The 58493-nt window shown below is 44.8% G+C and overlaps 3 protein-coding genes across 4 annotated transcripts in view; all 3 read right to left on the minus strand.

The window, feature by feature from the left end:
- Window positions 1–3317: 3317 nt before the first annotated feature.
- Window positions 3318–5694, minus strand: prr35 (proline rich 35). Its single transcript, XM_029715065.1, has 2 exons — window positions 4301–5694; window positions 3318–4167 (listed from the first exon to the last, which is right to left on the minus strand). Exons 1-2 carry the CDS (start codon window positions 5692–5694, stop codon window positions 3318–3320), a joined length of 2244 nt encoding a protein of 747 aa, XP_029570925.1.
- Window positions 5695–49050: 43356 nt separating this feature from the next.
- On the minus strand, window positions 49051–52210 carry crp1 (C-reactive protein 1). Of its 2 annotated transcripts, none has more exons than XM_029710019.1 (3): window positions 52040–52210; window positions 51439–51496; window positions 49051–51017 (listed from the first exon to the last, which is right to left on the minus strand). In XM_029710019.1, the coding sequence occupies exons 1-3, from the start codon at window positions 52097–52099 to the stop codon at window positions 50407–50409; spliced, it is 729 nt and encodes a 242-aa protein (XP_029565879.1). In that variant the 5' UTR covers window positions 52100–52210; the 3' UTR covers window positions 49051–50406. The 2 variants fall into 2 exon arrangements, with proteins under 2 accessions (XP_029565879.1, XP_029565887.1); XM_029710027.1 differs by lacking the exon at window positions 52040–52210 and adding an exon at window positions 51638–51956.
- Window positions 52211–52269: 59 nt separating this feature from the next.
- The window catches only part of stub1 (STIP1 homology and U-Box containing protein 1), a 6750-nt gene continuing 526 nt past the window's right edge, over window positions 52270–58493 (minus strand). The window contains exons 2-8 of the mRNA XM_029710004.1: window positions 57280–57516; window positions 56847–57045; window positions 56270–56435; window positions 55835–55913; window positions 55588–55644; window positions 54395–54511; window positions 52270–54097 (exon numbers count right to left, since the gene is read on the minus strand). Of these exons, the coding sequence (XP_029565864.1) occupies window positions 53972–54097; window positions 54395–54511; window positions 55588–55644; window positions 55835–55913; window positions 56270–56435; window positions 56847–57045; window positions 57280–57393 (858 nt within the window). The 5' untranslated portion in view covers window positions 57394–57516 and the 3' untranslated portion in view covers window positions 52270–53971. The remainder of the gene's footprint in view (window positions 54098–54394; window positions 54512–55587; window positions 55645–55834; window positions 55914–56269; window positions 56436–56846; window positions 57046–57279; window positions 57517–58493) is intronic.

The following is a 58493-nucleotide window of genomic DNA, read 5'->3' on the forward strand; positions in this document are numbered from 1 at the left end:
CACATGGCTTTTTGCAAACTCCAGGCATGCTGTCATGTGCCTTTTTATCAGGAGTGTCTTTCGGCTTGCCACTCTCAAAAAGCCCAGATTGGTGAAGTGTTGTATAGACTGTTCTCCCATCTCAGTGGTCATTTGGTTCTTGGTCACTTCCCTGACCAAGGTCCTTCTTGCTCGGTTGCTCAGTTTGGTTGGACGGCCAATGATGGAGACCACTGTGCTCTTGAAAATGTTCAACACTCTATAAATGGTTTAATACCCTTCCCCAGATATATGCCTCATCACAATTCAATCTCTGAGATTGGATTTCATGGGATACTTTCTGCTCTGACATACACTGTCAACTGTGGGACCTTATATAGGCAGGTGTGTTTCTTTCTATATCATGTCCAAACAATTGAATTGACCAATCAAGTTGTAACGACATCTCAAGGACGATCAAAGGATATTGGATGCACTTGAGTTACATTTCAAGTGTCATAGCAAAGGGGCGTGAATACTATCAGGGGCGTGGTGCTATCAGAAGTGTGACCATGGTCATCTCTCACAGGGAATTATTCATTACTATCCTCTATGTATTTCTGTATTTCATTTTCCAGACATTTTCAAAAATGTCTAAAAACATGTTTTCACTTCATCATTATGGGCATGAAGGATCCCTGTTGAGGAGGCTCACAGTAAGGGGCAAGTTAGTCAATTATTAGTCCACAAGAGGGTGCTCTTAAACAACACAAATCAGTGTCAACAGAGTGTGCTGTAATTCATAGGCCTGTCCACAGAGATGAAAAAGTAACCTTTTGTTATTAAAGATATCAGTTGTGCAGTTAGTGCTGATGTACCAAGTAGATGGTGTTTTATTCTATGGTAGCAATATGTTAAAATGCTCTTTACAACGATGAGAATGGATTTAGGGTTTGAAGTTCAATAAAGGTAAAATAGACAAAATATTTTGGTCTATTACTTGCTCTGCTTGTGTCATATAGTATTCCTCTCAGGACATCTTGGTTCACAAGTGAGTCTACAGGCCTGTGTGTGGTTGTTTCCTGTGACAGTGGGTCTACAGAGACTTATCCTATTTACTATAGGCAGGGGCAGAATTTGTGTGGCACCTTGACCTCTTCATCGTGACTAAAGAGCTACCATTTTGGGTCTTCAGGGTCTTGACAGATAACCTTTTCTGACCAGGCGTGAGGGGTAGAGAAGAGGGGGCAGGGGAGTGCAGGGCGGCCCAGCGCTGAGCACCCATCCTAGGAGTTGACAGGTAGCCCTCTCCCAACCTATCTGGAGCCCCAGCCTGGGGCCCTGACCTTTGAAGGGGGGCCCAAGCGCACCCAGGCACAGGTGACCTTGATGCTGCTGACGGTTTAGCTCAGGGAGCCACTTCACCTTTATCATGGGTTGGTCATCCTGCCATGTCAGGGAAGATACATGAGTGCTACAGAGGCCATGCCTCTATGCATCAGGAAAGACCATGGTTGCGTCCCAATAATCTCTCCTTTCTCCAGAAATATGCACATGTCCACTTCCTTTCATGGATTTGAAAGGAAATTACTTATATGGATAATTTTGTAGAATATCAACTGCTCTTGCTAAATAAATATAAGTGTATATTTTTAAGTTATTACACTTATCACAGTGTAAAGGCACTATACAATCACTCAGGGGTGCAACATTTCACTGGGGACATTCTGAAATTGCATTTTTGTTCCCCCCAGTTTTATCATTGGAATGTGATACAAAACGAGGCAACGGTGTGCTTTAGGACCATGCGTACGCCTCTGAGCAGTTGGGTAGGCTGTTTAGAGTGTTTATCCGACTGGATAAAAAAAGATATACACTTCCGTTCAAAAGTTTGGGGTCACTTAGAAATGTCCTTGTTTTTGAAAGAAAAGCTCATTTTTTGTCCATTAAAATAACATTAAATTGATCAGAAATACAGTGTAGACATTGTTAATGTTGTAAATGACTATTGTAGCTGGAAACGTCAGATTTTTTATGGAATATCTACATAGGCGTACAGAGGCCCATTATCAGCAACCATCACTCCTGTGTTCCAATAGCACGTTGTGTTAGCTAATCCAAGTTTATTATTTTAAAAGGCTAATTGATCATTAGAAAACCCTTTTGCAATTATGTTAGCACAGCTGAAAACTTATTCTGATTAAAGAAGCAATAAAACTGGCCTTCTTTAGACTAGTTGAGTATCTGGAACATCAGCATTTGTAGGTTCGATTACAGGCTCAAAATGGCCAGAAACAAAGAGCTTTCTTCTGAAACTTGTCAGTCTACAACTGAGCAAGAGGACAAGTACATTAGATTTACACTAGTTTGAGAAACAGACGCCTCACAAGTTTTCAACTGGCAGCTTCATTAAAACACCAGTCTCAACAGTGAAGAGGTGACTCCGGGATGCTGGCCTAGGCAGAGTTCCTCTGTCCAGTTTCTGTTCTTTTGCCATCGTAATCCATTATTTTTATTGGCCAGTCTGAGATATGGATTTTTCTTTGCAACTCTGCCTAGAAGGCCAGCATCCCAGAGTCACCTCTTCATAATTATGCCCCCCCCCCCCCTAAAACCAAGTTGCGCCCCTGCAATCACTCGTTCACTCTAAAGGCACAGCACAAATGGTAAAAGAGCAAAAACTCTACAACTTCTATGACAAAATGTCTTTGTTTATTCAAATAAATGTAAGTGCATTTGATATAGGCATGTACAGTGGACATTAAGCAGACACATAAGACAATCAAACAAGACATAATATAAAACATAACATTTACTTCTTAATTCATTTTGATTACATCAATCAAATAAATTACAATATGTACAAATCAGTTCAAAGGATTGTCTCAACTTAGGACAGAATTGTAAGAGAATTCATACCTTAGATCGTAAAACAAGGTTTTTATTTTCATGTGTACTGCAGTCACTATTTTAAGTGCAAATAAATCTTTTGTCGCATAACAAGTCTTTCATTTCAAGCATCGCTACTGCCCATTGGAATAGTTTTTCCAAATAATCCTGTATCAACAATCACCATTTTAATAGGGAGAACTGATTTGAGGGTACTAGCCTTATGTTTATTGTCACTTCTTCGCAGCCACTTCTTCATTCGTCCCTTTTATTGAAGGTACTATGCTTGCCGTCTTTATGGGGAGATGGGGGTGGTGTACATTAGTGGCTGTACATTAGTGGTGTAAGCGCTTGCCTGGACAGTAAGAGTCTGGGAGTGCATGAACAAAATAAAATTGTGCTTCTGTGTAGTCTTAAGGAGGGCTTTCAGGAGTGTGGCAAGCTGGGAAATTGAGTTACTCAGGAGAGGTTTAGGAGTCTATTGTGGTCAAGGGGCTTGGCGGACATTGTGGTTCCCGTAGTTGCTGGATGGACGGGGGCCTCTTGGAGTTTTTGGTGGAGAAAGTGGGGAAGTCATTGAAGACCGCGATGGGCCGTCCATCGGGGCAAAGCAGCACGCTGGAGTCAGCCTCACACTTGGTGGTCCTGCCTGGCCAGAGACCCTCCGCCTGGCTGGGTCTCAACCCCAACCCTCCTGAGGATAGGACCTCCGTCTTCACCCCCACCTGACTCATCTTGATCAGCACGTCCAACGACTGCTTACGACTCTCCAACGAAGCCTTCATCGCTTCCTTCCTCCTCTCGTTCTCCTTTTCCTCCTCGTCCCTCTCCTTGGTCTCCTTGTCTTCCTCCTCGGTCTCCATGGTAATATCGTCTTTAAGTGAGGCTCCCTCGAGGCCCTGGTCGCCAGTGGCAACCACATCGGTCACTCCAGGGTGTTCCTTCTTGACCGAGAGGTCCAGGGGTCCTTCGCTCTGGCGAGCTGTCCTCTCCAGTGCATGTTGAATGTGGGAGAGCTCGCTGCGGATCTTGTTCAGGTGTTCCCATAGGTGTCCCTGAGCAGGGAGGTCTTCTTTCTCCAAGTGGGCGATCTTGCGTTCAGCCTCCTGGTACTCCTGTAGAGCCTTGGAGAGATCGCTGAGGAGGGCAGCAGCTGATGTTGGTTCTGAAGATGCCTCCCCCGTCCCTTGGCCAGTGGTAGAGTCCCGGCTGCTGGGTCTTCTACAACGCGGTAGAGAGGGCGAATCACTGACTGGGCTTGCGGGGGGCTCTGTGTACCACTGCTCTGCTGGCTGGGCTTCAGACTGAGCATTCGTAAAACTATGGAGAGACCAAAGAAGAATTTTAGAAATCTGAGATTTATATAGAAAATATAGAAAAATATAGAAAAAGCTACGAAAATACAAAAAATAGCAAAAATTATATTTAAAAAGTAGGATATGTAGGATCTTACCTGCTGTGGAGGAGCGGCTTTTCTGTTGGTTTGGTTTTGTGAATGTTCTTGAGGAGGTCCAGGGTGAAGCCAAGGGCTGGCCTCTTCTCCACATGGGACTTGTGGGTCCCCAAGGTGGCCCCTGTCCTCTTGAGGCCCCAGCTTGGCTTCCCCTCCTTGGCTGCAGCCTCAAACTTATCCCCTGCCCTGTGGGAAGGGTCTGGTGACTCTCTCTGGGGGGACACCCAGGCAGCAGGGGAGGTGGTAGGGGTACCTGGCCTCAGAGCAGGCACCTTCCACAAGTTGATTTTGGGCTGGTAACTGGGGTTGGGCTCCAGGCCATTCGCGGAGGTCTTAAGCCCCTTGCTGATGTCACTCTGAGCGGAGGCTGCTCCGAAGGCATGCTCGCAGAGGAAGGGGTAGTAGAAGTGGGGTGGCAGGAGGCTCCGGTCGGCGGGGTGGTGTGCACCGGACGCTGGTTGCATGAGCTGAGCGGCCGACGCCAGGAAGGGGAGCTGGGCTAACTGCGCATGAGTTGGGGTGTTAACATTGGTGGCAGGGGTGGGGATTGCGTTCATTGAGTTCACATAGGAGAAGAGGCTGGGGCTCAGGGGGTAGCCCACACCGAGGACGGACAGGTTGAGTCCCGTGGGATCCTGGTAGTCCACCAGGCCAGGTGGAAGAGGGTAGCAAGGGATGGAGCTGCCCACTCTAGGCTGGGCGCCCTCGGATTTGGCCTTGGTTTGGCTGGTGGCCAGCAGACGCCACTGCTCCGACAGCAGCCCGGGGGCCGTCAGGCACATCTTGGACAGCTTGTAGTGCTTCAGCTGGGCTTCCACCTCCACAGAGCGTGCCCGCAGAAGTTGGTCCTCCAGAGAGAACATATCGGCCATCAGCAGCTCAGGTTCAGGCCCCTTACTTGCTCTCTTGGTCGTCCCTTCTGAAGAATCCCTGTTATTGGAGCTCTCTCTGGTCATCCCGTTAACTTCAGCCCCTTCTCCCTGTCCCCTCTCCTCCTCTCTTGCCGGACTCTGTCCATTGTCTCCGTCCTCCTCCACCGCACCCCGCTGCTGGGGCCTCTCCTCGGTCCCTGTGGCGGGCTCGGGCTCCTCTTTCCCAGTCGTGGTCCGGAGGCAGTGTGCCTGCTGAAGGGGCCGGAGCTGGTCTGGGTGCAGCAGGTTCCCCTTCTTATAGGGCCAGTCGGACTCAATGAGCAGGGACAGGGAGTTCTTGCACAGGCTGTACTTCATGTGGTTGTAGAGATGGGACTTCTCCATGCAGGTGAAGGGGCACTGGAAGCACTTATAGTTGTATGGTTTGCCCCATGGCCGTGGGATGTAGTGGGGCTTCTTGGGCTTGCGCTCCTTGTGCTTGCACACGGAGGTCACCTTGCACGCGTGACCCTCCTTGGACATGGTGCTGAATGATTCTGTACTCACAATGCAGGTTATTCTGAGGAGAAGGTATGTGAAAGTCTTGGGGAGATGGGGGTGTAGGGACACAGTCTCTCGTTCCTTCTCAGGCTAGATGTAGTGCATTTCTTTATTTGTTGAGAAAGATTCTTCAAGCTGGGATCCAGGTGGGCAGGAGCTGTGGAACACAAGATACATATTTTTGGGAATTATAACCTAAAAAGTCAAATTAATTAAAAAAATTCCACGTAAAATGAATACATTTTTTCCACAAGAAGTCAATCAACATTTTTAATAAAGTGCCAGAAAGAAACAGCAGAATGGGGCATTGGGTTAAGTGGGCATTCCTCCGCACCAATGTGTCGGAGGAAACACCGTGCACCTGGCGACCGTGTCAGTGTGCACTGTGCCCGGCCCACCACAGGAGTCGCTAGTGCGCAATGGGACAAGGACATAGCTGCCGGCCAAACCCTCCCGTAACTCGGATGATGCTGGGCCAATTGTGCACCGCACCATGGGTCTCCCGGTCGCGGCCGGCTGCAACAGAGCCTGGACTTCAACCCAAAATCTCTAGTGGCACAGCGATGCAGTGCCTTAGACCACTGCGCCACTCAGGAGGCCTGAGTATATTCGTCTTCATGCATTTCTCTGAGTCTGTCTGTCTATCTGTGTGCTAAGAGTATGTGAATGTGCATAGGGGGCCATGTATCAGCATGCGCATATGTGTATCTATGGGAGTGTTCCATGCGTTGTCTACCTGAGCTGCTGAGCTGAGTTGCCACTAACCTAACTGCAGGGTGGCCCATGCCGCTCTGTTCTCACTGTACCTGCCGCTACTCATTATTTCCAGTGCAGCACCAGGCACTAGCAGGGCCCAGGGCTGGGGGGCAAACAGGCACCTGTGCAGGGGGCTTTACTCACAGCCATGGCCTGGCTACATGGGCTCTGGGCCCCTGGAGGCCGGCCAGGGGTGCAGCGGGCCAGGGTGAGGATTGCAGACGGCGGGCGTTGGGAGGGGGGGCATGGGCCCTGGTTCTTAATGAGAGCCTGGCGTCACGCCCATAGGGCATCGTTAGTGCCAGGGCTGGGATTTGGGTCAGGGCGCATCGCACCAAGTTCAACTGCTCTCCTCTCGCCCGCTTCTGTCTTTCCCTTCTACTTCTGTGCTTTTGGAGTTGGAGTTGGGGTGGTGTTCTCAATGTTTAATATACCCGTTCATCCCTTTCACAGACAGATAAGAGGGGTGCTTTATCTCGCATGTCTATTACAACTGGAATTTACTGGAAAATTACATGGAAACAAATGTAACGTTTTGGGACTTGAAAACATTCAATACAATTGGTACTATATGATGCTGGTGCTACTTTTTTCAATGAATCCCAAAGACACAGAGAGGTGGTTATTAGGTAATGAAAAGTTTTTGCTATATTTGTTAAATAAATATCAGGTAAGTAATGGACCATAAAATAAAGTGTTCCCTGTGTGTGTTTTGGTGGATATTTTAAGTGAATGAGTGAACTATTTACTAATGTACTGTCTGTAATGTAATCAGACATTATCAGGATTTTTAAAATGTTTTTTTAAATGTATAAACCAGTGGACTAAATTCGGCACATTACAATATTTTTAAAGATGAAATAAGTTTCCTTTAGTGAAATAATACATTCCAGTGGGGCGGCAGGTAGCCTAGTGGTTAGAGCATTGGGCCAGTAACCGTAAAGGTTGCTGGATTGAATCCCAGAGCTGACAAGGTACAAATCTGTCGTTCTGCCCCTGAACAAGGCAGTTAACCCACTGTTCCCCGGTAGGCTGTCATTGTAAATAAGATTTTGTTCTTAACTGACTTGTTTGGTTAAATTTATAATAAAATAAAAATGACTGACTTTCCTATCAACTCCTTTTGCTCTCTTATTACCAGAATTTTTGTTGGATATTTAAGTAATGACAAAATATCCGACCTATAATATAATTATGGTAGCTCACAATCCCCAAAGGTAAAGAAAACAATTGAACCATGCAGATTAAATGTCAAATTAGTTTTCACGTCAAAAATCTAAATCAAGTTTCACACACTTGACCTACCCTATTATCTGATGCGGCTGATTCAAATACCATCATTGTATGCACCATTCAGTCTCACAATTTGTTTTATACATAAATACAAGAGAATATCAATATTCTGTCTAATTATCTCAACAGAGCACCCCTTTCTTCCATATTTCAATATAACAATCACTTTAGTTTAATGAACCTTTTCAATAACGCCCTTAAACTAATTTCAAACACTCCCCTACAATTTATTGTAATTTTTTTTTGAGGGGGGACAGGGAGCTAAAGTCAACGTAATGGGGAGAAAGAAACTTTGTAATCGTTCCCCACTGTAAGCCAAGCCGCTGGGTTAGCCCTGTGGGTAGAGAGAGTGAGAGAGAGCATCGCTCTTCAGATTAAAAGACCCTTCTGTGAGGCTTTTATTTTGTATTTTTCCTGAGGCCGTTCACGGATGAAAGCCTGTGTGATGTTTAGGGGTCCGGGCTGAGGTAAAATCAACTTTACACACCCGCTTTTTTTCTTTTAATTACTTTAATCATTCTTCTTGCTTCTCCCCTGAGATCCCTGGTGGTGAAGACTTGTTTAAGAATACTATAAACTTTTACTAAACCATCGCTTCGCACATCACACCTTGTGAGGATAGATCGACAGAAACTGACCTTGACTTCACTGCAGTATCTGTAATACGAGAGGGATGACAAAATTCCCTTTAACATAGGTCCTGCCCTCATTGGCCCCTCAGACACTAGCCCGTTTGCATCGGCCCATGTGATTGGCTCACTTGTCTACTACAAAGCCCCGAGGCTCTGACCTGGCCTCTGAGCTCATAATGGAGCCTAACAGCTGCTATTAGGAACTAATCAATAAAAATAATTTTTCCTTTTGATTTTTTCACTGCCGAACACTGTTAGTGGCCACCATGGCCTCTACCCCCTCTGACTCTGTGGGCCTCTGCCCCCCACCTTTCCCTTATCCAGGCCCTCCGGTCTTGTTTTAAGCTTTTAGGGGCTTGTGATCAGACAAGCCTAATCGCTTCAGCTTCAACATCTATTGTTTCAATTAAGAAGGCTCGCCTCACTAAAAGCATTGACAAGTTGCATGCAATAACAACCAAAACCGATAACATTGGATGGGATGGGGGATGGGGGGCGGATGTGTCAAATGGCACCAATATGAGGTGTTGATGTATCGGCTACTCACAGGAGGAACGAATGGCATTTTATAGTGTGGAATCATCCTTTCTATTTACTCTCTATATATTATAGTTATATACCGTATAATACAGAGAGTATAACAGTTTTGTATTTTAGTTCAAATCGAGCCTAAATGTGACTTTACCTAAGATGGTGGCTTGCAGTGAAAACTGAGCGATGATTCAATGTCTTCTGTCAACTTGAACTAAGGAGAAGGTCCTGAAGGAGCGGATGACAGAAGATATAAGAATGTTTGACATCGATTTTTGTAAGAATCTTATGTGTTATATTTATTGAATTAATATAAAGTGATAGGCCTATTTAATAAATAAGTCAAGTTAAACATCAATGCATTCCTCTCGGTTTTTGGAGATGCAGAAGGATTTCCCATTGATGATATTGAGAAACATTCAATATCCAAATACAGCTGTTGTCATGCATATCAAAGCAAATAACACATGATTTATTTCTACACCTCTAAAAAAAATATCTGTATTTCAGTCCTAAATTAGACTTTGATAGATAGTAGGCCTAAACCCAAGTTATCACAGTGTTAGAAATGGTCAGTTTTGCATCCTAACAATTAGTTAGCTTATTCCCTTGTGAAATTGTTAATGCATAATTAGGCCTAAAATAAAATGTTAATCTTTGTACGGAAATAACCAAAATCTATATAAAGTAACACTTAGGCCTAAAATAATTAACGTCTGTGTATTAAAAAAGTTCATGAAATAATTCTGTGAGACATTTTCATAACAATCTTAAAAATGAATAGGCTGTTATTTTGAATGATATAGTAATAGAATATTATAAATATCTGTCATGTCACTTTCACACATTCCATGAATGTCAAACAGAACACATTGCACTGTCTTCCCCCATGGACAACGGTGTCTGTGGACCAATTATGACAATTACAAACATTGACACGACTCAACTACAAAGCCCAATATTCAGTCTACTAAATAAAAAACAACTCATACGAATGAAACAACATATTGTTTCTGAAATGAAGGAGTAAATCTGGTATTCCTACCTGATGTGTGTCCCGTGGTGTGCTTGTGTCTGTCAATTCTCTGTGTCTATCGGTAGGCTACTAAGCAGACAGCGCATATCCCGCTCAAATGGGAGCGTGAGAGTGAGTGTGTGGGAGATATATATTGACTAGGAGCATTGCCTTGGGGCACTACAATACAGCTTCCTCCCTCCTACCCGGTAATGTCACATGTGGTGTCTACCTTGCAGCAAGGATACAGTAAACGGATTTGACAGTATTGGCAAAGGTTGGTACAACGTTTAATTTGAGGTAGAATGTAGGTAGGCTAGTCAGTCTGTGCAAATCTAATACATTTAAAAAAACATTTTTTTTTTTTTTTACAATTTCTTGTTGGTTTCCAAATGAGGCCTGGTAATGCTCGATCTCAAAACTTGTTTGACCGAACTATTTCAGGAGTCTTTTCATTCACACATCATAGCCTATAGGCTTCGATGTTAAAAGTGACCTCCAAGTCAGGAATTATTCGACTATTTGCTAGCACTCTCAGATAATAAGAATATTCTTTATTTAAAACAAGCAGGTGTCAATGGCAATGCTTTATGGTTAAACATAGGCCCTATAGTCACGGATATACACGTTTTTTTGTGTGGATGTGCACCTGCGTGTGTTCCAACGAGCTAATAATCATGGATATATTTGAAAGACAAACCAACATGAATCATATTGGATGGACGTTGTCAAGTGTAGACATATTTCATTCATAATAAATGCATATTATACATGAGAGACAGCATTCTGGTTAAGATTTCTAATAGCCTGCAGAAGTTGTGGTTTGGTTTGTTCTTGTTAGTTCAGTCATGCATAACTTTTACCGGGTGGTTTAGCCACACTGCTGCATATTTCAATATCATCGCTTTTGAAAACTATTAGCCTTTATGAATATATAAAGGGCCGACCACCAAAACATCTTGTAGCCAAAGCATAATCTTATATTTTAAATGTAGGTTAATATGTTCCCCAACATTTAATATCAGAAATATGATAAGCTAACATCTAAATGTCATTGTTGTTGTTTTTTCTATTGTAGTTCAAAGGAAGATTTCATCATCAGGGTACGACGCTGAAATTTGGTGGAAAGTGACAGTCTGTCAATGGCAATAGATTAAAAGTAAACGTCAAATCCCAACAATATGAATGAGAAAGGTGAAATGAATGGGGAGCTAAACAACGAGATAAGACGGGGAAACAAAGCTGTCACTCTTCGTGTAGGGATATTCTCCACATCTGTCAGTTTATGTGTCAAATCGTTCCGCATGAGAGAGATTGGAAAATAGAGAATCTTTGCTCCTGCGCTGAGGCGTGCAGTAGGCGACAAACAGACAATAGGCTTCTAGTCAGAATCCACATTTCTTATTTTTCCTCCTTTTTATGATTTTTTAAATTTATTTGGTCTTGTTGATTTTGCTATGCTCTCAGTTTTGTGGTTTTGGGAGAGGTTTTTCCATTTCAGATCATTTCAGACAAATTCCATATCAATAAAGAATTTGTTAAAATATCATTAATAATAACACATATAAGATCTTGGCCATAATCTATAGTTAAAATAAGTCTGTGTTTGTATTTGTCCATGTATGTGTGTATGCATGCACACGCATGTACATATGACACTGCCTGTGTGTGTATCTACTGAGTTTGACAGTGTGTGTGTATGACTGTGTACTAACTGTGTGTATGAGTAAACAGGGGTATGTCAGGTGGAAGTGCATCTGAGAGTGGTCGGGGGCTCATTCTCCTCCGCTTGGCCTCACAAACACGCTGCCTGGCCGTGCCGGGCTGCCTGATACACGACTCAGTGCAGCCTCCCAGGGAAGTGATTAGTGCAGTGGCACAGGGGCACTGGATAGGTTACTGACGTGAGCTGTGAGATCACATCCACAGGCAATGACTGATGCGTGCCTTATCTGACAGCTCAGACCTGTCCGTCCATCTCTCTCTCTCTCTTTCTCTCTCTCTCCCAACCCTTCTATTTCTCCATTTCTCTTTTTCTCTCTCTCTGCTTTGCCTCCCATCCCAACTCCCTGTTTCCAGCCCTCTCTCTCTCGCACCCATCCCTCTCTCTCTTTATTTCTCCCTCTCTCTCTCTCTCTTAGCCTGTGGCTGGCTCAGAGTCAACTCCAGGTTCTCTTCATTTCTCTCCTACAGTATCTGGCTGTGTGGAGGCGTGTGCGGGCCCCTTTGAGAAAATGTCAGTGTCCGTGTGTCTGGGGGAGTCGGGGGCCCTTCACGAACTATCAGGCCCGCTGTCACACTGCGCTGGGCAAATGGAGACTGACAGGCCACTCCATAGGGCCTAACCATCTGTACCAAATGTGACAGCAGAGGGAAGAGGATGTCTGGCAAATCAGGAGGAACGAGAGGAGAGGGTGAGATAGAGAATGAGAGAGGGAGTGAGAGAAAGGGAGAGAAGGAGAGAGAGATCCTTTGCTTCCACTTGGGAGGCGATGTCAGTTTACCCGAAAGAGAGAGAGAAAGAGAGACTTTCTTCCTCCAACAGTGGGGACACTTGGGAGGGGATGTCAGGTCCCCATGTTGAACTAAGGCCAAGTCTATACATTGTCTGGCACTGTAGAGAACTCAATGTATACAGCATTTCCCATCCCCTTAAACCTCTTTATGGCTGAACTCCCAGCTTGTCTACACTAAAGGGAGCGAGGGGGTATGACATTGATAGTGTTTCCACTATCTTATGTGTGCAGTTGTATCTTGAATTCTTGGATCTAGTCCCATGGTCCTTTCGCCTAATATCTTCATCTTTCACTCCGATATTTTATAACTGGATCGGTCCCGTGTTTAGTGTACAGCTGAAATTCACTTTTTCAGTGTGTCTTCCCAAACAGCCATCGTAGTGTTTGGCTTAGCCTTTTGGTTCACGTCTGGAGTTGAGATTGCTTCAGAGCTGTAAAGATATGTACCAATTAGAAGTAGACATGAGTTGAGAGAGTTGTGCTGGTGTAGTGGGTGTCCTTATGGAGAGGCATCTGGGGAGGCTGACAAGAGCACTCTATTAAGACTTAGAGAAAGGAACCTGGGGGCAGCTACAACACCGCTGCTGGGGAGATCCAGCTGTGCCGCCCCTGCCAAACACACGCACGCACGCACACACACACGTGCATGCAAGCGCGCACATGCGCACATTCATGACATAGAAGCAGACGCATACACAAGCACACACACACAGGCTCTCCATATACACACTTACAAGATGGATTGTGGATGGACAGATGGGTGGAGGATGGGTAATAGTTGCTGCACTAACGGATAACCTACCTCTTGCCCAGGTGAGTGTTCAGTCCTCAAGCCTTTTTCCCTTTTCCAGTGCCTGGGTTTAGGGCCTGGGGTGGAATAGCTAACAGCTCCTTTCTTAGCCCTGCGCTGCCAGGCACATTAAGTAAACTCATATCGCTCTCAGCCACAATCAATTATTGAACAGCCCGTCCCTCTTCCTTCCCGTTGTTTTCAAAGGAGATCAACTCCTAACATCCATCCCCTGCTCTACCAACACACAGCCACCAAATGCCTTTGGTGTCTTCCTTTGTTACTTCAGTATATCATTTAATGTTAATATTCGTTTTAACAGAAAATCAGTAGCTAACAAAAGCTTGGAATAGTTTCATCGAGCTAATTATGTGGTAATACATAATGGTTGTATGTACCATAACATACCACAATCCAGTGTCTAAAAGGAGGTTGTGTAAGTAGCTTGAGTTGTTGCTGTCACGACTTCCGCCGAAGTCGGTCCCTCTCCTTGTTCGCGTTCGGCAGTCGACGTCACCGGTCTTCTAGCCATCACCGATCCACCTTTCATTTTGCATTTGTTTTGTCTTGTTTTCCCACACACCTGGTTTACCTTTCCCTCATTACTTGTCATGTATTTAACCCTCTGTTCCCCCCATGTCTGTGTGTGAAATTGTTTATTGTCGAGGTTGGCACACTTCCGGCTGGTTAGCGCCATGTTTTGTTTTATTACCCGTGCTTTGGGGCAGCCGTGCTTTAGGGCAGCCGGTACTTTGTACTTGGCTTTTGTCATTTGTTCTGCCTTACTTGTTCTTTGGGCATTTGTTGTGTGACGCAGTTGTGTTCTGTTCAGATGATTGCCTAAGTAAAGTGCTTTGTCCACTCATCTCTGCACTCCTGCGCCTGACTTCCATGCACCAGCTACATTCACCCCTTGACAGAATTTCACACTCACAATATGGAGTCAGCAGGTGCCCCTGGTATAGGGGTCGAGGAGCGCTGGGAATTTTATAGACAGATCATTCGCCCATAGTTTAGGGATCCCCATCGTTCCAGTGGCTATGCCCTTCCCAGTTCACGCCTTAGACAGTCGACCATTAGGGTCAGGGTTGATCAGGGAGGCCACCGCTCCTCTGGGCATGGTGACACAGGGGGGGTCACCTGTAGAGAATCAGTCTCTTCCACATTGACTCTCCTGCGTTTCCCGTGGTGCTAGGCCTACCCTGGTTAGCTGGTCATGACCCCACTGTTTCATGGCAACGGAGGGCTCTCATGGGGTGGTCGCGAGAGTGCTCGGGGAGGTGTTTAGGTGTTTCCGTTGGTGCTACTATGGTGGAAAGTCCAGACCAGGTCTCCACCGTGTGCATTCCCCCCGAATATGCCGATTTGGCTCTCGCCTTCTCCAAAAAGAAGGCGACTCAATTACCACCCCATCGACGGGGGGATTGTGCAATAAATCTCCTGGTAGACGCCGCACTACCCAGGAGTCACGTGTATCCCCGTCACAGGCGAAGACAGCGGCTATGGAAACATATGTCTCCTAATCCCTGCGTCAGGGGTACATTCGGTCCTCCACTTCACCTGCCTCCTCAAGTTTCTTTTTTGTGAAGAAGAAGGAGGGAGGTCTGCGCCCGTGCATTGACTATCGAGGCCTAAATCAGATCACTGTGAGGTACAGTTACCCGCTACCTCTTATCGCCATTGCGATTGAGTCAATGCATGGGGCGCGCTTCTTCACCAAACTAGATCTCAGGAGCGTTTACAACCTGGTGCGTATCCGGGAGGGAGACGAGTGGAAGACGGCGTTCAGTACGACCTCAGGGCATTATGAGTACCTCGTCATGCCATACGGGTTGATGAATGCTCCATCAGTCTTCCAAGCCTTTGTAGACGAGATTTTCAGGGACCTGCACGGGCAGGGTGTAGTGGTGTATATTGATGACATTCTGATATACTCCGCTACACGGCATGTGTCCCTGGTACGCAGGGTGCTGGGTCGACTGTTGGAGCATGACCTGTACGTCAAGGCTGAGAAATGCCTGTTCTTCCAACAGTCCATCTCCTTCCTAGGTTACCGCATTTCCACCTCGGGTGGAGATAGAGAGTGACCGCATTTCAGCCGTGCATAATTGGCCGACTCCGACCACAGTAAAGGAGGTGCAGCGGTTTCTAGGGTTTGCCAATGACTACCGGAGGTTTATCCGGGGTTTTGGTCAGGTAGCGGCTCCCATTACCTCACTGCTGAAGGGGGGACTGGTACGTTTGCAGTGGTCGGCAGGGCTTTTGGTCACCTGAGGGCTCTGTTAACCTCGGCTCCTGTGCTGGCCCATCCAGATCCCTCTTTGGCATTCATAGTGGAGGTGGACGCGTCCGAGGCTGGGATAGGAGCCGTGCTCTTTCAGCGCTCGGGTACGCCACCGAAGCTCCACCCCTGTGCCTTCTTCTCGAGTAAGCTCAGACCGGCGGAGCGAAACTATGACGTGGGGGACCGGGAGCTGTTGGCTGTCGTCAAGGCCTTGAAGGTGTGGAGGCATTGGCTTGAGGGGGCTAAACACCCTTTTCTCATCTGGACTGACCACCACAATCTGGGGTACATCCGGGCAGAGAGGAGACTGAACCCTTGCCAGGCAAGGTGGGCCATGTTTTTCACCCGTTTTGTTTTCACCCTTTCTTACAGACCAGGTTCCCAGAACGTGAAGGCAGATGCACTGTCCCGGATGTATGACACAGAGGAGCGGCCCATGGATCCCACCCCCATACTCCCGGCCTCCTGCCTGGTGGCGCCGGTAGTGTGGGAGCTGGACATGGACATTGAGCAGGCGCTACATGCAGAGCCCACTCCCCTCCAGTGTCCCGCTGGGCATCTGTACGTTCCGTCTGCTATCCGTGACCGGCTGATCTATTTGGCCCACACGTCACCCTCCTCTGGTCATCCAGGCATCGGTCGGACGGTGCGCTGTCTGAATGGGAAGTACTGGTGGCCTACGTTGACTAAGGACGTGAGGGTTTATGTTTCCTCCTGCTCGGTGTGTGCCCAGTGTAAGGCTCCTAGGCACCTGCCCAGAGGTAAGCTACACCCCTTACCCATTCCACAACAGCCTTGGTCGCACCTGTCGGAGGATTTCCTTACCAATCTTCCTCCTTCACAGGGTGTTGTGGAATGATCCTGGTCATTGTGGACCGGTTTTCTAAGTCCTGTCGTCTCCTTCCTCTGCCCGGTCTCCCTACGGCCCTACAGACTGCGGAGGCCTTGTTTACACATGTCTTCCGGCACCACGGGGTGCCTGAGGATATAGTGTCTGATCAGGGTCCCCAGTTCATGTCGAGGGCGCTCATGGACCGTCTGGGGTTCTCGATCAGCCTTACCTCAGGTTTCCACCCCGAGAGTAATGGTCAGGTGGAGAGAGTAAACCAGGATGTGGGTAGGTTTCTGAGGTCTTATTGCCAGGACTGGCTGGGGGAGTGGGCGGCATTCGTGCCCTGGGCAGAGATGGCCCAGAACTCGCTCCGCCACTCCTCTACTAACCTGTCCCCCTTCCAGTGCGTACTGGGGTACCAACCGGTTCTGGCGCCTTGGCATCAGAGTCAGATCGAGGCTCCTGCAGTGGATGACTGGTTCAGGTGCGCGGAGGAGACATGGGACGCCGCTCATGTTCACCTTCAGTCTATGTCTATGTGTGAAATTGTTTATTGTCAAGGTTGGCACGCTTCCGGCTGGTTACCGCCGGGTTTTGTTTTATTACCTGTGCTTTGGGGCAGCCGGTACTTTGTACTTGAGTTTTGTACTTTGTGCTGCCTTACTTGTTCTTTGTGCATTTTTTGTGTGACGCGGTTGCGTTCTGTTCAGATGATTGCCTAAGTAAAGTGCTTTGTCCACTCATCTCTGCTCTCCTGCGCCTGATTTCCATGCACCAGCTACACTCACCCCTTGACAGTTGCATAGCAAGTGTACAGCACACCATAAATGTGTTACCCAGTCGAAAACATAGTTGCCGTTTACACTAAAAGACCACTCACATTGTTTGCTTCCTTGCATTACAGGTAAATATTATTCTTTCCAAAAGATTGGATATACATTGTAGTATAAACACATTAAAAACAGTGTAAAGACTCGTAGAACATCTCCTATTTCCTATGTGTATTCACTATACATTGGAATGTATTCGCTATACCTTGGAATGCTCAGGGGAAGCATGGTGAAACTCTTACCAGTCATTTTGCTGCTGACATCCATCTGACCCTACCGCTGAGATCAGTCAGTAGTGACAGTGACATCCTGTCTTCCTTAAAGGTGAAAGGCCCTTAGAGGGCAACCTAGACTCAGGGGTAGACGTAACATAGTAAATGTAAATCTGACACTCCAATTAGTATGTTACGTTTCGTATGGTATGTATTAATTTGTGGATGTCCATCATTGTCCCTGATTTAAGTTTACAATGTTACGTCTAGTCTATGAGACCAGGCTGTAGTGGAAGTGAAGGAAGCGAACAGCCCTGGGAGCATGAAGCAGGAGGATTGAGACATTTTCAGTTTTCCACTCAAATGCCCTCATACAATTATACCAGGGAGGAAAGACGAGTGATGGACACGGTCCAAACTTTTTAAAATGCAGCCTCTGAAGTGAGCTTGGTTAATCTCTGAAAAGGGCAAATGTCAAAGTGCAGTCATGACTGAGTATATGACTGGTTTCTTTTTCTCTCCAGATACTGATGCCCTTCTATTCCTCCTGAGTCAATACAAAATACATTTAACAAGATAAACACAGTTTACATGACCCTCCATTGGAATAGGTGAAGAGAGAGGTAACTCTCATTCTGTTTTTGATTGAGATGTCGGTCAACCATGGTCTAACAGACAAAGTTAACTGTTAGTATTACTCCTAATGACATTGATATATCTGTCATTGTCCAGAGACACAGAGACATGGACTTGACACTCACTGTGTTGTCAGACAGTGATAGGAAGCAGCTGGTGCATCGTCTCTTGGTTCAGCTCATCGTGTCAGTCTCCACCCACGGTTACCAGCTGCCCCCCATCCACACCCCGAGGAGGCGGGGTCTCGGTTGTCGTGGCACCTGTGGGGGTGTCACCTGATGGGAGAAAAGGAAGTGGAAATGAAGGGAAGCAGCAGATCCTGTCACGGAGCATCAAAGTACCTGTCAGTCAAATCACTGACCTGCAGGGTGTGTGTGTGTATATGTGTGTGTGTGTGTGTCTGTCCATAAAGTCACTGACCTACAGGATGCGTGTGTGTGCTTGTGTGTGTGTGTGCATGCCCATCATTGCAGGGTATGTGAATACATTACATTAACAGCTTGATCCCAGAGAGTGTGTGAGTCCGTAAACACAATGACCTGGAGGGTGTGTGTGCAGTGTGTGTATCTAAATGCACTGATCTGTATACTGCATGCCTGTGTGTTATTTTCTGATTTGGCTATGAATGTCATTGAGTTTCTTCTCAACAGCATCCCTTGAAAAAGGCCCAGCAGCTGAAACATTGGCCGTGAGTTGATATTGAATTCAAAGGTAAATGTTTTTACGTGTGCATCCTATCCTCCTTCACTACTTCCAAAATGAAACATACTGGCAATGTGCTCATTAAATATCACTAGGTTGTACATATTGAATTCCCAAACCGCAGGTACATTACATGTATGATAATCTCGGACACCCAACTAAAATCTTGCGTAATTCCATCAGATGCTCGATTAAGTTCTGGGGGGGAGACGTGTTAGAAAATATACTAACGCGACACGCTAAGTCTCCACCCCTCTAAACGGAAACTCAACAAGTTTCAGGCAAGTCTATCGTCCAAATGTCCCCTCCTCTTCCAAAATTTTAAATATGCGAGCACCTGCGAAATCGTGATTTGTTCAAATGATCTGTGACGAAAAATCTGTTTACCAGAACAAAGCTCCTCGTTAGTCGTGGCATCCCACAGTCTGTCGAAAGATGCTACTACCATTTATGTTACGTGCATCTGTCCATGGGAAATGATATCCGTGACCATATTACACTAGTCTACCTCACATACAGTTGTAATGCTCACCAAATATCTGGTAGCCTTTGGGGGATACAGCACCACCAGCATGTCCATGACCATGCCCTTCTACCCTTAGCACCAGAGCTCAGTGCGATGCTGCCTCTTGCCCTCACACCCTTGGGAACAAGAAGCCTGGATGGTGTCAGTGTATGTCCCAGCTGCAACCACTGCCCCAGCCCGCTGGCGAACCCCCCGTTCCTGGGTGTTACCTGCAGCGGTGTGGAGTGGGGGGGGGGGGTCAGCTGGGGAGCAGCGGGCAATGGACGGGGGCTTGTGGGAGTTAGTAGAGAGAGGAGACTGCAGCTATGGCTCTGGTTCTCTGAGCAAGATTATAGGCGGCCTTGGCCCTGGCTAGCCAAGCGGGAGGAATGGAGGGAGACAGGGTCCAATCACCCAGGCCCTCTTGGCTCCCTCAGCTCTACTCCCTGGGGTCCTGTGGCCTTCCAAACTACAAGTCCATGTTTTAGCATACCATATGTTCAACCCCACACCCCTTCAGCAAATAAACAAGTCGAGAAGCTATAGCTAGAGGGCGGTCATGTCTCTATCCCCCATACTCTCTCCCTCTATCTGCCTTTCACACTCTCTCTCTCTGTGTCCTCTCAAAGTACACTTTGGCTGCATGTGTCACATATTCTTAATGGAGGAGAAATCTGTCCCTTATTATTGTAAGACATGGAATACTGTATGTTAACAGTGACACAGCAGCGACTTTTGTAAGCGGGGGCTGACTTTTATTTTGTAAAGTGAGCGCCCTCGCGCTGACAGTATTTTGTAGGATTATCATATTTTATCGATCTGAAACAGTTTTGTTGTTTAGCAGGTATTGTGTGTTCCCTGTATTCCATATGAGGTAAATAGTATAACTATGTGATGTATAGCTGAGCTCAATGAAAATGACTTGAGAAAAAAAATAGTTATTTCTCAAATCAGTTATAGTAATTATAGTAATAGAAAACAATACAAAACACTGGTAATTCCACCAATGGAGTGCCTTTTGCATTACCTATTCAACAAAATGTATGAATAAGGCTTGAAATGAATAAATAATCAATTTATAAAATTACTAACTATAAGATTTCACTTTCCTTATGTATACATATTAGTATATTTAGTGTTAGAGATAATGTGCATATTTTCTAAAGGTCAATTCAATTGATTGGACATGATCTGGAAAGGCACACACCTGTCGATAGAAGATCCCACAGTTGACAGAGCATGTCTGAGCAAAAACAAAGCCATGAGGTCTAAGGAATTGTCTGTAGAGCTCCGAGACAGAATTGTGTTGAGGCATAGATCTGGGGAAGGGTACCAAAAGATTTCTGCAGCATTGAAGGTCCCCAAGAACACAGTGGCTTCCATCATTCATGGAAGAAGTTTGGAACCACCAAGACTCTTCCTAGAGCTGGCCGCCCGGCCAAACTGAGCAATCAGGGGAGAAGGGGCGGCAGGTAGCCTAGTGGTTAGAGTGTTGGACTTGTAACCGAAAGGTTGCAAGATTGAATCCCCAAGCTGACAAGGTAAAAATCTGTTGTTCTGCCCCTGAACAAGGCAGTTAACCCACTCTTCCTAGGCCGTCATTGAAAATAAGAATTTGTTCTTAACTGACTTGCCTAGTTAAATAAAAGTAAAATAAAAAAGGGCCTTGGTCAGGGAGGTGACCAAGAACCCAATGGTCTCTCTGACAGAGCTCTAGAGTTCCTCTGTGGAGATGAGAGAACCTTCCAGAAGGACAACCATCTCTGCAGCACTCCACAAATCAGGCCTTTATGGTAGAGTGGCCAGACAGAAGCCACTCCTCAATAAAAGGCACATGACAGCCCGCTTGGGGTTTGCCAAAAGTTACCTGAAGTATTCTCAGGCCATGAGAAACTAGATTCTCTGGTCTGATGAAACCAAGATTGGCCTGAATGCCAAGTTGTCACTTCTGGAGGAAACCTGACACCATCCCTATGGTGGTGGCAGCATCATACTGTGGGGATGTTTTTCAGTGGCATGGACTGGGAGACTTGTCAGTATCGAGGCAAACACAGAGCAAAGTATAGAGAGAGATCCTTGATGAAAACCTACTCCAGAGCACTCAGGACCTCAGACTGGGGCGAAGGTTCACCTTTCAACGGGACAACAACCCTAAGCACACAAACAAGACAATGTAGGAGTGGCTTTGGGACAAGTCTCTCAATGTCCTTGAGTTGCCCAGCCAGAGCCCGGACTTGAACCCGAACAAACATCTCTGGAGAGACCTGAAAATAGCTGTGCAGCAACGTTCCCCATCCAACCTGACAGCACTTGAGAGGATCTACAGAGAAGAATGGGAGAACTCCCCAAATAAAGGTGTGCGTCATATCCAAGAAGAAAACTCGAGGCTGTAATCGCGCCAAAGTTGCTTCAACAAAGTACTGAGTAAAGGGTCTGAATACTTATGTAAATGTGATATTTCATTTTTTTTTATTTTATAAATTAGCAACATTTTCTAAAATCCTGTTTTTGCTTCGTCATTATAGGGTATTGTGTGCAGATTGATGGGGGGGGGGAAAAAAACAATTTAATCAATTTTAGAATAAGACTGTAACCTAACAAAATGTGGAAAAAGTCATAGGGTCTGAATACTTTCCAAAGGCACTGTAACTATTGAAAGATAGTTGATATGCGTTTTTCTACATTGTAATGGACACAGTCCAACCTTTGGTAGGCAGGCGGTTGGCAGTCTTCGGCTGCGGTACAGCAAAACCAAGTCAGTCACTGCTCATGGTTCTCACAGCGGAAGTGAAATGATAGGCTGCAATGACTTTGCTCATGATCATACACACCACAAATGACATTTTCTTGCGCCAGTGCCTTTTCATTATCTGGATTGACACTCGTGGTTTCTAGCTAACGTTACACCAATCAAAGTAGTGGAGCGCGTAGTGAAGCAAAACTTTAGTGGTCAAAACCATTCATCTTGGGGGGAGGGAGTTGGCAAAATGCTATCTTATCACAACATATATGGCCAGATATAAACACTGACTATACCAAACATTAGGTACACCTTCCTAATATTGAGTTGCACCTCCCCACCTTTGCCCTCAGAACAGTCTAAATTTGTTGGATTCTACAAGGTGTTGAAAGTGTTCCACAGGGATGCTGGCCCATGTTGACTCCAATGCTTCCCACAGTTGTGTCAAGTTGCCTCGATGTCCTTTGGTTGGTGGAAACTGTTGAGTGTGAAAAACCCATCAAAGTTGCAGTTCTTGACACAAACCAGTGCGCCTAGGACCTACTACCATACAAAAACATAAGTTTGCATGCACACCCTATTTTAATTTGCTCCGTGGCCAAGTGGACACAAGGCTGTGTGGCTAGTCTCAGTCATGAAGAGGAATAACTGGTGGGTGGTAACATTCAAATAAAATCCAGCCCTGGTAATAAAACGTAGGCTGAAAAGAATGTGTACGTCATCATAGGAAAAGACCCCAGATTCACACGGATTTGCACAAAGTGGGCAATTCGGATTTGTCATTTCAAGCCCAAATATATCACACTTTGACTAAAACATTGACTTATTGACTTAAAATGTTGTGCAACATCATGGGTAAGCTCTGGCCATAGTGTGGGCATTTAACATAACAGGCCTTTCAAAAAATAAAATGATGGTGAACAATTTCTACTTAACACATCAAAGGGACACAAAAGGCACTCTATTCGTGGAAAGACCCACAGTCACTTAGCTATTGGCTATGTGCAAAACTTTCCTTGGCAAATGTTATTTTCTGTTGTGTGTACGATAGTTGGCTAGTAAGCTAGACGTATCTCTATCATGATTGTAGTTAAAGTATGAGCACTAAGACAGGTATCATAAGGCTAGCGGATAGGTTTAATTCAAACATATTTTCAAGTTCTACATGGCTCCTTCACATCTTTACCTTCTTAGCAAGTTAGCGATTCGGTGCTAACTACAAAGTGGAGCTGAAAGGGATCAACACAATTCTCTATACCTCTTAGAGCTGAAACTGACCGCGGCTAGAATCGTCCAAACGTGAGTCCTGAATTGAGAATCCATCAGACCTGGCAATTAGTTGAAAGACACTCCTAAACAGATGGACAGTGTGTGTGTGTGTGTGTGGTCCGCGGGGCGAGTCATCCTCCCTTTGGGCAAAGAAATTGGCCAGAGATGGACAGCTGTGCCCAGGGCAAGGCATATAGGAAATGACATCACGGGCAGTGTGCAACAGTATTTGTTGCCCCCGGGGGTCTCTCGACTCAGTGACCTGGCCACCGTGAGCAGACAGGCAGACAGATGACTAAGATTCATTACAAGGTCAGAGACAGTCCTACCAGAATGTTGTTAGAATCAGTTGTCTCTAAAACACTGGGATACTTTGCTTTTACAATACATTTGTCTCTAAAACACTGGGTTACTTTGCTTTTACAATACATTTGATGTCTTTGCAAAAAAAATATAATCTGCTTCGTTTAGGAGTCTGACCAGACCATTTTTTTAAAAAGGTATTTTTTTAAGCAGTGGGGCAATCCCACTCCTTTCGTAATTGTTGAGCTTTAATTGAAGCTATAAAACAGTGTTGGAAAGACAGGGTGAGTAAAAGGGCAGAGGGCCGGATTCGAACACGTCGACTCTGGCATACATGTGTACCAGGATCAGCAGCTGTAACCACTGGATCACACAGGCCACCCGTGCATCACCTTAGAGTGGCAAGTTTGTCCGTTTCTAAGCTAAGAAAGACAATCCTAACTGTGTTGTTGTGTTGACTGAAAAGAATGTCCAATTGATATTATTGTTTCAGAATGTGACGTGTAATCATACCTATAATAGAACCCCCATGTTTCCTAAGTGTGCTTTCAAATGGATATGCATGAACAGAACCCTCATTAGATTTGAAAGAAATGTATCTGTTTATGAAGGTCTGTTGTATGCTTATTTGCATATTGCTTATTCAAGGCAGTGCACATGTATGCGAGTAGGTTACTGTGTTTGTTGGTATACACTGTGTGTCGCTATGCCCTTGTGAATGTATGTGTTTTTGCTAGTGAATTTGTACATTGAGTGTACTTACTTGTCTAGGCCTACTTGTGCATCCATTTCTTCTGATTCAATGTTGAGTTGAATCTCTACTGTTGTGGAATTTAGTTAAAAACGTACTTACATCGATCCTCTCAGTCCTCTACATGTGCACACACACACTCACGCACACACACACTCGCCCCATGTGTGTGACAGCTCGCCTTCTATGACTGGTCCATTGACCCATCATTGACCTTCCGTGGGATTGGAATTGCCAGGCCAATTGACCAAATCACTGATCTTTAAAAGCAGCTCTGGGGGGCTGAGTCCCCCCCTCCTCACCCTTCATCCCCCCACACCCCTCCACCTCGCTCTAATCAAGGAGCAGGCAGGCAGGACTCTGGGTCGCAGTGGCGACGCTAACGAGTGGCGACAGCTCCTCAGTGCTCGGGGCAACGACCAGCTCGGCTGTCGAAGACCGCGGAGAGAGTCCGCCAGGCACGCACTGAGGCGAGGCTTGCTGTTTTGGGAGGAGGGGTGGAGGAGGAAGGGGGTAAGATGGGGGAGATTACTGGTGTTAGGAGGGGTGTATGGTGAAAAGATAAGAAACTCCAGTACGGGGGCCCACAGAATCACTCATATACAGCAATGCGCACACACACACACACACATAGATGCACACAAACATACTATTATAATTTACTGTACTCACAGAGATACACACACTCTCTCTCACAGCACACATACCGGGCCTGCATAAACTCCACATCCCAAGCCATCCTTCCATCCCTGGGGCCTACTTGCAGAGTGCTGTTGCCCCCCTCCCTCCCCCTCATCTCCTCTGGAAGGAACACAGTTTAACTTCTGTCATTCGGATGAAGCGGGTGACTCAGTCTCTGTGTGGCAAGCGGATGTGACAGGCCGGTAATCGACAGGACAAAGAGGGGATTTATGAAGTATTAGCAAACCTTAATAATTCACAATGCACAGACCTGGGGAAATCCCTTGCCACTGAAGCTGTCCCCTCTGCTTACATGTCATCTCTCTATCTTTATTCTTTCTCTTTCTTTGTCTCTCTCTTAGGTTGTTGAAGGTCAGTGTCCCTCACCAGCTTACTAGACTGAATGTTAGAATCACACGTTTTGAAAAACTGTAGCCAACCAATTTGGTTTGTACAGCTCTAACAGAGACTTTGCTTTTTGCCTCCAGTACCTTCACTAATCAACTCTGGGTGTGTGGTAGATTCTGCCTATTATCTACAGCTCTTATGAAGAAATCACTGAAAAACGGTCTTGATATGGTGTTAAACGGGAACTGCACCCGCTGATTTGGCCTCATTTTTTGGCTTGCTCCTCAAGAAATGCTGGCGGCCATGACAGATGCCAAACATGAGTTGGGTTGGGGGTGTGGTTTGATGTGGGTGTTTCTTGGGTGTTTCTTGGGTGTATCCTTGCCAACACCAAGACACACCCATCTGTCAGAACCTTGCCCGCAGCTGTTTCACAACAAACAAACCTGCTGCAGGTTGAGTTTAGTAACTACAGGCAGATGTACGGTGAGATGCCTGGAGGAAGCTTTGAATCGGTCAGAGTAATATGAGAAGAATGCAATTGATGAATTCATGTTGATATTCTAAAATAAGCTTTTTGATAAGTTTCAAATGTAGTAACATTTTAAATAAATGTAGTAACCCTTTAAATAATACCATAGAAGCAGTGTTCTGCTAATATAACAATGTGCACCTTTCACCTTTCATTGTAATTCCCAGCCAATATACAGTACCAGTCAAAAGTTTGGACACACCTACTCATTCAAGTTTTTTTATTTGTAGTTTTTTTTTACCATTTTCTACATTGTAGAATAATAGTGAAGACATCAAAACTATGAAATAACACATATGGAATCATGTAGTAACCAAAAAAGTGTTCAATGAAAATATATTTTATATTTGAGATTCTTCAAAGTAGCCACCCTTGACCTTGACGACAGCTTTGCACACTCTTGGCATTCTCTCAAACAGCTTCATGAGGTAGTCACCTGGAATCCATTTCAATCAACAGGTATACATTGTTAAAAGTTAAATAGTGGAATTTCTTTCCTTCTTAATGCATTTGAGCCAATCTGTTGTGTTGTGACAAGGAAAGGGTGGTATACAGAAGAAAGCCCTATTTGGTAAAAGACCAAGTCCATATTATGGCAAGAACAACTCAAATAAGCAAAGAGAAACGACAGTCCAACATTACTTTTAGACATGAAAGTTCATCTGGAACATTTCAAGTACTTTGAACATTTCTTCAAGTGCAGTCGCACTTATAGAAAAGATGGCGCCAAAAAACATGGCTGACGTTTTACATTCTCCCAACCAATTTTGCTATTTTGTTAGTTTTTTTTGCGTAACTTATTTTTTAACTTATTGTGTACATAATAATATTGCTGCTACCGCCTCTTATGACCAAAAATAACTTCTGGACATCAGAACTGCGATTACTCACCGAGGACTGGAAGAACTTTTTCCTTTAAGTAGTCAGATATTGTAAATTCCATTTATATGCAGATGACACAGTGATGTACTCTATTGCGCCAACAGCGGACCAAGCTTTAATGCAGTTGGAGTCTGATTTTAGGATACTACAGGGGTCTCTTTTACAGCTTAAACTTGGTTTAAACGCTAAGAAAACAAATGTCATGTTTTTTTATTTATTTTAAAACCAGATCACAGATGTGGATTACATTAGAGACTCCTGCGTTCTCCACAGAGTTGGGTAGGACTGCCTTCAGTTCCTTTGCACCTTATTTATGGAACAAACTGCAGATCCAACTTAAGTTAGACACTCTGGTGTCCCTTGCCCATTTCAAAAATGTTATGGAGGATCAATATGATGTTGTCTGTGATTGTTTCTGTTGAATTGTGTCTTTGTTTTGTATGTTTGAAATGTTCTTGTCTGTATGTCTAAAACTGTACATGTCAACATGTTTACACAGGGCACAGCCGTAAAAGAGATCCAGGTCTGTCTGTTTTCCCTGTTAAAATAAAGATTAAAAAAATAAGTCAGACGAGAAGGATATCCTGCTTTCACTGGAACAGGCCCAGATCCACACCTTTGGCCTGAAGAAAAGATACAGGAACAGGGGCCGCAGATCAGTCAGCCTTCTGAAAATCCGTAGGCGAGTGAGTAAACTCCCACTGCCATCCATTCTTCTTGCCAACGTGCAATCATTGGAAAATAAAATTGATGACCTACAATTAAGATTATCCTACGAACGGGACATCAAAAACCGTAACATCTTATGTTTCACCGAGACGTGATTTGAAACAAATCCTAGACCACCTTTACTCCACACACAGAGATGCATTCAAAGCTCTCCCCCGCCCTCCATTTGGCAAATCTGACCATAATTCTATCCTCCCGATTGCTGCTTACAAGAAAAAACTAAAGCAGGAAGTACCAGTGACTCACTCAATACAGAAGTGGTCAGATGACGCAAATGCTACACTACAGAACTGTTTTGCTAGCACAGACTGAAATATGTTCCGAGATTCATCCAATGGCTTTGAGGAATACACCACCTCGGTCATCTGCTTCATCAATAAGTGCGTCGACGACGTCGTCCCCACAGTGACTGTACGTACATATCCCAACCAGAAGCCATGGATTACAGCCAACATCCGCATCGAGCTAAAGGCTAGAGCTGCCGCTTTCAAGGAGCGGGAGACTAATCCGGACGCTTATAAGAAATCCCGCTATGCCCTCAGACGAACCATCAAACAAGCAAAGCGTCAATACAGGATAAAGACTGAATCCCACTACACCGGCTCTGATGCTCGTCGGATGTGGCAGGGCTTGAAAACTATTACGGACAACAAAGGGATACCCAGACGCGAGCTGCCCAGTGACGCAAGCTTACCAGACGAGCTAAATGCCTTTTTATGCTTGCTTCGAGGCAAGCAACACTGAAGCATGCACGAGAGCATCAGCTATTCTGGATGACTGTGAGATAACACTCTCTGTATCCGTTGTGAACAAAACCTTTAAACAGGTGAACATTCACAAAGCCGCTAGGCCAGATGGCCAATCGCACTCCACACTGCCCTTTCTCACCTGGACAAAAGGAACACCTATGTGAAAATGTTGTTCATTGACTACAGCTCAGCGTTCAACACCACAGTGCCCACGAAGCTCATCACTAAGCTAAGGACTTTGGGACTAAACACCTCCCTCTGCAACTGGATCCTGGACTTCCTGATGGACCGCCCCCAGTTGGTAAGAGTAGGCAACAACACTTCTGCCACGCTGATCCTTAACACTGGAGCCCCTCAGGGGTGTGTACTTAGTCCCCTCCTGTATTCCCTGTTCACACACGACTCCAACACCATCATTAAGTTTGCTGACGACACAGGCCTGATCACCGACAACGATGAGACGGCCTATAGGGAAGTCAGAGAACTGGCAGTGTGGTGCCAGGACAACAACCTCCCTCAATGTGAGCTAGACAAAGGAGCTGATCGTGGACTACAGGAAAAGGTGGGCCGAACAGGCTCACATTAACATTGACGGGGCTGTAGTGGAGCGGGTCGAGTTTCAAATTCCTTGGTGTCCACATCACCAACGAACTATCATGGTCCAAACATACCAAGACAGTCATGAAGAGGGCACGACAAAATCTTTTCCCCCTCAGGAGACTGAAAAGATTTGGCATGGGTCCGCAGATCCACAAAAGGTTCTACAGCTGCACCATCAAGAGCATCCTGACCGGTTGCATCACCGCCTGGTATGGCAACTGTTCTGCATCTGACCGTAAGGCACTAGTGCGAATGGCCCAGTACATCACTGGGACCAAACTCCCTGCCATCCAGGACCTATACAATAGGCGGTGTCAGAGGAAAGGCCATAAAATTGTCAGAGACTCAGTCACCCAAGTTATAGACTGTTTTCTCTGCTACCGCACAGCAAGCGGTACCGGAGCACCAAGTCTAGGACCAAAAGGCTCCTCAATAGCTTCTACCCCCAAGCCGTAAGATTGCTGAACAATAAATAAAATCGCCACCAGACAATTTACATTGACCCCCCCCTCACTTTTGTACACTGCTGCTACTCGCTGTTTATTATCTATGCATAGTCACTTCACCCCCACCTACATGTACTAATTACCTCAACTAACCTGTACCCCCGCACACTGACTCGGTACCGGTGCCCCCTGTATATAGCCTCCTTATTGTGTTACTTATTATAATTACTTTTTATTTTAGTCTACTTAGTAAATATTTTTCTTAACTCTTCTTGGACTGCACTGTTGGTTAAGGGCTCGTAAGTAAGCATTTCACGGTAAAGTCTACACTTGTGTTCGGCGCATGTCACAAATAAAGTTTGATTTCATTTCATTTCAAAAACAATCAAGCGATATGATGAAACTGGCTTTCATGAGGACCGCCACAGGAAAGTTACCTCTGCTGCAGAGGATAAGTTCATTAGAGTTACCAGCCTCAGAAATTGCAGCCCAAATAAATGCTTCACAGAGTTCAAGTAACAAACACATCTCAACATCAACTGTTCAGATGAAACTGCATGAATCAGTCCTTCTTAGTCTAATTGTTGCAAAGAAACCACTACTAAAGGACTCCAATAAGAATAAACTTGCTTAGGCCAAGAAGCACGAGCAGTGGACATTAGACCAGTCAACAAGTGCTTGGCATATGTGGGAGCTCCTTAAAGACTGTTGGGAAAGATTCCAGGTGAAGCTGCTTCAGAGAATGCCAAGAGTGTGCAAAGCTGTCAATCAAGGCGAATGGCAGCTATATTTTAGGAATCTAAAATATATTTGGATTTGTTTAACACTTTTTTGTTTACCACATGATTCCATATGTGTTATTTCATAGTTTTGATGTATTCACTATTATTCTACAATGTAGAAAATAGTAAAAATAAAGAAAAACCCTTGAATGAGTAGGTGTGTCCAAACTTTTGACTGGTACTGCAGATACTGTGCCCATCTGCACTTTTTCTGGTGGTAATGGGGCTACCTTGGCCAACATGTCAGAGTGGTCATACCTTCCTGTGTGGTGTCCCATATACAACAGGAGTTCCCTGATCCTTATCCAGAATACACAGGGTTTCTTCCTCCCCATATTGACTGATACCATTCAATTAAATAATGTAAAAAAGACAATACAAGTGAAAGATGTGTCTAGTAAAAATGTTATGTTGAGTGCCAGGTCTCTCCATTTAGAGACATCAGTATCAAGACTGTCTGCTGGTCAGGACTCCATCACATCATCTTGCAAGTCTCCATGTCCTGGCTCCATAGACTCATCTGTGAACACATATACACACATCGTCAGTGTTCCTATAATGGCAGTTCAGATAGGTGATATCTGACAAACAAACATATACAGTACTATGTTGAAGTTTGAACAGGTCAGACTAAACCTACCTAATTCTGTTCTCTCCATTGACGACCGTTGGTGAGCAGGCAAGAGGTGAGGCTGGAGGTAAGGTCTTTGCCAGCGCCCTATTGATGCCCATAGCAGCGTAGATCAGCTCCTGGCCCCTCAAAGATACTGGCCGGTCACACACAAAGAGCACTGATTACATTATCAATGGTGGTTATAATTAGCATGGGGGAGCCAACCTGATCGCTGCATTCACCTCTCTATTTTACTTAAGATGATATGTGAAGTTAAATAAAATGGTAAAGGCAGCGATGAGGCTGGTTCCACCAGGCTAGATTATGAAGGTGAACTGACACAACTCAAAACTGTTTTGACCTTTGAACAGGTCAAAGGTCACCAACCTGATTCAAGTGTCCTCCCTGTGCCATTTATAGCAATGCTCACAGTGAGGGCATGTCTGCCTGATGCTGAGGGTCTTCTCAATATTGCATGTTCTGCTGCAAACTGGATATCTCTTGAACAACTGCAGCTGGGAGGGCCTGTGACAGGGTGATACAATAGACAGCCAAGTGGTAAATGTTATTTTGCTATAAAGAAAGGACTAAGCTTTTTGATAAAGCAATTTACAACCCAAATAACTTTTCACATAACACACATTGCCTTTGATGATGAAGCCTTCTGTGTCATCAGGGCAGTGTCAAGCTAATTGTAGGTCGTCACTAGTTAAACCAGCCACAAAGTCATAAAGGCCGCCTATTTCTACAATTTATCTTCTTAAAATGTGATTTAAAACCTAACCATAACCTCAACCACACCGCTAACCTTACGCTTAACCCTAACCTTAAATTAAGACCACTTTTTTTTTTAAACGATATGTATTTGTGGCTGTGGTAACTAGTGGAAACTCAAATTCTATGCTTTACAGATGTAGACTGACTGTAGCTTCAGATTGCAGTAGATTCAGGCCGGTGACGGCGTTACGGCTTGTTGCTCCTAGTTCACTGTATTAGTCAGACATGAGTTAGCTGCCATCATAGCTGCATCCATTATTTAGTTTTGCCATAGTCAATACATAATACACTTGTATGAGCTACGAACTAACTTGCAAATCCAAGTTGTAGGCTAACGTTAGATAGCTAGCTAGATAACGTTAGCTAGCCTGCCTTGCTAGCATTATCAAATGATAACGTTACATTTATTTATTTATTTCACCTTTATTTAACCAGGTAGGCAAATTGAGAACAAGTTCTCATTTACAATTGCGACCTGGCCAAGATAAAGCAAAGCAGTTCGACACATACAACAACAGAGTTACACATGGAGTAAAACAAACATACAGTCAATAATACAGTAGAAAAATAAGTCTATATACAATGTGAGCAAATGAGGTGAGATAAGGGAGGTAAAGACAAAAAAGGCCATGGTAGCAAAGTAAATACAATATAGCAAGTAAAACACTGGAATTGTAGATTTGTAGTGGAAGAAAGTGCAAAGTAGAAATAATGGGGTGCAAAGGAGCAAAATAAATAAATACAGTAGGGGAAGAGGTAGTTGTTTAGGCTAAATTATAGATGGGCTATGTACAGGTGCAGTGATCTGTGAGCTGCTCTGGCAGCTGGTGCTTAAAGCTAGTGAGGGAGATAAGCGTTTCCAGTTTCAGAGATTTTTGTAGTTCGTTCCAGTCATTGGCAGCAGAGAACAGGAAGGAGAGATGGCCAAAGGAGGAATTGGCTTTGGGGGTGACCAGAGAGCTATACCTGCTGGAGCGCGTGCTACAGGTGGGTGCTGCTATGGTGACCAGTGAGCGGAAATAAGGGGGGACTTTACCTAGCAGGGTCTTGTAGATGACCTGGAGCCAGTGGGTTTGGCGACGAGTATGAAGCAAGGGCCAGCCAACGAGAGCGTACAGGTCGCAGTAGTGGGTAGTATATGGGGCTTTGGTGACAAAACGGATGGCACTGTGATAGACTGCATCCAGTTTATTGAGTAGGGTATTGGAGGCTATTTTGTAAATGACATCGCCGAAGTCGAGGATATGTTTGGCAGCATGAGTGAAGGATGCTTTGTTGCGAAATAAGAAGCCAATTCTAGATTTAACTTTGGATTGGAGATGTTTGATGTGAGTCTGGAAGGAGAGCTTACAGTCTAACCAGACACCTAGGTATTTGTAGTTGTCCACATATTCTAAGTCAGAACCGTCCAGAGTAGTGATGATGGACGGGCGGGCAGGTGCAGGCAGCGATCGGTTGAAGAGCATGCATTTAGTTTTACTTGTATTTAAGAGCAGTTGGAGGCCACGGAAGGAGTGTTGTATGGCATTGAAGCTCGTTTGGAGGTTTATTAACACAGTGTCCAAAGAAGGGCCAGAAGTATACAGAATGGTGTCGTCTGCCTAGAGGTGGATCAGAGACTCACCAGCAGCAAGAGCGACATCATTGATGTATACAGAGAAAAGAGTTGGCCCAAGAATTTAATCCTGTGGCACCCCCATAGAGACTGCCAGAGGCCCGGACAACAGGCCATCTGATTTGACACATTGAACTCTATCAGAGAAGTAGTTGGTGAACCAGGCGAGGCAATCATTTGAGAAACCAAGGCTATTGAGTCTGCCGATGAGGATGTGGTGATTGACAGAGTCGAAAGCCTTGGCCAGGTCAATGAATACGGCAGCACAGTATTGTTACATAACATAACCAGCAGTATTTAGACCAGTGGTTCTTAACCTTGTTGGAGGTACTGACCCCCACCAGTTTCATATGCGCATTCACCGAACCCTTCTTAATTGGAAAAATGGCTCTCTTCACCTTGAATTCAGCGAACGTTGTGTTCTTGTATTGTCCATCTCCATGCAGCTTAAGGAAGTGTTCTCTTAGTTTTGCCGGTGCTAGACTAGAATTGCTCAACTTGGCATTGCAAATCATGCAGTTAGGACGCTGACTCTCATCACGTTCCGTTATACATGTGAATCCATATTGTACATATTCGTCCGACCACTTTCTTTTTTTGCTCGACATAGTTAGTATGAAGGGATTCAAATATTAAGAAAGAAATCACACGACGTACCATCACGACAGTCACAATTTGACTACTGAGCGCGCCAAATTCCCTGCAGCGCAGATAGGCCAAGCAATGTTGCGTGATCACCTGCAGCCAATGTTGGCCAAGCGGGGCGTGTCATCACGAATCATATGAGTCGGGTGTGTGTCTTGACCTCCGCCGAACCCCTGAGACTGACTCACCGAACCCCTGGGGTTCGATCGAACCCAGGTTAAGAACCACAAACTTTTATGAGCTATGACCTAAGTTGTAATGAGGTAGCTAGCTAGCTGCTAACACAAGGATATTTTATGGTCGACTGCCAGGCCGGCAGGCTGGGGACTGGACGATGCTAGAGCTGTGGTACACAGCATCATCAGAGTGCTCCTTGTCTGTCATAAGAGTGGGAGGGTCTTGTGGACAGTACATCAGCATCATCCCATTCAACCCCCGCGCTCCATTCAGAGTTACACGGAACCCAAACCGGCTGCGCACGTGCGTCATCGTGCTCTATCGTGCATAGATGTATTTTGTCCCCCTACACCAAACGCGATTACGACACGCAGGTTAAAATGTCAAAACACTCTGAACCAATGACATTAATTTGGGGACAGGTCGAAAAGCATTAAACATGTATGGCAATTTAGCTAGTTAGCTTGCACTTGCTAGCTAATTTGTCCTATTTAGCTAGCTTGCTGTTCCTAGCTAATTTGTCCTGGGATATAAACATTGAGTTGTTATTTTACCTGAAATGCACAAGGCCCTCTACTCCGCCAATTAATCCACACATAAAACAGCCAACCGAATCATTTCTAGTCATCTCTCCTCCTTCCAGGCTTTTTCATCTTTGAACTTATATGGTGATTGGCATCTAAACTTTCATAGTATTACCATGACAACCATCAAAACAGTTTGTCTTTCAATCACCCATGTGGGTATAACCAATGAGGAGAAGGCACGTGGGTACCTGCTTTATAAACCAATGAGAAGATGGGAGAGGCAGGACTTTCAGCGCGATCTGCGTCAGAAATAGCAATGACTTCTATTTTAGCCCTTGGCAACGCAGACGCTCGTTGGCGCGCGCGAGCAGTGTGGGTGAAATAATTGAATAACATGGATTTCTACATTTATTTTGCGACGCTCGCGCACACGACGTGTCCGGTCAGCATGTTAGGTCTTCTCAGTACTCGGAGGAAGTGCCGGAGTGCAAGGTGAAATGCCTTGAGCTCTAGTACTTTGATGTGAGCTGTTGTCCATGGTGCTGACCATACACCATGACACCCTGACTGGTTCAAGACTGCTCCCCATCCCTGCAGGGAAGCGTCTGTGGTCAAAGTCATCCTGTTTTGAACTGCACCTAGGATAACTACTCATTGCACCTCCCCGAGTCGTTGGAGAATTGTAAAAAAAAAAAAAAAAGGGGGGGATTAATAGCAATCTCGTAATGTAAAACAAACGTCAGAGTGAAGAAATGACTGTCACGCCACACCGCCTTTTATTGTGACAGGTCACGTGGGTACAGTGTATGGCGTGACTGTAAACATCTTTTGATATTAAGCATCCCAATCACATCGCGTGAAGGAGTTCCCATAGGTCGTTTGTTGACCCATTACGAAAACGAAAGTGAACCAGCAATAACGTTGTCTAACGTTGTTAGCTAATTTATACCAGAGAGGTCATTATATTCCAGTATCTCTTGTTATACTCACCACCACTGGTCGTTGCACACCGTAGCCCCATTTAGTGGGCGGATTCGATTATGCTGAGCTGCGGGGCACCGGTCTATGGCCTGTGACGTGAATGGGGAAAAACGGTCCATAAACATCCATCTCTTTTCCATAAAATATGCTTGAATTTTCAAACTTGTTTTCATGGGGAAGGCAAATAAAAGTTTTTATTAAAAGCAATCACTTTTGCATGTAAAAACACAGAACCATACTCATTACGCCACGTGCTAATTATGTCGCTTTTGTTTTGAGCCGACTTCGCCGTGGGCTTTGAATGGGACACCTGGCTGACGCTCGGGAGGCAGCCCGGTTCCAAAACGAATGCAAGCAAAACTAGCCAAACAGGGCGCCCAGACCTGATCAATCGAATTCCCTCAATGAAGGGAAGTGAAGTGGGATGAGGTGTGATTTGCATGTGGAGCTTGGCAAAAGGGGGCATGATTTGTTGACATAATTGTAATCAAAACCCAAGCTTCACATTACCTGTTGTGACGTACTGAGGTTCCAAACTCCGTTTTAGTGGAGACTGACTTTATGACAAAAATGATCCCATTTACACTTTGTCATTTTTGACACTAGAATAAATGTTTATGACTCATAGCGATGCCACAAAGAGCGTTTTCAAAGGGAATAGTTGCTTTTATGGGCAGTCGCTCTTTAAGTATTAACAAAAATTCAGGAAAGAGGACCAGACTTTAATGCAACCACTTTAACTAGTTGCCTTGAATGCAGCTCCCTAGCAACTCAACAAGCTTCAGCTGCTACTAATTTCAAAATCAGCCTCCATGCCTGTTTTCAACATTTTAACTAGTTGCCTTGAACGCAGCTCCTCAACAAGCATCAGCTGCAACTCATTGCCAATCAGCCTCCACACATGTGCTCACACGCCTTAATCGTCTCTGTAACCCTACTTAAACTTGACCAAACTAACAATTCTCCTCTTTGTTCTGCAGTGCATGTTAATGTGTGTTACAAGTTTTATCAAGTTGCGTCTCAACTACACTTTACAAAACTATAAATGCAACAATTTCAAAAGAAATCAGTCAATTGAAATACATTTGTTTGGCACTAATCTATGGCCTTCACATGACTGGGAATACAAATACGCATCTGTTGGTCACATACCAGTCAGTATCTGGTGTGACTGCCATTTGCCTCATGCAGTGTGACATCTCCTTCGCATAGAGTTGATCAGGCTGTTGATTGTGGCTTGTTGTCCCACTCCTCTTCAATGGCTGTGTGAAGTTGCTGGATTTTTGTGGGAACTGGAACACGCTGTTGTACACGTTGATCCAGAGCATCCCAAACATGCTCTATGGGTGACATGTCTGAGTATGCAGACCATGAAATAAATGGGACATTTTCAGCGTCGAGCAATTGTGTACAGATCCTTGTGACATGAAGCTGTGCGTTATCATGCTGAAACATGAGGTGATGGCGGCGGATCAATGGCATCGAGCGTCATGGTATCTCTGTGCATTCAAATTTCCATCGATAAAATGCAATTGTGTTCGTTGTCTGTAGCTTATGGCTGCCCATACCATAACCCCACCGCAAACCATGGAGCACTCTGTTCACAACTTTGACATCAGCAAACCACTCACCTACACAACGCCATACTCTGCCAGTACAGTTGAAACTGGGATTCATCCATGAAGAGCACACGTCTTCAGCGTGCCAGTGACCATTGAAGTTAAGTTTGCCCACTGAAGTTGGTTACGATGCCAAACCGCAGTCTGGTCAAGACTCTGTTGAGGACGACACGCAGATGAGCTTCCCTGAGACGGTGTCTGACAGTTTGTGCAGAAATTCTTCTCTCATACAAATCCACAGTTTCATCAGCTGTCCGGGTGGCTGATCTCATATGATCCTGCATGTAAGGAAGCCGGATGTGGAGGCACTTCGATGGTGTGGTTACACATGGTCTGCGGTTGTGAGGCCGGTTGGATTTACTGACAAATTTTCTGAAATGACATTGGTAGAAAAATGAACATGAAATTCTCTGGCAACAGCTATGGTGGGACATTCCTGCAGTCAGCATGCCAATTGAACGCTCCCTTAAATCTTGAGACATCTGTGGCATTGTTATGTGACAATACTGAACATTTTTAGAGTGGCTTTTTATTATCCCCAGCACAAGGTGCACCTGTTTTATGTTCATACTTTTTAATTAGCTTCTTGATATGCCACACCTGTTAGGTGGCTGGATTATCTTGGCAAAGGAGAAATGCTCACTAACAGGGATGTAAACTTGAATTTGAGCGAAATAAGCTTTTTTTCTGAGCATTGGAACATTTCTGGGATCTTTTATTTCAGGTCATGAAACATCAAATCAAATGTTATTTGTCACATGCGCTGAATACAACAGGTGTAGACCTTACAGTGAAATGCTTACTTACAAGCCCTTAACCAACAATGCAGTTTTAAGAAAAAAATAAGTGTTAAAGTATTTACTTAATAAACTGAAGTAATTAAAGAGCAACAATAAAATAACAGTAGTGAGGCTATATACAGGGGGTACCGGTACCGAGTCAATGTGTGGGGGCACCGGTTAGTCAAGGTAATTGAGGTAATATGTACATGTAGGTAGATGTAAAGTGACTATGCATAGACAAACAGAGTAGCAGCAACGTAAAAATGGGGGGGGGGGGGTCAGTGCTAATAGTCCGGGTAGCCATTTGGTTAGCTGTTCAGGAGTCTTATGGCTTGGGGGTAGAAGCTGTTAAGAAGCCTTTTGGACCTAGATTTGGCGCTCCGGTACCGCTTGCCATGTGGTAGCAGAGAGAACAGTCTATGACTAGGGTGGCTGGAGTCTTAGGCAATTTTTAGGGCCTTCCTCTGACACAGCCTGGTATAGAGGTCCTGGATGGCAGGCAGCTTGGCCGTGTGATGTACTGCGACGAACAATTTACACGTTGCGTTTATATTTTTGTTCACTATAATCTCTCTTCGGTTCTTCCAAGAATCTCCTGGGGGGATTGCCATCACCACAGCAGCTTAATTACCACAGACTGATGATGATGTCAACCCGAACCAAGTCCAGCCCCTGGATCCTTCATCTCCCTTGACTTTATCCGGTCCGTTCTCATTCCCCTCCCCTGAATCCTCTCTCACATCCACATCCATCCATTCAATTTCCCCAATAAATATTCAACATCCATTTCAATGTCTGGTCCTTAAACTCGTGAAACCTCATGATAGGGCCATCCATTTCAGCATTTTGAGAGCGTTTCATGAGCATTTCAGCGTTTCATGAGCGCACCCACATTTGACTGGGATGTTTTTGTCTTAATGCCCTCAAGTCATCTAGCAATAAACTAGCCCTGTCAAAAGAAACAATACCCACTGTCTTAATCTGGGGTACCTGTCCAGACCAAAACAGCCAAGCTCCCCCCACCTACCAATTAACCCTTATAAAAGTCTAGCAGGTCACAGTCAGGCAGACAAGCAGCCTAGAGGGGCTGACACACTCCACCACCACTATTCCACAAGCACATCAGCCCCTTCCCAGCTGCTTCACCCTGGTTCCATCACCAAACAAACAGTGGGACTAATAGACTAACCCCCTTCTCCCCCTCTCCCCCTCTCCGCATCAGGCCTAATGTCTGTGATGATGGCTAAGGCCTTGGCTCTGAGTGGCAGCCCCAGTCACCAGTCATCAGATCCCCCCCCCACTGGCTGCTCTTTTCACCCCACTGTTTGGAGAGGCTCAGTGACGGGTGTCTGTATGGGAGTCTGGCCCAGTCTGCTATGACCAGTGTGACAGGGTTAACCAGCTCGACCAGCCAGGCTGGCCCTCTGTCCCGCTCAACCCCCCTCCCCCTCCGCCCCCTCCATGCCCGCATCGCCCCGAGACATGTGGAGGGTGATCTAGCCTGGCACCGCAGGGGCTACCCTGGCTGGTGCTTTGCTGGTGGTCTCTGCGGCCTATTAGTGTCCTGCTATCGGCCTGTCAGCCTGACAAAACAGGGCCCTGTCAAATTAAAGAGGGACGGGGATATGTATTCAAACGCACAAGGGAGAGAAAAAAAAGACGAGCCAGGAAGAGGGAAACCACCGGTGCTAATGTCGACTCTAAGTGAGAGTGACAGGCTGGGCCGATCGGTCGAGAGAGACCGAGATGGAGGAGAGAGAGAGAGTTCCAGTGGCTGATGATGTAGGGGTGGACTTGTCCTGAGGAGACTTGTTAGAGGTCCAGACAGACTAAGTCAGACAGCCACCATTTCCTGGGGATCTAAACCCAGGTAAAAAGCTCCAAGTTCGGGGAACAGCTTGGAGTCATATCCATCAACTCGGGTTGGACAGATTGGTTCTGTGTGTGCTTGTGTGCATGTTGTTGTGTGTTTCTCTGTGTGTGCACAGTACATGCTCATACCAAGTGACCTTTTAGACTTATGCAGGGAGCAGATAATACAAAATACATTTTTCTTACTTTTATTGTGTATACAGGCCTACTAGGGTAGCTCTACCTGTTGCTGGTAAATATACAGTACCATCATGAAAACATGTCAGCTCAACCATTTTACCTCCAAGGGCTTGAAAGCTGCCCTAGACATGCCATGCTCTTTGAGGTTACAAGCATATTCCATTTCTTTCACTTGGCCCTTACAGTCACACTTGAGGGCTTGGTTTTACGGGAGTTAAGGGACAAAGTGGAAGTCCCAGCACAGAGCTAATTGGAACATCTATGTTGTCATTGTGTCAGTACAGTGTTGCCACAGTGAGGGCAAATATGACTATTGCAGAGCTATGGAACATTGCCATTATGTTGAGTGTGGCTCTTGCTGCGTGACATAATTCAAGGAAGCGCTACTGGTGTGTTAACTAGTGTTCTGACTGCTGTGTCTTCCGGGGCCGCTCAAGCTATAGGACGTGTTCAACGTGAACGCAAACCTAGCGGTGTGTGGGCTATAGCAGACATTACTGGAGGGTTGCTGGAGCACCGAGGTGCTCCTATGCGTTGAGTTTGTGTACGACTCTAACGATGCGTCTCGGTTTCGGAGAGAGAGGGCCTCCTCTGCGCTCCTTTCTGTCGCTGTGCGTTTGCTGAGACGGAGAGGCTGATGAACAGTGGCAGCTCCCCTCTCGCAGCCACGGGCCTGCCCACAGCCACTGCAGATGATAGTTTTAATTGCTTTCAATCTTTCAGGCTAGTCCCTACCCACTGGCATAGAGTGCTTGTGTGTTTTTGTGTGTGTTGATTGTGTGTGTAGGTGTGTGTGTGTGTGCGTGCACTTATGTCTGTGCATTGTTTTTCTTTGTGGATCTGTGCCCACGTGGTGTGTGTGTGTGTTTGTAAATCTAATACCCTTATAGGAATGCGTGTGTTTTTATGTTTTTTCTGTGTGTGTGTGTGTGTGTGTGTGTGTAAATCCATTATCCTAATAGGAAGGCGTGGATATGAATGCATTTTATTGCCAGTGAAATAAACAGAAAGTAAACATACAATCCAAATGTTTGTCAAATAATATCGTCAGGATATCTTGTGGATAATATGCTGATTAAACTACATTAAAGTACATTAGAGTTGATTTTCCAATTACATGTTGACGACACTCAAACTCAATGAATGTAATATCATACATTATAAACAATTACATGCAAACATTTTCACAAGGAAATACTGAGATCCTATTTTTCCATTTTCAAAGGCTATGTGTGGTTATAAATAATTCACTCTGGGGTTTTCATGTAAAGACCTCAACACACACACACACACACACACACACACACACACACACACACGAACACACACACACACACACACACACACGTCTGTAAAAGCATTTCAGGCCCGGCGAACTACAAAACCAACTCGTCAATAATTCAATAAGAATGTCGACCTGACATAACAGGGCATAGAAAACAGTATGCAATTAAAAGGTACAGTCATTTACTTAACGTGCCTTGGAGAGATGCTTTCCTCACGTTGATTCAGCCACAGAGTCAATCATTATGTGTGTTAATCCATTGATAGACCATCTCCTAACTTTATAACCTGTAAGGCAACCCAGGTGTTAGGGTTGCGGTCCAATTTCGGCTTAGATTCAATCCGGACTGCAGAAGATCTGCGCTATAGCGCGATTGAAATTTAAAGGCAACGTTCCTGCGTTCGCGGAGACTACGTTCACGGTAAACACAGCATATGTCGGCCCAATCGGAAATTAGCTTTACATTTCAATCACGCTATAACGCGGATCTTCCGAGGTCCGGATTGAATCTAGCCCTAAATGTCAACTGAGGTGATGATCAGAAAACAGTGATTTTGGTATAACTGTTTAAGTCTAGGCATCTACAATTCTGCTAAAGCCATTTTTTCTTGGAGTGTAACTGTTTGGGGAAGTAAAAACAGATTTAATAGCGAGAGTCATATTCAAGTCCTCCTATGAATGACACTGGAATTTAGGGATGTGTTGGGAGAGGACAAGACTTTTAAGACTGTCTAGGGATGATTATGAGAGTTAATTAAGACTAAGTTTTAGGACTACTAGGCTTCACTCAATGTAAGAAGTGGTGATGTACTATAGACATAGTATAGAGACTATAAGAAGACAGTGCCTCTGAGCTGTCGTAGCATCTCTAACCTATCCCGTGCCCCTGAAACCATTGCCAACCCTTTCCCCTAAACTACTCCCCATTACATGCATTTACACCCTCCCCCCCCCCCATGTCCACACCCCACACACACAGCGAGTGTGCACTCTCCTCTCCTAAGGATGGAGCAGAGTGGAGTTGGAGCCCCTCTCTGGCCGTGGGGCATATTAAGCCCCTAACATTCCCACAGAGGCTAATCTCCATCCATTTAGAGGGCTGTAATATTTAATGAGGGGCCCTGGCCTTGCTCCCAGTGCCACGCGCCCTGGCACGCCTCATATGTTCACATGAGAGGGAGGCCAGCCCAGGGGCGACAGAGAGGAATTCACTGCTAAAAGCCCCACACAATGCAGTCGACCACAGAGCCGCATTGCTGCTTTTCTCTCAGTCCATCTAACTGCAGTGGAGATGGGAGGAAAATACTGAACACACCTTGGTTTAGAGTAGATAACTACCCTTCTAGTAGTGGACAATGCCGTATCTAAACGATTTGGTACCATAAAAGATACTTGATTAACTATAAATCTCCCCAATAAATATATATGGTCAGTTAACTTTGTTTTTAAAACGAAAAGTAAAACTTGCATTATATGTTTACTTTAGTAAAATAAATAAATGAATAAATGTGACTACAATCAGGAAGTGGGGCATTTGGCTCTAGTTCCTACTTTACAGTCGGGCCGTTTGGAAAAAGAAAACGGAAATGCCTTCTTGAACATGTGAACTTTCATGAGCCTTAATAAGGAACTTGTATGTGATCTGTAAATATGAATACAAATGTTAAATGATGAGCCTTGTTTAGCCAAGGAGAAAGCACTGAGCTATATAGGGAGAAAGACAGGATCCTTCCTGGCTTGCCATGATTGGCTGAGATAATGGGTGGCTAAGGCTTAAGAGGGTATAAACGATGTAAGTGTGAAAACCTCAGCAAAATCTTTCAAGGGCTTTTTCTCCTACTTGTCTCCTAAGTGGTTTTACAAGTTTATCAATTTTCAAAGCAGCATAAACTTCCCATGTTTCCTCCAACTACAGTGTATGGTATATCATTTCTGAGCTATAAAATGTAGACATAAGTTCACATAGAGGTGCGTTCACAAATGCCAACCTTCAATTCTTGTTTGTTTTGAAACAGCTGCACAGACATCATTTTGGGAGTATATTTCGGCCTTTAGGCCTACAGTACTCTAAAAATGATTGTGATTATTGCGATAACTTCTTAAAAACCATATCAACTGCTTAGACACAACCTCTCCAAAAATCCTCAGAATCCAGAATCAGTATCTAAAGCAGTGTTTCCCAATCCTGGTCCCGGGGACCCAAAGGGGTGCACATTGGGAAACACTGTATAATGTAAAGGCTGGGGGGGGGGGTACCATTCCTAGCAGAAGGTCTTCCACCGGACAGCACTTACCCACTCTCTCTCACCCTCACACATTCAACTGAAGGTCAGGATTCACACAAGAAGTGTGAAAAGGCTGGATGGAAAAGGGTACAACGCCTCCGGTTTTAACAAGTGCGTATGTGTGTTCATGTGTGTGCGCGTATGTCCGTAGTGCATGCAAGTGTGTGGAGGGAGTTAGGAGACACTATATGACACTACTACCCTGACACCGTCGGGGAGAGTCAGAAATTCCAGAAAGGCAGTGATTTTTTGGTGTGTTTTTTAAACGTAACATTTGCGTTACTAAGTCGCGGAGTGGCGAACGTGTCAGGAGGGAGGCCATAGAAGTGCATGCTCTCTGATTCAAACTGACTCTAATGGGGAGGCCTGGTGAATTTTTCATACAGCCCAGAGGGGGAGGAAGAGCAAGCATACTGGGGACATTATAACCTCCATCTCTGGAGGAGAGAGAGGGGGAGAGGTAGAGAGAGACCGAACTCTTAACACTATTCTCATTCCCATATTTCCATTCGTAATGCTTTTAATATAATCTATGATAATTACCAGACATAGTTAATATATGTTGAACTCAAGCTAAAGCCTCTACTCTTAGAAATATTACCCCAGACAAAATATACTGCTCAAAAAAATAAAGGGAACACTTAAACAACACATCCTAGATCTGAATGAAATAAATAATCTTATTAAATACTTTTTTCTTTACATAGTTGAATGTGCTGACAACAAAATCACACAAAAATAATCAATGGAAATCCAATTTATCAACCCATGGAGGTCTGGATTTGGAGTCACACTCAAAATTAAAGTGGAAAACCACACTACAGGCTGATCCAACTTTGATGTAATGTCCTTAAAACAAGTCAAATGAGGCTCAGTAGTGTGTCTGGCCTCGGCGTGCCTGTATGACCTCCCTACAACGCCTGGGCATGCTCCTGATGAGGTGGCGGATGGTCTCCTGAGGGATCTCCTCCCAGACCTGGACTAAAGCATCCGCCAATTCTGGACAGTCTGTGGTGCAACGTGGCGTTGGTGGATGGAGCGAGAAATGATGTCCCAGATGTGCTCAATTGGATTCAGGTCTGGGGAACGGGCAGGCCAGTCCATAGCATCAATGCCTTCCTCTTGCAGGAACTGCTGACACACTCCAGCCACATGAGGTCTAGCATTGTCTTGCATTAGGAGGAACCCAGGGCCAACCGCACCAGCATATGGTCTCACAAGGGGTCTGAGGATCTCATCTCGGTACCTAATGGCAGTCAGGCTACCTCTGGTGAGCACATGGAGGGCTGTGCGGCCCCCCAAAGAAATGCCACCCCACACCATGACTGACCCACCGCCAAACCGGTCATGCTGGAGGATGTTGCAGGCAGCAGAACGTTCTCCACGGCGTCTCCAGACTCTGTCACGTCTGTCACGTGCTCAGTGTGAACCTGCTTTCATCTGTGAAGAGCACAGGGCGCCAGTGGCGAATTTGACAATCTTGGTGTTCTCTGGCAAATGCCAAACTTCCTGCACGGTGTTGGGCTGTAAGCACAACCCCCACCTGTGGACGTCGGGCCCTCATACCACCCTCATGGAGTCTGTTTCTGACCGTTTGAGCAGACACATGCACATTTGTGGCCTGCTGGAGGTCATTTTGCAGGGCTCTGGCAGTGCTTCTCCTGCTCCTCCTTGCACAAAGGCGGAGGTAGCGGTCCTGCTGCTGGGTTGTTGCCCTCCTACGGCCTCCTCCACATCTCCTGATGTACTGGTCTGTCTCCTGGTAGCGCCTCCATGCTCTGGACACTACGCTGACAGACACAGCAAACCTTCTTGCCACAGCTTGCATTGATGTGCCATCCTGGATGAGCTGCACTACCTGAGCCACTTGTGTGGGTTGTAGACTCCGTCTCATGCTACCACTAGAGTGAAAGCACCGCCAGCATTCAAAAGTGACCAAAACATCAGCCAGGAAGCATAGGAACTGAGAAGTGGTCTGTGGTCCCCACCTGCAGAACCACTCCTTTATTGGGGGTGTCTTGCTAATTGCCTATAATTTCCACCTGTTGTCTATTCCATTTGCACAACAGCATGTGAAATTTATTGTCAATCAGTGTTGCTTCCTAAGTGGACAGTTTGATTTCACAGAAGTGTGATTGACTTGGAGTTACATTGTGTTGTTTAAGTGTTCCCTTTATTTTTTTGAGCAGTGTATAATGCACCCGGATGATTGAGAAAGCTTCTTGTAAATGTGAAGTACTGTATAATTTCAAGTAATTGTGATTTTGGCATGTTGAAGACAAGAATCACAATAGAGAGACACGCTAGATAGCTAGTTGACGTGTACTTGTAGAGATTTCTGCACTGATCAGTGTGAAATACACTATATATACAAAAGTATGTGGACACCCCTTCAAATTAGTGGATTCGGCTATTTTAGCCACACCCGTTGTTGACAGGTGTATAAAATCGAGCACACCGCCATGCAATCTCCATAGACAAACATTGGCAGTAGAATGGCCTTACTGAAGAGCTCAGTGGCTTTCAACATGGCATTGTCATAGGATGCCACCTTTCCAACAAGTCAGTTCATCGAATTTCTGTCCTGCTATGAAGTGGAACTGTCTAGGAGGAACAACGGCTCAGCCACGAAGTGGTAGGCCTTCACACGCTCACAGAGCGGCACTGCCGAGTACTAAAGTGTGTTGCACATAAAAATTGTCTGTCCTCGGTTGCAACTCTCACTCCCGAGTTCCAAACTGCTTCTGGAAGCAATGTCAGCGCAAGAACTGTTCGTCGGGAGCTTCATGAAATGGGTTTCCATGGCCTAGCAGCCGCACAAAAGCCTAAAATCAACACGAGCAATGCCAAGTAAGTGCTGGAGTGGTGTAAAGCTTGGTAGAGGAGGAATAATGGTTTGGGGGTTGTTTTTCATGGTCCGGGCCCCTTAGTTCCAGTGAAGGGAAATCTTAAAGCTACAGCATACAATGACATTCTAGACGATTATGTGCTTCCAACTTCGTGGCAACAGTTTGGGGAAGGCCCTTTCCTGTTTCAGCATGACAATGCCCCCATGCACAAAGTGAGGTCCATACAGAAATAGTTTGTCGAGATTGGTGTGGAAGAACTTGACTGGCCTGCACAGAGCCCTGACCTCAACCCTATCGGACACCTTTGGGATGAATTTGGACGCTGACTGCAAGCCAGGCCTAATCGCCCAACATCAGCGCCCTGACCTCATTAATGGAAGCAAGTCCTCGCAGCAATGTTCCAACATCTAGTGGAAAGCCTTGCCAGAAGAGTGTAGGCTGTTATAGTGGGACCAACTTCATATTAATGCCCATGATTTTGGAATGAGATGTTCAACGAGCAGGTGTCCACATACTTTTGGTCATGTAAATTAAATAAAGGTTAAATACATTTTTAAAATGAATGTAGTGTATGTATCAACTAAAGATAGTTCATGAATAACTTTAGAGCGTTTCATATGGAGTTTTACAGAAGATATGGTTGTAACCTAAAACTGAACAAAATGGGACTTGTTTGGTTAATCTTTTTAAGTTTCCATGTTTTTCATTTTTGTTTCTGTTATTATTAAACAATATTCAAGTGCTCTTTCTTACTAGGATATCAAATCCTTGTGTCAACAATTCACTAATACAAGGTAATAACCGGATTCATAAAGGATCACATTTAGGATTACATTTTGTCTTATGAATCTGACAAAAGCAGGATAAACATCCACGTTTTAATGGAATGAACATTTCTGCAAGAAAGCTCTTTAGAAAAATATCCATCTGTTCAATGGACACGTGCCAGAGCTCACCCAGATAGCTCGGAGCACTGTCTTGCGTATGCAAATATGTTTTGCCTGGAAATCTATTTGGAGTTGCTCGAAGGAATCCAGAACGTGCCTCCTTCTGTCTTCCCCACCGGCTCACGCGGGCCTCCCTCACGCCGTCTATGTCCTCTCGCGTGGAAGACATTTCACCAGCTCACACACGCAGGGACGAGCAGCGTGCACCGCACCGCCTCGGATGGCCTAACCATGGGCGATTATGCGGATCTCACAGGCCGCCGCTGCTGGCTCCCTCCGTCTCGGCGAGCAGGACAAGGCGCCCCGCAACGGTTTGCTCAGTTGTACAATACACGCAAAAGACCCCATTCGAAGGACAGCGAGTACGTAATTATAGGCCTACTGTTTCACTAGATGACCATAAAGAGGTGAAAATGGCTCTACAATAAATGTTTAGGTGTTGTAAGTAAACCTAATTTTAAGGTAAAATGTTCAGAAATGGTTTAAAAATGGTTCGAAACATTAATATGGTATTAAAACTGAGACCAGGTTGTATATAATCCTATAAAATAATGTTTGAAACAAATATGCTGATAGTTGATCTTGTATAAAGGGTTCCCAATGGTGTTTTTGTCACTAAAGCCTATTCTTATTATGGAAAATATGAAATATACTGCCGAACAAGAACACACAAATTTGACTTTTGAGATGTTCCAAATAGGCTCACTGACTGCTGCCATAAACCTTCACTTCAGTACAAAATAGGCCAATATAATGAAATGTTCAGAAATATTCCAAAATATTCCTACTCACTAATCTCTAGTCTCCTGCAATATGGGATGTATTCAGAGTTCATTCATAGTTCATCCGATCTCAAAAAGTTCAAAAACTTGACTTAACTTGAAAGTGAATCAACCATGAGTAAAAGTAAAGAGGATATGGTGATATGGTGTGTATGGGTTGGGGGTGTAGTGTGATGGGGGTGGTGTGTGTGTGCGTGCGTCTAGGCTGGAAGGCAGCGAGCGCTCCTCTTGGGCATGGATGCGAGAGGAGAGAAAGGAGGAGAGGAGAAACAGAGATGTGTGGTTGAAACCAGAGGGCTGAGGAGCCTGCCTGGGCAGATGGTCCACAAAGGTGTTACTACACAGTGAGTGGGCAGCGCGATTGATGCATTGCAACATTCAAGAAGGTGGAACATTTGGCTGCTGACCCGCAGTCAGAACTCATTCGCCCTCCCCTCCTTATTTAGCTGCTGCTGCTGAGAGCCGACGGGGGATTGGGTCCGAATAAACACACACAAACTCGGAACGCCGCACTTTCTCACCCTCTGGGGGGCCTAGGCTGTATGTTCACTGGAAACTCCTCCTTCCTCTCCAAAGAGGTCAAGATGGAGGGGGGGGGGGAGAGAGAACGGGTTCATAGTGCCACAGAAGAACAACAGGCAAACTAACTAGAGCACATAGCTGCTACTAAGTCAGCACAGGGACTTTAGACATGCTTCCCCACTGGGCACACACTGGTTGAATCAACGTTGTTTCCACGTCTTTTCAATGAAATTACGTTGACCCAACATGGAATATACGTTGAATTGACGTTGGTGCCCAGTGGGTTCTTTAAGGTCAATGTTATCAGGACTACACCCTACACTTCATTATTGGCGCAGTGAACAAATGTCTTTACTGTTCATGTGGTGTTGCTTTTTAGTGTGAACATCATTCACAACATATGTTATTACACATGAAACAATGGCTAATTCATTTTAGAACAATTAAACAATGGCACACTATACCACCACTACTTTACCTTGTGAAGGTCTCACCAGCAATTGTAGGTAGAATACAAAGTGGATGCTCAAAATGTTCAAAGACCTATTTTCTCTTTAATAAACACACACTTTTAGTTATGCACATGCCAAGATCTGATTTCAGACCCAAAAAGCATTCTTACATCAGTTTAAACATTGAACATTTATGAGAGGGAGTGTGATAACCAAAGGCAACATTATGGCAATAGCTTTTAAACATCACAATTGCGGTTTGTCTCAAAGCACAGTTAAATTATTAAGTATAGAAATAATGAATCATCCTTCTCTTTCAGCTTTCATTCACTCATCCTGTTTTCCATAAACAATTGTCAAAATAGTGGCAACATTGTTCATATTTAAGAATACATTCAATATCAAATAATTTGAAGGAAGTGCATGATTTTAACATTGCAGGTCTAAATGTAAACAGTTTAAATTTAGCCATTTGTGGGAACAAAAGGAATTGAAATCTTGAGCACAAGAATGCCACACCATTTGGGCTCCCGAGTGGTGCAGTGGTCTAAGGCACTGCATCTCAGTGCGAGAGGCGTCAGTCACTACAGACACCCTGGTTTGAATCCAGGCTGTATCACAACCGGCCGCGATTGGGAGTCCCGAAGGGCGGCGCCCAACGTTGTCCGTGTTTATCCGGGGTAGGCCGTCATTGCAAATAAGAATCTGTTCTTAACTGAGTTGCCTAGTTAAATAAAAAAATAAAAAAACATGCACGATCATGAAATGTATTATTTGGCACTCACTGATTAAAGAAATCAGCATATACTGCCACCTTGTGGTTAAATATGGTACATTCCATTGAAAATAGTGCTCACCAGCCACATGACAAATGTATAAAAATCCCTAGAAGCCTGGCATGAGACCACAAAAAAATGAAATCATGCTGAGAGCAATAAATAAATTGGCTCTGTAAGTAAACAGGTTAATTTGCATACTGTATGCAATTTGTACTGAACATTCATGATAATTAGCAGGCTGCAAGAGGAGACTAATAAACTCCTACTGTTAAATAGTAGTATACCACATTTTCACATCTTGCTTCATGAATTAACATAAAAACTGCTGGAATGCTAATAAAATATGGTTAATCTCACCATCCATGCATTAGGTGAGTGGACATACCGTATCTATCCTAAATAATTAGTTATAAAAAGAAAGGACCTTTTGGAATCAACTGGTTTTGACATTTCTGCATAGACTTTAAACATCACAAAATGTCCATCTTTTGTTATGAACAACTGGTATTTTGTGAGTGAACATAGTTAATTGACTACATAAGGCATGCAAGTGACTAGAGCTAGAAGACCAAATAAAGAAAAAAAAAAAAGGTCAGTAGCAGTCCAGCACAGACACACAAACAGGTCACATCCGCGTTCGCTCGCAACTCCACTCCGAGTCAGTCATCATCCACCACCATCACATTCCCGTTCAGCTGGTACTCGATGGTGGCCCAGTCAAAGATGTTTCCTTTGGTGATCTTATGTTCGTAATGCAGGGCTTGGATCTGGCTTCTGGGCAGCACATAGTCCCACATGTTGAGGTCAGTCACTTCCCCCACAAAGCTCTGCACTGCCTCCAGGTCTCCTAGGTGTTTGTCCGGGTCTTGCCCGAGGAGGACGGTCCCCTTGGGCCGGATGGAGTGGCCCGGCTTGTACACCTGGTAGGTGCTGCGGCGGCCGTCCACCCAAAAGGCGGCCAGCCCAGTATGGGACTCCCAGGTGAGGCAAAGACTCGTTCTGAATGTGGTGATGGGCGGCAGGTGGAAGAAGGCGCCGTCGCCACTCAGGTAGAAGGCAATGCGGCCGTCTTTCTCGCGCCACACGTTAAGCTCGTCGTAGTCGGGCGTGCGGTAGGCGAACAGGATGATCTGCCGCTCGCCCTCCAGCTCGGTGGCCACGCGCATGCACAGCGTGAACGCCCGCAGGCCCATCTCCTTTTGGGGGATGAGCGCCACGAAGCTGAAGTCCGTCTCATACGGGAAGACCAGCACCTTTCCACCCAGGCCAACTGTAAACACCACCACAAACAACATCAACTGTCTATTAGAGCAGTCACTGGAGAACATGGCAACAGTATTGTGGCACATTCATGGTATAGTCTGAATGGGAATTGAACCCGGGTTCCTGTGACTGTCAGCCCAGCACAGCAATCGTTAAACCAAGAGGTCCAAACCACTTGACCGTCACAACAGTATAAAAACAGCATGGCATGAGAGCAATCTGAATATGACTTTTCTCAGAGAAGTGCAAAATATTTTTCAAAAACCATGAGTTAATAGGGAATGTTTTACTTGAGGTATGCACACATGAGCTAAAGGATTTACTATTTGGGATCTTAATATTAGTTAAGCAAATAAATAATTACAAAGAAATAATCAAATCTTACATTTTTTCCCCCTGTATTCCATAGCCTACCAACCAAAACATACCTTCATTGGCTGAGGTGATGCCCACGATACCCAGGAGGAGTATGAGCCTGGCAGTTATCTACCACAACAAACGCATATCAGAATGGCAAAACATGCCACTACTACAGTCATTGTGAAAATAATAAATAGTAGTAAATACATCATATACTATAGTAACGTGCATATCCTGTTAACAAAACACTAACAGTGTTGCTCTTACCATGTTGATTTAAGGTTGTTATTCCACTGAAAGGTGATGATGCTAGCTCACTCTGTCACGCCTGTCTATTCTTAATGCCATGGGGTCTGTACGCCTCTTCCCTCCTAGTACCAGACCATTACATCACTTCAATGGACGGATGTGTTGACAATGGGCCCGGTGTGTGCAGGGGGGGATTGGGTCTGGTTGACACTGGCCTTTTTGTGTTGACTGACACGCCCGAGCGGACGGGCACACACACTTTCAGAACATGTGATTGTGGGTGTGTATCATCTATTAAGTAATTGAATGACTGTTTTGAGTAAGGGTGAGTTCTAGGTCCAGCAACCTCATTGTCTCTTGTGCTTGTACAATTTTGTTTCGACCGGTACTAATGTCTGATTGACAGGTTGATTTACTTACAACTCTTCTTTTTGCTGTCTTTTTGCTGTCTGTTTTTCGATTTCCCAACCTCCCTAGCATGGCACACACCTCAGATGCTGGAAGCAGCACCCCTTGGAGCAGGATAAGGACCCCTTGGAGCAGGTTAAGTGCCTTGCTAAAAGTGCTAGATGTGATCAAAAGTAATGTGCACAAATATTAGATGAACATTTCACAAGGAGACAAAAAGGAACAAACCAAGGTCACGTGTATAATTAACATATCTACATTTAATACAGTTTATTCTCAAGCTCTTCAGAAATCCTCAAAAAGCCAACCCCTCACCCCAACACAAAAACTGCAGTTCACTAAAATCACATACATTCTGTTGAGAAAGGGGACTTATGTAAACTAATTGAGGAAAAACTGAGAAATATCTAAGACGACTCTGTCAACAGCCGATAATTCCAAGCTCCTAGTCAAGGTACTGCAACACTGATTGTTGCGATTGTCCCCCTTCCAGCATTTCTAACCGTAGTTTTAGATCAAAATAGGGAAAGACACTGAAATGAGAAGGTATAGGAGACTCAAAGTATTGGGAACATGACTGCTTTCATCATTAGTCAGTTGTCATACTTACATTTGTAAAGTTGTTGTGAATACCTACTGCTACTGTATGGTTATAGTAAAAAGTAGGCATGTATGACGGGGCTTTTCCCTGTAATAGAGTGGGGGGAAAATTCTTTACAAAGCAGACCTGAATGCTTATAACAACCTGAGCAGACCTCATGCTTAACAATGTAGAGAGTCCATTGTCATGTCAAATGCATACTGTACCAGCGGTTGTACCGCTGGCCATCAGCCAAACATTGTCCAAGCGCACGCACCTATTGTTTTGTCTCTAATAACAGCAATTACAGCACAGTCCTTCAAAACAGGTTTCAACAACTTCAAACCCAAAGAGAAAGTAAAGACGATGTTCTCATATGATAGAAATGCAGATATCTGAACCATTAGAGGAAATAGAAACAACCTTGTAGTCTCTCTATGCAGCACTTTAAACTGATGAATTGTCTATCATTCAAATCTCATTTTTGGATGATGACAAGAATGCCATTTGGTACTACTGTAATAATACATACAACTCGTAAAATAAAATAGGTTTAATCTATTCACTCTCACTATATGCATACATTCAACATAGTATAACTGCCCGCTATGAGGGACCGATTATGCAATAGAGGACCGTTGACCATCGGTTGGAACATTATAGTTTGTATGATCTTGTTATAACTCTACATCACAGGCAACAACTTGAAGCAGACCGACTTGGTTGGTCAGTTTTTCTATAATACATTTCTCACATTTGCTATAATCTTGCATAAAAAAAAAATCCACACTAGATTGTTTGAAAAGTAAAATAACAATTTGGCATCAAATTGACCAAGACCACCAACACTGAATTGTGGGAAATAAGTCATTACAGTACAACTAACCCATTATGTTTCAAAAAAATTGAAGTAAACAAAAATACTGGAGTAAGAGTTAGATTAAAGGCTAATATTTTCATCGTTTGGGTAGATAGTGCCAATGGTTATATTTGAGAAGAGATTGGAAGCTTTACATTAGAGGGTTTTGAGACCAGCATGCAGTGCGATGTGTTCAGAGAGGATTGTGGCACAGAGAGAGAGGGGAAGAGAGAGACCTGAGAAACATGGCCCCCGATTCTGAGGGATAGAGGAAGGAAAGTGATAAAGAAAGATTTAGAGAGAAGGGGAGGAGAGAGAGGAGACCGATTTAGAAAGAGAGGAATCACCTAGAGTTATGGCTGTCATTTTGCAGTCCATAGTGTGACCCCCTATGTGTAAAGTGCAGGTCCAGGAGGGAGTGAATTCTGTGAATTCTGTCACTTTCCTTTTTTCTTGACACTTCTGGTGTGGATCTACGAGCCATAAGGGGTCGAGTTATGGGGGTTCAATAGTCCTCCACCCAACCGTTCTCCTGGATAAAGGCGTCGATGACCTCCTTCATGGCCAGGTTGGGGATCAGCTGGTCGTGAGTCAGAGGACTCCGGGTGACCGGGTCAAAATGGCCCACTCGCTACAGAGGACGGAGGAAAAATGGAACGATTGTTTGAGGTATTGGTGTAGCTGTGAGATGGTGGCTTTCATTATTATGCATTTTACTCATGGTTTACAGTTTGCTTTGGATAGCATTACCCCTGTGGGTGAGTGGTTGATCGAGTAGGAACGGCAAGTGTATTTATAGAAATCTAAATTGGTGGTAATTTAGCGGTAAGTGATCGGTAGTGTGGATAAAACAGTATGTCTATGAATGGGCAACAGTTTATCTATAATTCTGCTGAGTAGATGTCTATAAAAGGATGGTATACTGTACCTGTAGATGCTCCTCAATGTCCTTGCGGTCGTAGGTGATCCCACTGGGGGTGATGCAGGGCTCCCTCATCAACTCAAAGCTGATCTTTCCACACAGGTAGTCAGGGATCTCCCGCTTCTGTGGGGTTCACAAGAATAGACATGCATGTAAAATGATACATACAATTGTAGTCGGAAGTTTACATACACCTTAGCCAACTACATTTAAACTGTTTTTCACAATTCCTGACATTTAATCCTAGTAAAAATTCCCTGTCTTAGGTCCGTTAGGATCACCACTTTATTTTAAGAATGTGAAATGTCATAATAGAAGAGAATGATTTATTTCAGCTTTTATTTGTTTCATCACATTCCCAGTGGGTCAGAAGTTTACATGCACTCAATTAGTATTTGGTAGCATTGCCAATAAATTGTTTAACTTGGGTCAAACATTTCGGGTAGCCTTCCACAACTGATTTTAAATGTAGTTGGCCAAGGTGTATGTAAAGCTTCCGACAACAGCACACCTGAGAGTTCATCAAGGCACACTGGTTAAAAACCACTTCCCTAGACACCATCTAGATCTGGGTCATATTCATTAAGTAACAAATAGAAGAAAACTGACTGTAAAAGGGACAGACTACCTGAACTTGTCCAATAAGACATCCTCGTTTTCCACAGCAAAAAATTTTGCTACGGTGTGCCCTAATGAACACAACCCAGTATAGGGGTTTGAAACACCAATGTTGACAGAGGCAAGACAGTGTCTTCTTAACTGACAATGACAATTACATGTCCCAAGTCAACAACTATATATAGGCCCCGATAATCCTTCATAACAAGCCTCGACAAGCAACTTGAGGTGGTGGTTGCTGTAGAAACAGCTTGGATTGGAAATAGGAGGTGGAGTGCTAGTCTATTTTGGTAACCATAACACTGGCACATCTAAGTGTCAAAGCAAGGGGGTGGGTCAGACCCAGCTGATCAGAGAAACAGAGTGTGGACAAATTGTATGCGTTTCTCTAAATGAAATTGTGTGACATTTTATGAATACGATCTAATATGTATTGTTATTTCAGTAATGCATAGAGCTGTGTTGTGCTACAGCTAACGATAATGAATAATCAGTAAGATTTAGTGAAGTTAGTCTGGATTGAAGGTTGTTCACAATCGTAGTAAACGGTGTGTTCAACTAATTTAAAATGTATCACTCACTTTTCTCTTCTCGTCCACTTGTGAAAAGAGCTCCTCCATGTCCATAAGGAACTTGTCCTATTCAGGAGAAGAGCAGAGAGTTGGGTGAGGGCTAGCACAGAGCACTAATACAAACGCCCCTCAATATCAATGAGATATGGAGAAATAGGCAACATGACGGAAATTCAGTTACACGACACCCGTGCTCAATACTTTAAAAGCAACTGGTCCCTGCATATTGACATAGGAGGATGTAGACATAACTTACATGTTTTGATTTGAGCTTGACGACGTCGCCGCCACTCGGATTGTCCGCCTCTTTGTTTTCCCGGCAATCCGCCACTTCCCTGAGAAAAATATAAAGATGTAGCATTTCCTTAAATCACTCACTAAAGATCCCAAGATGAATTGGGACAGAAAACACACCTGCAAATTCTAATGCATTAACCAGACTTATTCCCCAAGATTTGCACCAACATCTCAACAATTTTATTATCACACATGATTACGCATGTGTAGAACACTGGGCAGGATATGTAGCAACTCATTTAATGTCATTCAAGGGGGTTCTGGCAATGAACCTACAGTATACGCAATGAACTTGTATGCTTCCCCATAGGAAATGGAATATCAGTGCAGGCGTTTTGCTCATACACTAGTATGAGTCTCTGTCTAAGAGCGTTGCTCCAGGTCCCTCCCTCACCTCTCCTTCTCAGCCAGGATGAGTTTGGTGAGATAGGCAAGCAGCTCGTTCTCCTGGTTGATGCGCTTCTCCTCGATGCTGTTCCAGCGCTTCTTTTTGGCGAGCCGCAGGGCACTTGGGATGTCGTCTCCAAAGTTCAGCCTTTGCTCCTTGGCCAGGTTGTAAGCTGCCCACAGAACGGGCCCAGATATCATTAATGTTGTCCATTGAAAGTAAGAGCTTAAAACTGTTATGAGGCCTCTTTTCCCCCATCTACAGATCTTAGCATTATACAAGAGAACATTTTAGTTGCACTACAACAATCAAAACAATTTCAGTTTAGTACCATTACACAGTACTTGGCACCTCTGAGGTTTAGTTAGATTGCAGCACATAGCATTCTAACTACCACTCAAAACAAAAATGCACATCAATGTTGTGTTGCAATACTGAGGGGGCCATATAAATACCATCCATATAATCATATTTATTAACTTTAAAAGACAAACTGAGCCTATATTGGTACTGCTACTCTGACTTTGTGAAGGCCAAAGCTTAATCTGTGTCCGGGAAACTGGCCCCGAGGGTTGATCCTGACCTCTCTGCAGGTTGCCGATGGCCTCGTCGTAGTTCTCCAGCTCCAGGTGACACTGGCCCAGGAAGAAGTGGGCCTTGACCGACTGGGGGTCCATCTCCAGTGCGTGCTTGCAGTCCGCAAGGGCTTTGTCATGCTGCTGCAGCTTCAAGTGGCACAGAGCCCGGTTGGTGTAGTACACCGCCACCAACGGGTTACGGTTCTGTTGGCAGGATGCACACAAAACACAAACATATTGCACAGGCTACTATTGTAAGGGTGCATCAGTCCAGCGTATAGGCTACTTTCTATACGTACATGAATCTATTCACAATAGGTGAATAAGTCAGTGTCAATATCTCATGTCATACCCTTTCAAAGCAAGCGGACAAGTCTAGCCATGTCAGCTACTACTACATCATCCGGCAGAAAAGGAGGGAGGTAGCTCGCTACTCACGATGGCTTTGCTGTAGCAGGTGGCAGCCTCCTGGTACTTGCGGCAGAGGAACAGCCGGTTGCCCTGTTCCTTCAGCTCCTGTGCCGTGGAACTCTTCTCCGGGCTGCCTGCCATCTTCTCCGGTGGCTCCGCGGCGCCTGCTCCGCGCTGCTTCCCTATCCTGTTCCCCGTCTCTCCGGCTGGCTAGCTGTCAGGTGAAAGAATGGCCAGGCCGTCTGTTCTTTGTCTTCTCACCAACTACAAACGAAAGATGGGCAGCGTCATGCAACAGTCAATGCCTTGCTGCTGCAATGCACCTGCACTGCATTGAGCGCTTTTGATGAGGTGCAGTCGCTGTGGCAACTCATAAATTGAGCAGCAAATCCATGTCAAGTCCCGGAAGTTAGCTAGGTCAAGACTATAACGTTAGCTATGCTTGCTAACGTTGGTCCATGTCGCAACGAAAAACATAAGGTAGTTAGCTAACCTAATATTGGACTAAAGGAGCCGAACATTACTCCTTACGCCAAGGAAGCCACAACAGTCAAATACTAAATTGCGGTACGGTTCTAGAAACATAAATCGCTCTACTTTCATATCACATCAAAATCATTTAACAAATTAAAAATACACACTGTCTGTACATCGTTTTAACCGGATTTAACACAGTTCCAGCACATAGTATCTTTCAGTGACAACACGTTTGTGTCTACCGTTTACACACAGGTGTTCCGAGACGCACGTAGTTACAGTAATTAGCAGTTTGTCTGCCCACTGTCTTCTGTTTGTTTCCCGTAAACAAGAGCTGTAACATGGAAATGTGCCCGTGAGGGAACCATAACCCTATAAAAAGGTGTGTATCAACTTAACCTTTTGATTTATTTTATAAAATGATTTCTCGCCGATGTCAATGTATTTATGCTTCCAAAATCGTACTGTTAATGTTCAGACTGAGCGTCGCTGCTCTTAACAAAACTTCACCCTACAGAAGACGCCTTCGTCCAATTATTTATGTGAAATGTACTGTAATGGAACTGTGAGTCATGGTCAAGGGCTAGCAACGGTGGTTAGCCAAGAAGGTAATTTAGCTAGCTAACTAACTAATCTTAAAGCTAGCTAGAGTGGACTTTCCCCACCATGAGTTTGCGGTTGACTGAACTCGAAATTATGGCAAATGTATAGTACTTAGCTACATTGCAACGTCCAAATCCCTGAAAACCTCACACCACCCCCCA

Source organism: Salmo trutta, chromosome 2, assembly GCF_901001165.1.
Source record: "Salmo trutta chromosome 2, fSalTru1.1, whole genome shotgun sequence".
Classification (NCBI taxonomy): domain Eukaryota; kingdom Metazoa; phylum Chordata; class Actinopteri; order Salmoniformes; family Salmonidae; genus Salmo; species Salmo trutta.

Coding starts and splice junctions, on each gene's coding strand:
- prr35 (XM_029715065.1), bottom strand. CDS start 5,694: ATGTCCAAGGAGGGTCACGCGTGCAAGGTGACCTCCGTGTGCAAGCAC. Junction 4,168..4,300: donor AAGCCGCTCCTCCACAGCAG/GTAAGATCCTAC, acceptor GTCTCTCCATAG/TTTTACGAATGCTCAGTCTG.
- crp1 (XM_029710019.1), bottom strand. CDS start 52,099: ATGCTAGGGAGGTTGGGAAATCGAAAAACAGACAGCAAAAAGACAGCA. Junction 51,497..52,039: donor AGACAGCAAAAAGAAGAGTT/GTAAGTAAATCA, acceptor TTGTTGTGGTAG/ATAACTGCCAGGCTCATACT. Junction 51,018..51,438: donor CATCACCTCAGCCAATGAAG/GTATGTTTTGGT, acceptor TGGTGTTTACAG/TTGGCCTGGGTGGAAAGGTG.